The following is a 72089-nucleotide window of genomic DNA, read 5'->3' as shown; positions in this document are numbered from 1 at the left end:
CATCTCAAAATTGCCAAAAATCACTATTTTGCGTTGATTTTTTCCATCAAAATTGATTTCAAAGTGCTGCAACTTCTCAATGGATTGAGATAGAGTCAAATGCTTTTCAGCTTTGGTTACACGTTACCTTATGATCAATCTGGGGTCATTTACAGCCTCTCACAAGTCCAAAATTTTCTTGGCGATGAGGGGGACTCCGCCCCCCTTCAAACCCCCCAAACAGAAGGGGGCACATCCCCCTTCTGGCAACCCCCTGATGTATCTTTTGGTTGGGGGGCCGCGCCGAAAAAAGGGTCACTTTTTTTTACAACATTTCTCAAACAAAAACAAGTGTTTGGGGCCTAAATAAGGCATTTTTTCATCATTTGAGACAACAAAAAGGGGGGGGGGGTGAAAAAGGCGTTAAAAGGCGTGTATATGAAGTAATGGGTTAACAGAAAATGATGAAAATACTTGAAATTACCCTAAATCCCGTTTTTTCATGTTTAAACATGGCCTGTCATATAAATTTGAAGATAAATTGTTGTTTTGTAGATTTTTTTATTTTTTTCATTAACCCATTGCTTCATGAGCATTTTGTGAAAAATGGCTGTTTTCATTGAAAAGTCTCCCGTTACAAGTTCAAATTGCTATAATACTATAAAAACTGCTTCAACACTAATCAAACTTGGCACAAATGTTGACTGGACCATTGTCCTTGCAACAACATGCTCAGGCTTAAATTTTCTGTTACCATGGCAACGAGGGGACATCTCAAAATTGCCAAAAATCACTATTTTGCGTTGATTTTTTCCATCAAAATTGATTTCAAAGTGCTGCAACTTCTCAATGGATTGAGATAGAGTCAAATGCTTTTCAGCGTTGGTTACACGTTACCTTATGATCAATCTGGGGTCATTTACAGCCTCTCACAAGTCCAAAATTTTCTTGGCGATGAGGGGGACTCCGCCCCCCTTCAAACCCCCCAAACAGAAGGGGGCACATCCCCCTTCTGGCAACCCCCTGATGTATCTTTTGGTTGGTGGGCCGCGCCGAAAAAGAGGTCACTTTTTTTAACAACATTTCTCAAACAAAAACAAGTGTTTGGGGCCTAAATAAGGCATTTTTTCATCATTTGAGACAACAAAAAGGGGGGGGGGGTGAAAAAGGCGTTAAAAGGCGTGTATATGAAGTAATGGGTTAACAGAAAATGATGAAAATACTTGAAATTACCCTAAATCGCGTTTTTTTCATGTTCAAACATGGCCTGTCATATAAATTTGAAGAAAATTTGTTGTTTTGTAGATTTTTTTATTTTTTTCATTAACCCATTGCTTCATGAGCATTTTGTGAAAAATGGCTGTTTTCATTGAAAAGTCTCCCGTTACAAGTTCAAATTGCTATAATACTATAAAAACTGCTTCAACACTAATCAAACTTGGCACAAATGTTGACTGTACCATTGCCCTTGCAACAACATGCTCAGGCTTAAATTTTCTGTTACCATGGCAACGAGGGGACATCTCAAAATTGCCAAAAATCACTATTTTGCGTTGATTTTTTCCATCAAAATTGATTTCAAAGTGCTGCAACTTCTCAATGGATTGAGATAGAGTCAAATGCTTTTCAGCGTTTGTTACACGTTACCTTATGATCAATCTGGGGTCATTTACAGCCTCTCACAAGTCCAAAATTTTCTTGGCGATGAGGGGGACTCCGCCCCCTTCAAACCCCCCAAACAGAAGGGGGCACATCCCCCTTCTGGCAACCCCCTGATGTATCTTTTGGTTGGGGGGCCGCGCCGAAAAAGAGGTCACTTTTTTTAACAACATTTCTCAAACAAAAACAAGTGTTTGGGGCCTAAATAAGGCATTTTTCATCATTTGAGACAACAAAAAGGGGGGGGGGTGAAAAAGGCGTTAAAAGGCGTGTATATGAAGTAATGGGTTAACAGAAAATGATGAAAATACTTGAAATTACCCTAAATCGCGTTTTTTCATGTTTAAACATGGCCTGTCATATAAATTTGAAGAAAAATTGTTGTTTTGTAGATTTTTTTATTTTTTTCATTAACCCATTGCTTCATGAGCATTTTGTGAAAAATGGCTGTTTTCATTGAAAAGTCTCCCGTTACAAGTTCAAATTGCTATAATACTATAAAAACTGCTTCAACACTAATCAAACTTGGCACAAATGTTGACTGGACCATTGCCCTTGCAACAACATGCTCAGGCTTAAATTTTCTGTTACCATGGCAACGAGGGGACATCTCAAAATTGCCAAAAATCACTATTTTGCGTTGATTTTTTCCATCAAAATTGATTTCAAAGTGCTGCAACTTCTCAATGGATTGAGATAGAGTCAAATGCTTTTCAGCTTTGGTTACACGTTACCTTATGATCAATCTGGGGTCATTTACAGCCTCTCACAAGTCCAAAATTTTCTTGGCGATGAGGGGGACTCCGCCCCCCTTCAAACCCCCCAAACAGAAGGGGACACATCCCCCTTCTGGCAACCCCCTGATGTATCTTTTGGTTGGGGGGCCGCGCCGAAAAAAGGGTCACTTTTTTTAACAACATTTCTCAAACAAAAACAAGTGTTTGGGGCCTAAATAAGGCATTTTTTCATCATTTGAGACAACAAAAAGGGGGGGGTGAAAAAGGCGTTAAAAGGCGTGTATATGAAGTAATGGGTTAAATAGTCCCAAATAGCCATATCGTTTTTATTCAGTTGAAAGAGACATTATTGTTAAAAAGTTCTACTCGATTTAAATGTGTTCAAACCATAAATATGCCGTTCCCTTCCTCTCTTTACAATGTATATTGGTGAGCTCTCTGATAAAACTGAGTTGACTGATATAATTAACTAAATTTGTCAGATATGCAGTTTATCAACAGAAATAAATGCAATTATAAAATAGATAGTGTTTAATAGTGTGTTTAATAGTGTTCTTAAGTGAACGAAGTTATATCCAGTTCACGAAAAACGGTTACCGTGGGTATGAAAACAGGATGTAAAAATATTTTTTATCAACGAGTGCCACTGTGTTAAAAAGCTGAATCTATCATACTAAAACATTGCTACAGGTTCTTTATATATATGTGGTTATACGTATAAATAACTCTTTACAAAAGAATAACCTTTGACTTTAAAATTGCTGAATGTGCACGTTCATTGGACAGGCTAGCTAAGTCAATCCGAGCCTGCAACATTTTCAATTTGGCCGTTTTGGGCGATATGTAGGGTTTCTGTTTTCAATTCCACGTTTAGTATTGCTACATGACACAAATAGATTTTTCATAATCATTACCGTGAAAGAACAATGATTAAAGAGCAAATCAATTTCTGTACAAATGCAGACAACAATTTAATACGACTTTTAAAATCACTTATAGCGCAGCGAGTAAAAATTATTTAAAAATTCATTTGTGTCTATGTGAATCGTATAGTAAATAAAATGTTGTTCATGGTTAACATAATTATAGAAAGAGAACGGTAGGCATATGCTTTGCATTTGCAACGGATTCTAAAATCTGCTTTAAACTGTAGTCCTTTTTTTTGGACTTGGAACTGGTGCCAGAATTGACAATTGAAGAAAAATGTAAGATTTATGTCATTCATAATAAAAATATGAACATATTTAGGTAGAGTTTTGCCTTCCGTACTCCCGGTTGATGTAAACCTGACTTTTTAATCATGACGTAGACCAGATAACGCCAGAAAACGAAATAACTTGCAACTGAAGCCCGCTCTAATACAAGCAACTTCCAAGGTTATGCAAAGTGTTTGATAAAACGGCTTATAAACTGACGAAGATCCAATATTCTGTGCAAAGCTTATATTTTTCCCCGTAGACTGGTGCATGTCCCAAAGAAATTGGTACAAAAATAAAATATTTACGGCTATTTTCTTTTCCGAATCGAGCAACATTTGTCTTGGAAATGATGCCGAAAATGACGTCATAGTCACGTGGTATTGCCACACTGTAAGAGCGAGGTTTGGTGCACCATTAACTGGTTTAAACTCCCCAGCAGTCATTATTATGCTGCTGACCGTTCCAAAGCGGCACCCCTCTGTGTTCCTCAGATGTATGTATATGTTGTTTCAATATGTTTTTTGGTGACATTTTTGCTTGTGTCCATTGTTGTTTTCTCGTCTACGGTAAGTATCTTCCCAATTACCCCTAGTTTTTATTTCTTTGATTAAACCCTACCCCCCCCCCCCCCTTCCCCCGGGCTCCTGTCCCCTTCCCCTTTGTGGGCATATTATTCTATCATTTATTTGTTTTCTTTGAATTCCTAATCAGTTACAAATTATTTATCATTTAGTGATTAACCTGTCCGTGAACCCTTATTGAACCCTAATATTTACATTTGCTAACATTAACTCTTACATATGAAACAGTTCTTTAAGAATTATTATCTTAAAATTACTGTTTTAATACACAAACAATCCTGTGTTCATATTTCTCTTAATTTTAATAAAGTTTACTTGAAATATTTACATTCTACATAGTTGAAGGACATGCAAAAAGTATTATTTTAATCTTAGATTATACATGTATATCTAAGTTTTAATTACACAAATACTTAGGAATGAATGTATACATATTCCTTTTAATTTTATGTATCATTTTAAAAAGAAAACATGTACACCCATGTCATATTATATATAACAACTATTATAATTGATATTATTATTTAGTTTTCTAAAAGCAACTTTAATTGCTGAACCCACTTATTTACAGATTATGGATTATAATTAAGCTTTATGTCTTAACTGTTGACAGCTAAATGATCAAGCACTGTGTACTTAATTTAAAATAGATAAATACAGAATCCCTAAAGAAAGCCCAACACGGCAAAATTGAAAATGTTGCAGGCTCGGTTTGATTGAGCCTATTCATGGAAAACCCTACATTGATATTAATTCTCTGTGTTTATCTGTCTTTCACGCCTAGACTTTGATACAAAAGGAATTTCTTATTTTCTATTATTTTCATTGTCTGAATTAATCTGAACATTTGTATTTTCATTTCATTTCAGATCTTAACATTTGGTTAGGAGATTCAGACTCCAAATTTACATATTTATTTGCCTTTAACCAATTGTAAGGAGGTACTTTCCCTCATAAATTTTCAAGTGATCATCATGAACCACAATAGGATTTGAATCCTCAGACCTCTGAATTTTATAAGTCAAAAATGTAATTTCACTCAAAACGAGATATGGGCCTATTCAATCTTGTTTCAATTTTTCATTTACAGAGGGTGGATACCATCTCCAAACCCAGTCTCCATTTAAAAACTCCTTAGGTTTTAAATCTCTTTCATAGAATTTCTTGTGCCTACTAGCAGCTATATTCAATTGGTCAAAAGCAAATTCGTATGATTGTCTTAATGAAGTTTTCACCCATTGAACATATTCAATTGGCCATTCTACTTCTGTATTACATATTGGATGTCCTACCATTAAATCAATAGGACAGTCAAACTCTCTCCCTAACATAAGTAAATTTGGGGTACAACCCGTACTTTTATGTTGTGTAGAACGATAGGCTACTAAGACATAACACAAATAATCATCTCAGTCTGTTTGATTTTCATTAAGATAAACAAAATAAGATAGCATCTGCACTATATACTCTTATTAGCGCGTTCAATCATCCCGTCCGATTTCTGGTTATAAGGACTAGTCTTATCAAATAGATAAATACCGAATCCCTAAAGAAAGCCCAACACGGCAAAATTGAAAATGTTGCAGGCTCGGTTTGATTGAGCCCGCCCACGGACGGTACTGGAAAGTGCAAGTTACCGTCCACGCCCCCAGCACCGGCTTAAGCAGAATTCAACATTTAAACATGAAATAGTAAAATTTTGAATTTAGAAACATCCGCAAATGTGTTCATACGGCGGTTATCATCAATAACATCAATAATATCATCAATATCTAATAAGGAACACAAACTTGAAAATAATTGAGACTCAAATTATCTCCCATGATATGTATGTATTTAAGCAGGAAACCCATATTGTAAAAACACCTTAGTAATAAGGGTATCCGATACAGTATAAGCAGTATGATTTAAAACAGCAAAAGCCATTGTCCATTTAGTAAAGTAACACCAATAGACTAAGATATACTCATTATTCTGATTTGTTAAAGGGAGAGAGCCCAAAATATCTACAGCTAAAATTTCAATAGGGCGATGAGCCTAAATTTGTTTCAAATGAGATGCCCCTTTCCCTGGTCCGGGTTTACTTCTTGCACAATTTTCACACTGGCGAACCCAAAGTGCTATATCATTAGCCATATCAGGCCAGTAAAATCTACGTTTAATGCACTTCAAGGTGCGATCTCGACCCAAATGGCCAGAATATCTCTGTTCATGAAGTTGCCTAAAAATATAATTCCTAATTTCCTCGGGGGCTACTAATTGATAAACACACGCATGATCATTAAAGTTCTTGTAATATAACAAGCTATTATGGATTTCCAGTGTTTCCCATTTTTGTTTAATAACGTCTGAGTGCAGATTTGATAGCTCTGACTTTTAAGGCTTTGTTAAATCTTTTTGTTTTACTTATTCATTATCTCTCATGTACAGACTCAATCAAACCGAGTCTGCAATTCTTATGTAATTTTGTTGTGATTAATGCTTCCGAGGGATCACTTTGTTTCCAGAATTTTGTACTTCACAACAGCAGGTGTCAAGTGCTGTGTGGCAGCTGTAAAAAGTTGCCCCGTACTTCACTTCAGTGTTGTTATATTTTCTGGTCCTTCGGGATCATTGATGCCAGCACTATTAAGTGTTGAGAATTGAGTACCGCTCAAGCCGGTGCTAGGGGGCGTGAGGGATGTTGCACTTACTCATTATCTCTCATGTACAGACTCAATCAAACCGAGTCTGCAATTCTTATGTAATTTTGTTGTGATTAATGCTTCCGAGAAATCACTTTGTTTCCAGAATTTTAACCTAATTATTTCAGACACTATAGATTCGTTAGTTTGAAATTCTTTACTGGATCAATGAAACAACCAGTTTGCTTCGAGATTTTTATCAGTGTCAGATTATTATTGCAAATTACCTTGACCTAGAGGGTAAATGCCAACATATTTGTTATTTTCAGTAATTTATGATTTTTGAAGAGAACTAACACACTCCTGACAATAAGCTTTTTGCATGGCCTTTTTATTTTTCTAGAATGACTATCTGCATTTAAATGCTTTGTACCTTGCCTATATTCAATGTCAAATTCATAGGCCCCACGAATATTAATCCAACGTGCCAGAATTCCTTCAGACTCCTTAAATCTTTGAAGATATGTCAAACTTTTATGATATGAGTGAACTAAAAATTTCTTCCCTAAAAGAAAGTGTTTATAATGTTGTATGAAATGAACTATAGAAAATAACTCCCTTTTTGTTGTACAATAATTTCTTTGTGCAGGGTTAAGAATTTTACTGCCATAATCCAACACTTTTTCTTGTCCATTTCGAAATTTAGAAATTATTCCTGATATAGAATCGACATTTGCGTCAGTATTCAAAATAAATTGAGTACCATTTTCATGAGGAAAAGCCAAAATAAGAGGAGTGACAAGACAAGTTTTTAATTTCTCAAATGCCTCATTTTCACTTTAATCCCATTTAAATTTAGCATTCTTTCTTGTGAGTCTCGTTGGAGGTAATGAGATTTCGTCAAAATTTTGAATCATTTTTCTATAGTACCCACAGATACCTAGTCATGCCATAACTTCATGTTTATTAATAGGATTTGGCCAATTTTGTATACTTTCTATTTTTGATGGGTTACAAGTAATACCACTAGCAGAAACTTTATGTCCAAAATAAAAAAATAACTTCCTTTTAAAACAGTTTACATTTAGTTGACTTTAATTTAAGGTTAGCATGTCTTAATTTTGTAAATACAAAGAACAGATTTTCTAACGCTTCATTAAATGTTTTCCTTAAAATACAAACATCATTTTGATACACTAAACCTAAATTCTGGAAACAAAGTGATCCCTCGGAAGCATTTATTACAACAAGTGATTAATTAATCATTAGGTGATTAATTAATCATTAAATCGCAAAGAACAGCATTCATTTATCTCTGAAAGGATGCAGGGGCATTTTTTAAACCGAAAGGCATAACTTTTAAAGCAAATTGACTCCTTCCGGGTATCCGGAAACTTGTTTTATATGAGTCATACTCATTTAATTTTAGTTGCCAGTAGCGGCTGGCTAAATCTAACAAGTGATAAATGGTCTAATGTTTCATCAATCCTAGGCAAAGGATATACATCAAATATAGTAGCTGAGTTTAAACCCCTAAGGTCAACACAAAATCTTATTGTGTTTTCTTCTTTTCTAACTAAACATATGCCTGACACCCACGGGGAACTTCACGATTCTATGACATTTTCTTTTAATATTTTGTCAATTTCAAAATAAACAGCTTCTTCTAAATGTATAGGTATTCTCCTAGCCTTACATTGCACATGTTTTGAATCGCCAGTGTTAATAAAATGCCCAGTAATATTTGTTTGACCTAAATTGCCATCTGGACCCACACGTATGTCCTCAAAATAGGCTAAAAGTGACTTGATTTTTGATTTCTGATCCATATATAGGTTACTTCCCACAGACTGAAAAACAGACTCCAAATGTGTAGGTAAAACACAGTCTTTAAAATTATCTAACTGAATTCTTATAATCATGAAAAAATTCCGAAATTTCAGTTAATAAGCCTGAAACACTGTTTGGTTTCAAATTTACAGGCTGATTATTTATGTTCATTATTGACATAATTGTCCTGTTTTCTTCTGTATCAATCAAAGATCGAGCCACTAAAATACCCTTATCTATGAATTTGTGAGTAGGGTCTAATATATTATATCTGGTCATGCAATTACCATTTATGGTTGCATTAATAGTCAATTCTACTCTTGCAGGGATTGTAATTGTCTCTGATAGTTGTAATTTGGCACAACATATTGTGTGATAACGATGTATTTTTACTTTGCCCAGTTTAGTTTTCAAAATGCGTTTGGCAATTTTCAAAGAAACATCAAATTGCTAAAAAAAATCCATACCCAAAATACCAATTTTCTCTTCAATGTCAGCGACAATGAATTCAAAATAAAAAGAATTGTGCTCTATTTCAAAGCTCAAAACACATTCGACCCATCAGCAGTTGATAATGGTATATTTGTAAAGTCTAATTTGGGTTTATTTTGAAGCTTTCTATAGCAAGAACTTGACAATATAGAAAGTGGACTTCCAGTTTCAATTAACATCCCCCTTTCAAAAGCATCTAAATCTACTTTTACATAATAACAAGAAGTTTGTCAACATTTTTAAGTTCTGAAACTAATTCACTTTGCCAGAGTTATGTCTTATTATGTTTTGCTCCGAAGAGACAGATTTTTGACAACTTTCAGTTTTGATAGCTAAAGGTTTACTTTCACTTTTATTTTTAGGAACGAAATACGTAATGACCCATAACTTCCGGTTTTGGTTGTACTACCTCTTGATCCTCAATTGTACTAGAGTTTCTAAAGAAATAAGCTTTTGGTCATTTTTTAACATCATTTGAAGGGGTTGTAACTAAAATTTCTGGAATACACTGTTTATTAGATTTGTTTCTATGATTCAAATTTGTACTATAAGTCATTTCAGGCAATGAAACTTTGGTAAGATTATTATCTCCCTTAGATTGAGACGAAGTACAAACAAGTGTACGAGGTTCAGTAATATGTTATTCTATAGGCCTAACCAATTGAGAACTGACTGACGTTTTGGCCTCAACCTCAGTCTGACCTAGTTCCCCTGATTCAAAGCATTTCTTTAGCATAACAACGGCTCTCAATGTGACCGTTTAATGACAGTAGTATGTCTTTAAAGTTAGGTTTCTCATAAGAAATTCCCTGTTTCATATTTTGATGACATCTAGATTGGGAGTTATAATTTGTGTTTGCAGTAGAACCATATTTATGATTTACACCTTTGTTGTGGGGATACGCGTTATTATATTCACGCATAGGGCTATTACTGCGTCTTATTAAAGGCATATTACTACCAGTGTTTTGTTAAAATCTTGAGGAATTATTTGCTCTATACTGAGTTCCATATGTTTTCTTCTTGTAAGAATCAGTCATTTCTTGAAATTTTTGGTCAAACTTTTGATCAAAAAGAGGAGACATTATTTACTTTAATTCGTCTAAACTACAATCAGTCTTTAAAGGGATACTCAGGCAAACTAATGACACAAATATTAAACTGATCTTATGTACTCAAATCACACTAGAATGACATTTCTTAAGGTTTCAAGATGAATTTCTGTTTAAACTCTTTACATTTTGGGTTTAACGCGTATATATATATTTATGTTGAACAAAATTTAGACGCCAATAGAATCACCGAATATTTTTTAAACAAGTCATGTGACTTGAACAAACCCTTGAAGTTACAATAACAGGTATTGTGGATATTGTATGATTGAAATAAGTCTAAGACATTCATTTGACATGTTTTCAACGTTTCCAGAGTTCACTTTGACGACTATTATGAAATCCTAGCTGACTCTGAACCTGACCCACGCGGGTCAAGATAGAAAACCACCATTTTATTATTCATATGGAGAAAAAATTGGTTCCTTTGACTGTCTAATGTATTCATTGTGAGGGCATTAACAGAATAATGAATAAACAAGAATGTCGAACGACACATATATCCTCCTTTCTAGCCATTGACTCACATAATTGATAATTTTATTACATAAACTTGCCAAAAATGGGTACATGGAAGTGTACAATTATGGAAAAATCAACGGAAACCATTTTGACATTTAAGGCCCATGTGACATTGACCTTTGACCTAATGACCCCTAAATCAATAGAGGTCATCTACTTCTTATGACCAATAACTAGGTGAAATATGAAGACTTTGTGATAAATACTTTTCAAGATAATCAGCGGAAACCCTTTTGACATTTAAGGCTCCTGTGACCTTGACCTTTGACCTAGTGACCCCATAATCAATAGGGGTCATCTACTAGTTATGACAAATCACTATGTGAAATATGAAGACTTTGTGATGCATACTTTTCAAGATAATCAGCAGATACCATTTTGACATTTTAAGGTCCTTGTGACCTTTGACCTAGTGACCCCAAAATCTATAGGGGTCATCTACTAGTGATGACCAATCACTATGTGAAATATGAAGACTTTGTGATACATACTTTTCAAGATAATCAGCAGAAACCATTTTGACATTTAAGGCCCTTGTGACCTTGACCTTTGACCTAGTGACCCCAAAATCAATAGGGGTCATCTACCAGTGATGACCAGTCACTATGTGAAATATGAAGACTTTGTGATACATACTTTTCAAGATAATCAGCGGAAACCATTTTGACATTTAAAGACCCTGTGACCTTGACCTTTGACCTAGTGACCCCAAAATCAATAGGGGTCATCTAATAGTTATGACCAATCACTGTGTGAAATATGAAGACTTTGTGATACATACTTTTCAAGATAATCAGCGGAAACCATTTTGACATTTAAGGTCCCTGTGACCTTGACCTTTGACCTAGTGACCCCAAAATCAATAGGGGTCATCTACTAGTTATGACCAATCACTATGTGAAATATGAAGACTTTGTGATAAATACTTTTCAAGATAATCAGTGGAAACCATTTTGATATTTTAAGGTCCCTGTGACCTTGACCTAGTGACCCCAACATCAATAGGGGTCATCTACTTGTTATGACCAATCACTATGTGAAATATGAAGACTTTGTGATACATACTTTTCAAGATAATCAGCGGAAACCATTTTGACATTTAAGGCCCCTGTGACCTTGACCTTTGACATAGTGACCCCAAATTCAATAGGGGTCAACTACTAGTGATGACCAATCACTGTGTGAAATATAAAGACTTTGTGATAAATACTTTTCAAGATAATCAGCGGAACCATGTGGTCTACCGACGGACAGACCGACGGACCGACAGACAGACAGACAGACAGACCGACATTAGCAAAACAATATACCCCCTCTTCTTCGAAGGGGGGCATAAAAATTCAAAACAAAGAATTGAAAATTTTGCCTGTGTCTCCCTTTAAATTTGTGGGTCTAAGGGACACAACTGATGATGATGATGATGAAAGGGCATTCAATGGACGAGGTAACTCCTTTTCATTATGTTATGGTTTCAGAACCCTGTAATGACATGAATTCTACAGCAGCACTAATTGCGTGATCCAAAGTAATAGGATGCTTAAATTGTACGTGCTTTTTTATTCAAAAGTATCTAATCAATAATACATGTTTCTAAAGCATAACTGTGAATTAAAGTAAATGCTTTTTAAGCTAATCTGCGTAGTTCATAGCCATAGTCCGAAACGGATTCACCCTTGCTTCTTTTCCGATATCGGAATTCACAGCGTGTGGCTACTTCACGTTCATGTGGACTAAATCTTTCCGTTAGCACACGCTTAATTTTCGAATAACTTGCAAGTTCAGAAAGGTGTAAAGTAGACATTAATCGCTATGCGTCCCCCCCTGCAAATTCATTGTGAACATGCATGTTTTTTGTTGATGATCCTAACTATTCCATTTGGCTACTTGCTCAAAATGAATAAAATAATCGGACCATTCATTCGTCGTACCATGCAAATGATCAGGACTTATATTCATAACCGAAGATGGCCGAGTATGTGTAATAACTGAGTACATAGTGTTCATCGGAGCATTTTAAGTTCTAGGCATAAATTCGTTTCCCCGAGATAAATTACTCGGAAAATCTACACTTTGTGAATCATGGTTCGATAAAGTATGTGGCATCGATGTCTGGCATGTATTAACCATAACCGGCGACGTAACGCTACTAGTGTTACGCTTTGTCACTAGAGAGGGTGAACTAAGGCTAAAATGTCTGTCACATAAGGAACAGTATAATCAGTTTTTAAAAGGAAAAGCACTGTTTTTTTTTTATCAAAATCAGCCGATTTAACCCCCGGGATAGACGTATCTAAGTTGTATCGAGCGTAAGCTATGACTATCACCATTACGTAATAATCCATCATTCGTATCACACCGAGAAGTAGGAGAATAAGAACTAAATCTTACTTTCGGAGTACTAAACTCTTGTCATTAAGTAGGGGAACAAAAGAATGAATCAGTCCCATAGGAAGTATTTTGGAAAGTTTCCCTATACCTAGGTGAAGAATGCGTGTTTATCTGCCCTTCCGTTGCATAAAAAGACTTTATATCGGGAGTACATGTAGGTGTGTTTAAAGTTAAAGTTCTCGTGCGAGACGTATTTTGTGCAATAAACCCCGTATAATCTATTATACGGTACTGACCATAAATACTTTCAGAATTATATATCGGTAAATTTCCCTCAGCCATACTTAAATAATTACACTTATAAGTAAAACACAAGAAACATGGCAATGCCATGAAACCAGGTTTTCAATTATCACCATTGTAGATAAATATGTTGTATTTGAAATACAAATACAAGCAACAAACAATGTAACTATGTGCAATGTAAAACATGAATAATGTAGGAGGAATTGCCACTGAAGAAGTGTTCACTATAATATTATGTATAAGGAAAAAAACAAAGGGCCATAATTAGGTCAAAAACTATCCAATCACAAAACCCCGACAATATGTGCCAGGGTGCTTGATGACAAAGCTTCTGTGAAAGTTTGAACAAAATCCGTTGAGAAATGTAGGACGAGTTCAGCACAGAAGAATTTGTTCACTATAATTATATTGATAATTCTGTATAATGAAAAACAAGTTACAAAGTAGACATGAAATAATATATCATATCTTTTTTAAATTACCTCCAAAGATGATATGACCTTTGACTGCCAAATCAAGTTAAAATCATGTAAACAGGATTTTCAATGTTAATGTCACTGTGACCTTGACCTTGGAGCCAGCCATGCGGAACATGCATTCTGCACGTCATCTTGATGTGGTAAACATTTGTCTGAAGTTTCATCAAAATTCTTCAAAGGGTTGAAGAGTTACAGAGCGGACAGGATTTTCAATGTTAATGTCACTGTGACCTTGACCTTGGAGCCAGCCATGCGGAACATGCGTTCTGCACGTCATCTTGATGTGGTAAAACATTTGTCTGAAGTTTCATCAAAATTCTTCAAAGGGTTGAAGAGTTACAGAGCGGACAGGATTTTCAATGTTAATGTCACTGTGACCTTGACCTTGGAGCCAGCCATGCGGAACATGCGTTCTGCACGTCATCTTGATGTGGTAAACATTTGTCTGAAGTTTCATCAAAATTCTTCAAAGGGTTGAAGAGTTACAGAGCGGACACAATTTCGTTTGACGCCCGCCCGCCCATCCGCCCATCCGCCCAGCCGCCCATCCGCCCATCCGCCCGCCATACCCCAATCTAATAACCAGGATTTTCAAAATTGAAAACCTGGTTAAAAATGGTTTTATTCCTTAGTTGTATTTCAACTTTTATCAATAGAAAGACGTATTTTAAAGTTAAATCACATTAAATCAAAATATGTAATATTATTGTCCATACAATTTTAACAATTAAACAAGCAGACCTTTGTGATATTCTTACTTAGAGCTTTTTAACACAATATTTATACAAGTTGATTTGGATAAAGTTTTGACAACTTAGTATAATCATATGTTTATATTTTAAGAATTAAATCTACTTTTTTTAACTTTTATACTTAACCCTTAAATATTTATATTTTAATTTAACTAATATCCTATTTGCAGGAGCGTCCACATAATCAAAATTTTACTTCTACTTTTTAATTCTATTTTACGTTTACATTCAATACACATACATTTATGATTTTTTTATACACCACCAACCTATATCCGGTTTAAACGGATGTACACACCTTGCGCTATACACCTGGCAATACTTACTCGATCAACCGTTAAATTAAAAATTACCACATGACTTTTCATGCGTAATGTAAAAATTTAGCAGACGATATACTAACGTAACACACTTGAAATTCCAAATATGACTATGAATACGAGTACTGTCTTTTTTAAATATAATAACACTTTACATAGCTCTATGTAAATTCCCTGTACCAATAAAAAAACAGCAAAATATAAATTTAAATCTATATGTAAGCACTAACATATGTACTTTCCATATTAAATAAACGTACAGAACAAGTAAATAAAATACTAGACGTACGCCAAAAAAATCTCAATATAAAAGCTGTACGTTATACAAAAATAAACAAAATCAGCTGTTACAGCAAACATTAATATAGTTTAGTTATAAAAAATTAAAAAGGATTGTAATAAAATGTTAATCTAAATCGAAAGAGCCAATCAAGAGGATTTAACAGATTAACGTTAGGGAGAGAAGTCAAAATGGGCAATAAATGAATGGTATTAATTTGACAACTAAATATTTCATCAAAATACGGCCCTATTACAACTTTATTATAATACACAAAGAAATACAATGTATCAATAATACACCTATGTACATTTACACGATATCTTATGTATGTGCAATTCATAATGTATGGAAATACAATGTATCAGTAAACATATATGAACCTTTATATTGAGCTTTGTAATACTGCACTTTGGGGGCCAACGCGTTTAGGGGTTTAACCCAAAATTGCGTTACACTTCACATCGCACTTAGGTGTCCAACGCACTTTGGAGTCAAAATCGAGTTATTGACCCCAAAGTGCGTTAATATGTTACATATCAGCACACTTTGCGTTCCAGAGGTCTGAAGGTGTCAACTGCCTTAATACTGAGTACTGTCTTATTTTCGATCTTCGACGGCGAAGTTCAAGATGACGGTTTATACTTATATACATCAATCTTACTAAGTGCCATTTGATTTCTGATGAAGCAGTTATAAAAATATAATTGATGCTTAAGTGATAAGTGTTTTATTAATTTTATCACTTGCAATATCTAAAATTACGTCTATTTAACAAAGTACTACATGTACATAGAACATGAATTGTGAATTTATTCCAAAAAATAAAAAATGTTTCGAAAAAGATCCTGTTCTGTCAGCCATTTACTTGATAACTTTTGGTATCATATTGAATCCCATTTTAGATATGATTGGGTTGTATAAAATGCAGTTGATATTTTTTTACCAAAGAACCATAGATATACTTTATTGTAATGTTCTGGTGAAATAAGTTTCTGGATCAGACTGTAAATATTGATCTTCATAAAAACATTATTAAGTTTATCAACACACTAAAGTCTTTTTGTAAGCTCCATAACAACAGTTCATCTGAGGCTTTTTTAAAAGGGAAATCTTATTACAGAGGGTGTCCGACTTGATTTTTCAAGGGTAATAGAGAATCAATGTTTTATTGAGTTTTCACTTAAAGGCACATTATGCATCAGAAACATATATAAAGTTACTATTTTAGAAAGGGCAAACATGAATTTTATAATGTTTAAATGATGGTATTAGAGAAATGTAAGATGCTAATTACCTGAAAAAAGTAGCGGCAAATGTGAAATAATTTGTCATTAATGTAGCAAATGTAAACAATGAGGTAGTTAGCTTCTATATAAAATACTTATTCACTATAACTGTACCTATTGCCAAAAGGCAACCGATGATAAAGATGGTTCAGGTAATTGGCCAATGTGTAACGTTTTGGGTACAATAGAAGTACACCAAAATTATGAAGCTTTTAAGAAATACAACTAAAAGCATGATTGACTTTTAAAACGTCTTATAATCTCTGAGGGGGAGGATTGGGGTCAACAGCCCACCATCCTCTCTAGACTCCCCCAAGTGAAAACTTTACATTATTATAAACTTCCGATTTTAATGTGTGACTTCTTAAATAGATTATGATATTTTTGAGTACTGCTGTGTACGGACTATTGCTTAAAATCGCACATCAACGCCTAGTTAAATTTCTTACATGTCACATTTATACAAGGTAAATTAATGGCCCTTTTAACATACAGTATAATATGGCACACGTTTTACTGATTGTCTTATTAAGATCGCCCAGTAAAATCCCTGTTGATTCTACTAAAATTCAGGCACCATTATTCTTTGAGATACATAATTGAATATTAAGATATAATCAGTTTTTACAGATACATTTAAATAACTATAATCTTCTATTGTCAACCGATTGTTTGCAATTCGTCTATTTGATACCTTGATTTTTGTTTACCATTGGCTTTGACTTTAAAACATCATGAAAATTCATTTTTATTAATTAGATTTTTATGACCCCTAAGTGCGGTCGTTTTTCTGATATTAAAAATGCATATGTACCTGTGTAACTCACTTTGGGGTCAATATTGTCAATATTACACTAGTTCTTTAACACTTTAACGTGACGTTATTTGCGCTATATGGTACAACGTTAATGCGCGCTAATGATAGTGTTACACTTCAGGCGCGTCAATGACAAATGACTCTTTTTAACAGTAAACTGTTCTTATTTTATATATATGTAATAAATAGAAAATTATATTCATGTAGATCCAATACTATATTTATTGAACTTGTTTAATAAATCAATATTATGCTTTTATTATATGATTTTATTCAACTCTCTTAATTTGTTGAAAACATAGTATGGTTGTTAAAATGTATGTATAATGTATGATTACAATATATGCCATAAAATATGTTTTAACCAAACATTAGCAGCTTCATCAGCTTGATAAAAAACATCGTCAGGAATATCAATAGCTTTAAAAAAGTCCACACGGTATAATGATTTGATAATATTTAAGGTAATTGTAATCGACAGACGTTTTACAAATAATATAATCTGGTAAGTACCAAGCTGAGGATCCCTTACATGCACATACGCCTTTTTTCGCCACATATTCTACCGTTCATTATAAGTAGGCCCCTAGCTTTATAAAAAAAAACAATTTAAAATACGCCAAGTTCTATTCAGGCCGTTATGTGTTTCTAACCTATTCATATAAAAAAAAATTTATAAAATTTTATAAAGGAAATTTAATAAAATATATCAGTTTAATTGTTTTGTTATAAAAAATTTTTTTTTAAAGGACCCCCGACTTTTTAAAACCCTTAAAGGCTGTTAATATCTTCAGGCAAAAAGTATTTTGAAATTTCATAAAACCTAAATGTGACACCCTTTTTTAAGTCACTGTTTCCTGAATATCTAATGCACATAGTTAAATTTGAACAGCCTGCCCTACCCCTGTGGTCCGAATTTTAAGATTTTGGGTTTAAAATCTCTAACCCCTCCACTTTAATTTGTGTGTTGGGGTGTGGGGGGAAAATAAAAGGAAAAGGGACGAGCTAAAGGGAAAAGGAGGTCTTTGATTCGGTCTTTTTTCCTCAAACTTCCGGTGGCGGGATCGTTAACGTAACGGAATTTTGCCCTAAAAGGGCGGGTTTTTCGTTAAAATAGCACCGCCGGGTTTAATTAATGGGTCGATAATAAATGAAATAGAGGGAGGGGGGGTAAATTGAAAACCCAAGTATCATGTTCTTAGGTTTGTTTTTTTTTTTTACAGAAAAAAGCTGAATTCAATGCCGGGAGGCGATGTGTTCATGCGTAACGGGTGTGGTAGGAGTTGCCGAAGATATCGTACATAAAGGCGTGTCTGCATTGTTGTGTATTATTGTAAAATGTAAGTAAAAATATTTCGATTCCGGAAATTCATCACGCACTACTTTACCCTAGTGTATCAACTTTGCCGGATAATGCATTTGTAGGAATGCTCATACTTTGACTTATTTTTTTTCGCTCGGACGATATTTTCGTAGCTATTGCAATCTCTTTAGAGTAGTCTTTATCGAGATCATTGTCAAGCCGTCATTCAAAAAGTTCGTTAACACTTCAAGGCAGTACTCATGTTTCATGTCCGCTCATCCATAGAATATCAAATTGTTCCTCCGGCTACTTGGATTTTGTAAACTCTTAATATAGATTTAGCTGACTTTTAACTCAGTTTATCAAGCTGAGATGTTGCTTTGGTCAAATTCGAGGACATTTTTCTTAAACCAAGTCTATATTGCCCAGTTATTTTTCCAGTTTTCATCGTCTGAAATTAGCGAAAAAAAATCGTTTATTTGGCCGTGTGTTATGTATGTTGTCTCTTTTGCCCAATTGGTATCTGATTGCAATTCGCTCATTGTTGTTGAAAGTCACTACACCTATTATTCTGTACAGGTACGGTATATGTTTGTGAAAAGTTAGCTAGTTTTCGCATCCATCATATATCATATCATATAAACATTAAATCATTTAACAGCAACACATTAACCATATTTTCCCTTAAGTTTTCAATCAAATGTACTGCAAAAGTGCAAACCTCAAATTTTGCCAAACAACTTGACATTTCGTGTACTGTACTTGCAGATTTATCAGTACCTTTGCAGTTACTCAATCAATTTTGATCAGATAAGGCGCAGGGAACCCTTAATAATGGAAGCTTCTCACGGTAAATCAAACATTTGAAAACCCATAAATGTTTTTTTTAGAACATTGGAGTAGTTTTATTATAGTTGGGGCCGATTGGAACGGTACACACATTTATCACAACAAGCGAATTCTAGCAAGCAACATGGGAAAAAAGACACTCATTTTATAAGTAATAGCAAATTTACATATTTTTTTCAGATTTATTACAAGTAGACTTAAAATGTGTGTACCGTATCTTCTTTAAACAAACAATGTGTGTTCCGTACTTTTTTAACATAACTTTATGAAAATATGCTAAAACATCACTGCATTCACTAGATAAATTGGACATAGCAAATCTATAAGATATAGCATTCAGTTTTGATACGAAAAAGTGAAATGAACGAATAACTTGCTAGAAACCGCTTGTTATGATAAATGATTGTGTAGCGTTCCCCTCGGTCCCGGCTATAAAAACAAAACTGTACCCGAATGTTCTCAAAAACATTCAGGGGTTTTCAATTATTTTTTCCTCACTAAATATACCAGGGACACTTGCATATAAGTCTTTTGTAATTTAACAAAAAAAAGAAAGATGAAAGATGAAAAATCATCTTTAGGAGAGACATTTTCACAAAAAAACAAGTATGTTCACAAGTAAAAAATAAATATTTAGAATTAACTTCAAATGTTTAAATATTGAAATATGATATTTTGTCCCCAGTATGCAAAGTTTGTTTTGTTAAAGTTTGATAAAGTGTAAAAACTGTAATAATAAAAGATATACTCACGCTAGGCCATTCGGTAATATCAGAGAAAGTAGAACCTCTTTTTGTTTCAAACTCAAATGGATGAACAGACGACTGGTCAACATCGTTTAATTGGCATGTGTTCTCCTTTCTGTCAAAGTCAATAGATTTACATACTGACATTGACATACAGGTCCGCGCACATTCAATGAGTTTTGTATCATTAATATCCAGCACAGAATGACCGACCAAAGCTTTATCAAGATTGGCTAATTTTAATGACTCACATGTGCTTGAATAAACTGTTCGGAATAAAAAAGCGTTTATAAGAACAATTACAGCAGCCATAACCATTGTTTTTATAAGCCAACTTTTATTGAAAATCAAATAAAAACCTTAAATGTTTCCCCACATAGAACAAAGTCCTGTGTCGTGTCTAAATCTAGATGGCTTGTGAATTTTATAAATATAATTATGCAGATAAGGCCAACCGTTTCTGGAGTTTCATCTCACAGCGCATGCTCATGTTTGCCTCTGCTGCATCGTCCAATCCAATACACTCAAGTTTCCTGTCTGTTTATAATTTTTGAAATAGATAACAATCTATCCGATGATTTATTGGTTTGGTAAATAAGCGATCCGAAACTTTCACAAGCTATACTTTATATACATGTACTGTATTTTACATAGGAATCAGTTTTAATCTTACCATTTTTTTTTATTTTAGAAATTGGACAAAAACCCTACAGAAAAAACAACATGTAGATTTATAAATATACTACTTTACTCTTTCAAGATATTATTAAGGAAGTAATGATTTCGTACAACTTTTTTATCAATCAATATTATTGGTATATTTGCGCATTTGGAATAGAAATTCACAAATCAAGTAGTTTATTTTTTCTTATGCCTTAGCCAAATAACTAACACGTAAGGACAAATTAAGTGTGTTTCTACAGTTCCAACACACACCCGCACGCACTATTTGTGCAATAACAGTTACTATGACATTTAGATTTTCACCCCCCCCCCCTCTTGTGAACGTCTTGTCATATCCACACAGTAAGTAAAATCTTAGCGAGTGCTAGAAATATTCATGACTTTGTAGCCATTTTGTCAAGATTATAACCAATTTTCTCGCTTGCACCAAGTTTGCAACCACTTCACGTCCTGTCCCTTGTATGTTGCTGTTGGCGTATGACCTGTGTGTTATAACTACATGTTACCACCTTTTTAAACATGGCAAAACGGAAAATAGCGAGGAATAGGAAATCGTGAAAAACAGATGTTAGCGAGGAATGAGAAAATATATAGAACGGATGATTGCAATGAATAAGAAAACATGAAAAGAAGTTGATGGTGACGAATAAGAAAACATGATAAACGGTTGATAGCGAGGAATAAGAAAACACGTAGATCGCATGGTGGTGAGGATTAAAAAAACACATTAAAAATGGATGATGGCGAAGGTTAAAACAACATGATACACGGTGACGGCGAGGAATAAGAAAACATGTGGAACGGTTGATGGCGAGGATTACAAAAAAAACAACGTGAAACCGCTTGACGGCGAATAATAAGAAAACATGTAGAGCGGATGATTGTGATGAATGAGAAAAAAGTGGGAAACAATGATGATAAGGAATAATAAACATAAAGAACGGATGATTACGATGGATGAGAAAAAAGTTAAAACCACATAATGGCCCGGAATAAGAAAACGTAAATTTAGTTTGTTTGATTGTTTGTTTGTTTGCCTCATACTTTTATTATTGTTAGATCGGGGTTATTCATTGAGATAATACAGTGTTATATTCATCCGTGTTTTCTTTTCCAATGTTTAGTTTGCTTAACTGTTCATGTTGAAGTTCATATTGCCTAGGAAACATGGTCCATTAGTGTTACCAGTCATGTGTACTCACAGATATTGTTGATTGTGATATATATACATTTAGCATTACTTATTCAATTAAACGCGTTTTTCGCAAATTATTTTAACCATCGAACCTCGCAATTGTTATGCAAAATTAATACATAGTTCCTGTCTATAATATCGGCTTTTCGGATGTGTATAGTAAACGGTATCAAAACTGTTTTAATTATTTCTGAGCTAGAACCAGTCAGCCTGCAACTGTTTTAATGAAAAACTGTAAACCTCATTAATAAATCATGTTCATACGGGAGCGTCCTGGTGCCCTACTAACATGTTCTAGTAAAAGGACAACTCCGACATAGGACTTTCTAAGCATGTCTGTAAGCATTTGCGACGTATCCCGCAAAATGCGTCACAGTGCTTCGAATATTCTTCTCGACAACAAGCATCAAAGTGTCTAAAGGTATTAGGACCCTAATGAGCACTATCAGGAACTAAAAAAATGACATCATAAGTCAGATGTATACCTTAAAGTACACCTGTATGCAAAATTTAAACAAAGTTTACTGTACGGAAATCAAGTTATGGCCACTTTTCTGAACTCAAGTTAGGATGTTATGAGGGCCCTCTTTTAGAAAGTAGGAACCTTTAAATAATCTGCAATAACATTCTAATGAAAAATGTTTCCCATTAATTTTTGGTAAGAAACAAATAGTACCATTCAGCTAACAATCCAAATAAGCAAAATCATGGTTTCTACTTAAAATTTATGAAATCTGTATAAAAATGTTACCCTTCCCCACCCATTTTTACCACGTGTCTGACCATTTTTCTACTTAGGGAGCCTAATTTAAAAAATTCTTAAAATTTACCCAAATGAGTGCTTGTTTTCAAAGTTTCCCTAAATTTTTAAAAAAGTATATTGGTTGATCTTGTAAAATATGAAATACTTTTACCGTCTAGTTTTGATTATATTACACTTTGAAAATATCAGGTACCATATTTATTACTAGATTTAGCATAATTTAGCCAATAAATACCTATATAAATTAAAAAATCAAAATAAAACACTTTTATCTTTCCAAATGGGACATGAGAGATACATAAATAATGTTAAATGAAAAAAAGAAAGAAAAAGAAAGTTGACCCTTCTGGGGAATGAACTCATGGCCCTCATTTTTAATGTAGTTAACAGTAGTTCTAGCCTATTTGAATACTCTTCAAAGCGGAGGTAATGCATTAGGGTGCTAATACCTTAAATATGAATTTAAAAAAAAAATCAAAATTTTACAAGGCTTTTAAGAATACATTTTCCATACGAACTAGCTGAACAAAACAAGCAATTTATACATTTTCGGCCGTTTCGAATTATAACATCCTTGTGAGTGGCAGATGGGTAGGACGAAATGTCTTGTTCCAGCTCCGAAAAATTGCTATTTGTGAAAGCATTATGCATGCATACGTAAAAAAATTATACCCTAGTTTGACCAAAGTCAACCCATATAATGCTTATTTGTATAATCAATATAACTAAAGGTACATAATACAGAATCATCGTTGCATATTTGTAGAGAATGACATCTGTAGTGAGTTCAATTTTTGGGACTTGTTTTAATGCTCAACAATTAATCAGATTATTGAAATATGGTTATTTCGCTCAAACTTATCCTTGGCTACTTTAGCAACTTGTCATAATAACAATTTAGATATTAAATATATAATTTATTTTATTACATAATAAGCTATCCTAAGTTATGCTCTAGCATATGTAACCTAAATAGGAGTTATAAAGTCCTCATTAGGCTTTTTATCTCATATGTAGGAGTTATAAAGTCCTATGTAGGAGGTATAAAGTCCTACGTATGAATTATACTTTTTTATCTTCTACATAGGAGTTATAAAGTCCTATGAAGGACTTATAAAGTCATACATAGGAGCTCTAAACACCTTATTAGTCTTTTATCTCCTATTTTAGTCAGCTTATTCACATTAATTACCAGATGACAAAAAAAAATCAACATGTATAATATTTTGCGGGATATCGAAAGCTTTTGATAGAGTCTGACATCAAAGTCTTATTTTTAAACTTGCACACCATGCTATTAATGATAATTTATTAAATTGGAATATCAACAACCTCGCTCAAATAAAGCAGTCCATCTTTGTAGGTTCAAACCCCAAAAATTAATGTATCAGCCTCTGAAGTTTGAGTATCATGCAAGCATTAAAATTTAACTTAAACGCTCAACTCTGAATAAAATCCACATTTCATATATGCGTCCGATGTAAAAGTATGCCTCCGCCGGAACGTACGACAAATCATGTATACCTTCGGCTGATTTATGGAATACATTAAACACCGAAATTCGTGAAATTAATTAATTGAATATTTCTGAATATAGAATGAAAGAAAAATTTAAAGCCCCAGTAGTACCTTAACGCTTTTTGTTTTGCTATAAGATAAATTTGTCAGTTTTACATGCTCATTTAAGACAAAGTTGTCGCAACTTATACTCTGACCCTTTAAAAAATCATCAATTTTGCTGTCCATTATCTAAACCAGAGTATCATACTCTTCGCATTTACCAGAATTTTTCATCCACTTCATGCCGATCTATAACTGTAGGGTAACAGTTCTGACCATTTTTGAGACACCTGATATTTGTGTAAATCAGTCAGTTGTATTAATCTTAATAACCTTGTACCATAATAATTAACAAGCATAATTATTATGGATGTCTGCTTCCTTTGACAAATAATGCTACATGCTGTATCCTAAATCTTGTCGTTATTATATAAATACACAAATAAACAAGTTTTACTCTGTCTTATGAATTTCTTCCATTGGTTTATTCTTTTTGATGTTAATCTGTCTTGGTCGCTTCAAACATGTTACAATTTCTTATGTAAATGCCATCAATGTTGATTAATACAATGCTTTCAATGGAGGGTCGATCGCTTATATTGAAACATATTTGACACTTACATATAGAGTATGTGCTAATCTCAAAAGAATATGTGGCACTCTCAAATAAAGACTGTGACACTGTCAGGTAAAGTATGTCGCATTCTCAGATAGGATATTTGACAATTTCATAAATAGAATGTGGTGCTCTGAAACTGATAATGTGGCACTCTTAAAAAGAGTACGTGGCACTATCAGATACGGTATGTGGCTCTCCAAGAAAGAATATTTGCCACTCTCAGATTAAGAATGCAGCACTGCTAGAAAGTTAATTTGTCGATCTCAGATTAAGTTTTAGCGCTCTCAGAAAGAACATCTGGCACTCTCAGGTAGAGAATGTAGCAATTCAAAAAGATATTGTGTCAATCTCTGAAAGCATATGTGCCATTCAAAGAAAGAGTATGTGCCACTGACAGAAAGAAAATGTAGCTCTCTCAGATAAGAATGTAATACAGTCATAAAGAATATATGACACTGTCAGAAAGAAAATGTAGCTCTCTCAAATAAGAATGTGGTCCTTTCGGAAAGAATATGTGACACTGTCAGAAAGAGAATGTAGCTCTCTCAGATAAGAATGTAATCCTGTCATAAAGAATATGTGACACTGTCAGAAAGAAAATGCAGCTCCTCAAATAAGAATGTGGTCTTTTCAGAAAGAATATGTGACACTGTCAGGAGATAATGTAGCTCATTCAGATAAGAATGAGGTCCTTTCATAAAGAATATTTCACACTGCAATAAAGAGAATGTAGCTCTCTCAACTAAGAATGTGGTCCTTTCGGAAATAATATTTGACTCTGCCAGAAATAGAATGAAGCTTTCCAAGATAAGAATGTGGTCCTTTCAGAAAGGATGTGTGACACTCTCATACTGAGTATGTTGTATTCTTTAGATAGAGTGTGTGGCATTTTGAGAAAAAGTATTTGACAATCTCAAAAAGAGAATATATAGATAGATAATGTGTCACAGTCAGATAGACAATCAGTCACTTTCAGATATAATATTTGGCACTTTTTCAGTATGTGGTATTCAAAGACAGATTAATTGGCATCCTAAGATTTATGAAATAGCATTCTCAGAAATAATATGTGACACTGTCAGATAGAAAGTGTCATTCTCGGAAAGACATTGTAACACTGCCAGATTGATAATTGGCCCTATAATAAATATGTGGTATATAAATACAAGAGGGCCATGATGGCCCAAAGTCGCTCACCAGACGCTCACTAGAAACAACTGCTTTTCAGTGTTGGAATTTTTTTTTTTCAAAAGAACTTGCTGAAAAGTAAGTCCAGCTCTTTCGGCAAGTTTAGCTCAACTTTAACTCGTTCCTCTAGTAATATACTTTCACAACACTGGTTGTTTTAGCTTTTTTTCTTCATAATAAACAATAGGGCCACTTAGCGCCCTAGATTACTCATCTAACTCATCATTTCATTATTCACTTCGTAAATTGAAATATTTTGCCCTAATATTTTGGAAAGGCTTTGTTGAAAATATGTATGTTGCAAGTGTGTTCCTATAAGACTATGTAGACTAAATGCAGAAGAAATGACCACTAGAGCAGGTTTAATTTTGACTGGATAATTGTTTAATAATAAATTTTGTAATGAAATCACAAAATGTTACATGCAAAACATATAAGGTGTAGATGTTTGAAGTTTACAGATTGGGCCAACAAATGTTTTATACATTCTGTATGGAAACATAACTATACCTCAAAAAGACAATATGTCAAACATTGTAAAAAATATGAAAAGTAGGCCAGTTGATATCAAAATTCAATTCAGCATCAGAAATTACACCCCTATTCCAAGTTTCAAGTCTGTATGTAAAAAAAAAACACAATTATAAAGGTCAAATTATATCAAAAATATCAAAAGTAGGTCTGCTGATACAAAAATTCATTTTGGCATCAAAATTTACAAACCTGGTCAAAATTTAAAATCTGAATGTCAAACAAAAAGAAAGTAGGTCAAATAGTGTCAATAATACCTAAAGTAGGTCAGCTGGTATCAAAATTGGTTTCAACATAACAAATTACACAAATTACACCCCTGGTCCCAATTTCAAGTCTGTACATAAAAGACAAAAAGTAGGTAAAGCGATATCAAATATATTGAAAGCAGGCGAGTTCATATCAAAATTCAATTCAGGATCAGAAATTAAACCCCTTGTCCAAATTTCCAGCAGGTACATCAAAAAAATGCAAACAATATCAAATAATAATATCAAAAGTAGTCAGTTGATATCTAATTTCAATTTGCATCAAAAATTACAATACTGGCCCAAATTTTAAGTCTCTGTACATCATTCCAAATTTCAAGTCTCCGTAAATAAAAAACAAGAAAGTAGGTGCAATGGTTTCAAAAATATCAAAAACAGCTCAACTGATGCCAAAATTCAATTTTACAAATGAAACACAAGTTCAACAGTCTGTCCAAAAATTTATTGAAATGTGCTTTCTCCAAGTTTAAATCCAAATTCTATAAAAAAAAACAATACAATTTTTAACAAAATTCAATAAAAAATAAACATACAAACTCATCTTTGTTAGTAAGGTACAAGAGAAACAAATTTGTTTCCTGGTTAATGACCTTCAACTGACCTTACAATGATGCATTATGATGTCCGAATTCTAGAGCTGAAAAATATTTACACATCATAAAGAGGTCATAACATTAAGACTTTCTCCAAGCCATTGAATTTCTTTTGGAAAAAAATGCTTTACATATGCACACTTTCAAACATGAGTTGTTTCCCTTTCATTATGAAAAGATATCCTATGCCCATTTTTGAGTCATAGAAATTTATTGAAATTTATGAAATTCTTACTGAAAATATCTAATTAGGATAAAAGGATGAATAAACTATGTATGGGAAGCTGCATTTTCTATTATAGGCCAAGTAAATTTGGTCTTTTCTATAAAAACAAAACAAAACAAAGTTTTTTTAATGACACTATCATTATATTTATACTGTGACCACCTATAGTGTGAAGAGTTTAAAACATAACATATCTACTTTGTGTGAAGTCAAAACATGTTTATTATATATTGATAACGAGACTGTTTATCCATTGTCAATATTTTCTAAAATTAAATTTGAGCATAAAATATCTTTAAACTATAATTTGAAGAAATGCGATAACCCGGGGCATTTGAGCTTTAGCTTAAACAAGGCCAATCAAATTGATATGAGCAAACGTGATAAAAGACTACCTAAGAATGTTACAGACAAAGTTTGGTGATCATCCATCAAATATTTCAGTAGGAGATGATGTTCAAAGGATTTTCTATATTTAGCTTTAGCGGCCCCTTAAAGGGGCCAATCAAATTGATATGAACAAACTTGATAAAAGACTACATAAGAATGCTACAGACAAAAATTGGTGATCATCCACCCATTACTACTATAGGAGGAAACGTTTGAATGTATTTCTATTTTTAGCTTTAGCTGCCCCTAAAAGGAGCCAATCAAAAAAATATGAGCAACCTTGATAAAAGACTACCTAAGAATGCTACAGACAAAGTATGGTGATATCAGTAGGAAATGATGTTCAAAGGTTTTTTTTCTATTTTTAGTATTGTAGGCCCCTCAAAGGGGCCAATCAAATTGATATGAGCAAAGTTGATAAAAGACTACCTAAGAATGCTACAGACAAAGTTTGGTGATCATCCATCAATTAGTGCTGTAGAAGACATTTAAAGGTATTTCTATTTTTAGCTTTAGCAGCCCCTACAAGGAGCCAATGAAATTAATATGAGCAAACTTGATAAAACACTACCCAAGAATGCTACTGACAAAGTTTGGTGATCATCCACCTATTAGTTCTGTATAAGAAGATGTCTAAAGGTTTGTTGTTTTTCTTTTTTTAGCTCTAGAGATCTCTAAAAGGGGCCAATGAAATTAATATGAGCAAACTTTATAACAGACTACCCAAGAATGCTACAGAAAAAGTTTGGTGATCATCAATCAATTAGTTCTGAAGACGCAGACGTTTAAAGGTATTTCTATTTTTAGCTATAGCTGCCCCTGAAAGGGGCCAATCAAATTAATATGAGCAAACTTGATACAAGACTAACCAAGAATGCTACAGACAAAGTTTTTATGATCATCCATCAATTAGTTCTGTAGAAGGAGGTATCTAAAGGTTTTTCTATTTTTAGCCCTAGAGACCCCTAAAAGGGGCCAATCAAATTGATATGAGCAAACTTGATAAAAGACTTCCCAAGAATGCTACAGACACAGTTTGGTGATCATCCATCTTTTAGTTCTGTAGTTGAAGATGTTTAAAGGTTTTTCTCTTGTTAGCTCTGTTGACCCCTAATAGCGCCAATTGAAATGACATGAGCAAATTTAAGTGTGACTGTCACAAGGATGCTACAGACCAAATATTAGTTAAATCTGCTCAGCAGTTTCAGAGAAGAAGACGATTGTTGACGCATGGCGACGGACGCCGGAGCATCCCCCTTTGATACTAATAACTCACCCTGAGCCTTCGGCTCTGGTGAGCTAATAAAATATTTGGCACTTTTAGATTCAATATATGGCTCTATAAGATAGAGAATGTATCACTCTCAAAAAAATATGTTGCACTCTTTGATAGAATTTGTGGCTCTCTCTGAAACAGAATGTGGCAAATTCATGTATTGTATGTGGCACTTTCAGCACAGAAAGGTACTCAAAAATAGAATATTTGGCACCCTGAGATAGGATATGTGGTTCTTTGTGAATAGAGACTTCGACACTCAAATATAAAATTTTCGGCTCTCTGAGATGTGGCGCTCTCAGACAGATAATATGACACTGTCAGATAGATAATTTGTCAATCCCAAAAGAATATGTTACACACAAAAATATAATATCGCTATGTAGCTCTCTCAGAGAGAGATTTTGTAAGTCTCAGACAGATTATGTGTCACTCTCAGATAAATAATGTGTCACTCTCAGAAAGAGGATGTTTCACAAAAAGATAAGATATGTGGCATTATGAGATAGAGCATTTGGCATACTAAGATAGAATATGTGGTACACAATGATAGAATATGTTGTCTTAAGAAATAAAATATCGCTATCTGGCTCTCTCACATACAGAATATGGCACTTTCAGAAAGATTATGTGTTATTCTCAGACAGAAAATGTGCCACTCACAGATAAGAAATTTTTGCACATTGAGATAGAATATGAGGCTCTTTTAGATAGATAATGCGGCTCTCTCAGATAAATATAATGCGGCTCTCTCAGAGAATGCGGCTCTCTAAGATAGATAATGCGGCCCTCTAAGATAGATAATACGGCACTTTCAGAAAGAATATGTGTCACCCGAGATATGAAAGTGCATGAAAAGATAATGCGGGGCAATGTTTGCATTCTCGCAGAATGCTTATATTTTATGGGGTATAGATATTTTGACTACAGACAATTGTACAAACGAACGTCAAACCATTTACCCTAATGTGCAAAAGGAAAAGAAGACTTTTAGAAATAACATAGACACTTATTTAAGATTAGGTAAGTATTTTAACAGATTGCATTGCAAAAGTTGTATAGTTTACGTTAAATCAAGGTGTTTTTACATACATACCTCGTTTCCGATTCAGTCAAAAGAGCTGCAGTCCATTTATCTTTACTTTTTATTTTGGGATAATCAATTACATTAATGTACTTCAATCGTTAGAGAGGGAATCGTCCATTAACACTAATTATTAATGTATAATAATTATCAGTTCAAAGTATAGATGTAAAAATTAATACAATTAGCTTTTAAACGAATTCAACAGCCTGAAAAGCATATAATATTTGTAAAATACATCACATACTTAATTGAAAAAAAACTATACACAAAGGAATAAACTTAGAATTTGATTAATTAAAGTGGTTATTCTGAAAAAGAAGAGTTGGCGATTGATAATTCGCATCAGCGGAGCCCTTTTATAATTAACCTGCCGCTAGCAGATTGATATGATTTAAGATAAGATATCATTTGATAGCCAGTTAATTGTCAAGTTTTGTAAACCAAATTAATATTTTTTATCAAGAATATTTTATTCAAAAGGATGGAGCATGCTAAATGGGAGAACGTTCTCAATGTCGGGGCACAGTGCATTAAATGTTGAAAGAAAAAAGTTGACCCTCTGGAGTTTGAACCCACAACGCTGAGTTCCAATGCAATTGACAGTCATTCTAGCCTTATAACTCTTCAAAGCGGAGGTAATGAATAAGCAGGGTTATACCTTTAAATTTAACAGGGCCGTTTAAAACCTTAAATAAAATGGACATCAACAGACAAAATACAGCAACCATAATATTCTGTTTTGATGTAAAACCGTTATTTCTGTACCATGCTCTTATTGCCATATCTATTTTACTCTTTATTGTTATCACTGGAACCATGTGTACATCCGGGGCAGTGCCAGGTGTCATGATTAATTTTATTAACTTCAGAGCACAATGATCTATAGCTTGATTATGACATTCAGGTTTTATACTGTCTGAATACCTTGTCCATCTGGTAAGGTGATCATTCCGATTTCCATCAATACTGAATAGCTGAACTATTTCGTTTCCTATTGCCATTTTATCATCTTCCGTTATTGTTCCGCTGTTTGGACTATCATATTCGTGTTGCCATTTTACCAGGTCGTACTTCGTCATTATCACATGCACTTTTCCCGTGTCCGAAATTTAATTCATATTTCGTAATATAAATGATATAATACAAAAATAAATAAGTTCTTTGTAGATCGCTCAATCAGACCAGTACCTTCGGGGGACGGTTCAAAAGGTTTGTAGCATTAAAGTGTTAACTTTCAAATGCTTGTGTATATAAAAAACAATTTATTTCCAAGTTCTCATTTTGCTGTAATTAGAAAATTTCAAAAGGGAAACCAAAGATTCTACAAAAATTACTTATGGACCCAGCTTGTCACTTTAGTGTATGACGCTGGGCCAAAAAAAATTAACAGCAATGGAAAGCGGATGTAGAAATCATTTTTTATTATTGTTAACATTCATATTAAACTTACACAAGAGTTGTGCTGACTTGGGGTCGGCTTCTGTGAAGACTTTATGAAGACATGCAATCAAATTCTTCGGTGCGGGTTCGCGGCAGCTATGTACAAATAATATGGTAGTGATTTTCCACTCTTGTCTAGAGTCTGTGAAAATACTCTCTTTTAGACTACCTAATCTATTCTCTTTTTGCAATTGTTTTAATGCTCCTAGACTTTTTCCAGGAGGTATATAACCTGATATGTTTAATAAATATCATTACTCCGTACATTTAACATTGATACAGTATGTTCATTCCACATCGAAAATATTAAGGATAACTGAGTTAACTTTTGTGTACTGTAGTCAACATTTTAGTGATGGCAAATTCGAAAACAATATACAAAATCACTTCATCGAAAATGGTACCGAAGCATCAACATATTGCAGTAATGCTTCGTTGAAATTATATGGAAAAGGGATAGATAAAAGCTACAGAGAAGGTTTTATGTAATCTGTTCATTAGCGATAAATGGAAGTGCAACGTTTGTCATGTTGTTTGCACTCAAAGACATGGAATTTTATTTCAAACATACTTTCATCTCGTTATATGGAAATGGAATATTAGTAAACTGTTATGTAATTATGACTATTATCTTATCAAAATACAATGAATCTTCCTACCTCCTGATACAAGTTCAAGCAGTTCCTGTAAACGTTCGTCATCTGTGTCTTCTAGTCCAGGGAAATCATAAACCGTTGGCAGCCTAGGTTAAATGACATTGACCCGCCGTTTGCCATCTATTATGTCATCCTCTGCTACACCAACACTCTCGAACCTTTCATATAAATATTATAATTAGTGGCAATGATAACCGTCGTTGTAATCGTCAGAGAAAATACATCCTAATATTTCATTAAGAATTATTCTACAATCCAGTGACAGGTTATTTATGTTTTATTTTAAAACATTTACCTTCCTAAAGTTTTTGTCTTCGATGAAGACGACCCTTTACCAGCTTCGGCTCTGGAAATGTATTTCCCGGAAAATGCCTTCCCTATAGTATTGATTAAGGAACTCTTGCCAGCACCAACCTTTCCTATCAACAATATATTTTCCACGCTTCTATTTGTACGACTACATAGTTGTTCAATTTCTGTCAGTAGATTCTCATTTTCTTGGTCGACATTGATCTCCCCATCATTTCCTGCATGCTGTAAATCCTGTCCTGACATAGCTTTATGACGATATTTAACCTTGAATAAATGACAAATATGTGCATATTAATTAACGTCTTATCACAATACCATTGTAAATACTGTATAACATTATTATAATATTTTATGATATATTTTTTAGTATTGTTAGACTATAAATTGGTGTAACTAATTTTCATTCTTTTTATTGATATCATTTGTTTTAATAGATTCTCAGCTCAGTAAAATGAAATAACACTATCCGAAAATATGCCGCAATACGACCACTTAAAGCAACAAATATATTAATTTCATTACCAAGTAATTGTTTTTTTTGGATACATTCTTATTTATATCTATGTATTCATTTTATATTCATTTATATTTACAGTGTATGTATTATAAGTTGTCCTCGCGTGTTTATGAAAATTTGAATCTAGTCAAAAAGGAAAAATAATTGTTACACATATATATAAATATTTCTGTAAATTAAACAAACTCATTAGAAAACACAATATGAATATCCTAAAATAAATAAATAAATAATAACTAAAAACGTACAAAAAATGTACCGAATAAATAGTATATTTATTTAAATATTCTATTGTTTCATAAATAATACAATGTAATTATGTTAATAATTGACTAAATTACGTAGTAACCTGGTTAAAATTGAGTTAGTTTTTTAACTCTTATTTCTTTTATCTTATAGCCATAATATTTTTATGGGATTCCAGAATAATTTTTCCATTTTCTACTATTTTAAGCTCGAATTCTGAAACACGTAATCATTAATATAAATAGATCGAATGGATTGATTTTTCTAATAATAACATTAACACAAAATACATTTAATATAATCCAACAGTAGACAAAGGAATAAATAACAATATTATGTACATATCAATAGCTAAAAATGATTAATCACAAACAAGTTACCTTTTAAAATTAAATTAAAGAGGTACCATTTTTGGTAAGGCTTCAAATCTTGATGGTGTAAACTAAATTAATTGTCTCTTATTGTTAAAGAAATATGTATCTGACATGGAAGACGGACAACCCTCATTTGACTATATGTGGCCGTAGGCCGTGAAGTCTGCGAGAGTGAGTGCCCCTTATTTATTTTATAATAACGGATTAGAAGTAACGGTGATGGGTAAATCATATTCGGCATTTTACTAGTTTTCAAGAGGGAGTCGCTAGTCTTATTTATAAGGAACACTCAAGGAATCACATCATTCTAAAATTAAAGTATGCACATAGGCATACATATACCGCATACATTTACCGTTTCAGCCACCCAAACCCCCAATAGATAAGCGTAAAACATCTGTGAGTATATTTTAACGGGGAAACTTTGAGTAATTTATCATAAAACTGTATGCTAACATCTTAATCATCAAATACCATCCTTGCTTTTTAAATTGAATTCTTAAACATAGTTTTTAAAAGTTTATAAGGAGCATACAAGGAATCACACCATACTAAAATTAAAGCATGCACATACGCATACAAATAACGCATACATTAACTGTTTCAGTATCCCCCATAACCCCCACCCAAACCCCCAATAAAAAAGCGTAAAACCTCTGTGAGAATATTTTAGAGGGAAAAATTTGAGTAATTTATCATAAAACTGTATGCTAATCTTAATCATTAAATACCATCCTTGCTTTTTTAATAGAATTCTTAAATGATTGTTTTTTCAAAGTTTCGGTTGACAATAATTTCTTTTCTGTTAAATACAAATCATTTGTATTTTGGCAAAACTTCCTTCCTGTTAAACGAGTTTCACTTTTGAGACAATTTAAAGACAATGTTTTATGGTAATTCGTAGTTCTCTTTTGTCCATCTACAAATGATAAAATGTCCTATTTTTGATGTTGAATAATCATGGGGTTCAGTCTTATATAATGGTTGTTGTTGTTCATGGTTGTCTTGTTACAATTTTAAAACATCGGCTCCGCAAGTATACTTAGGATTTAAAAGAGTCTATTGCGAAGTTGCAGATATCAGATTGGGGGGCATTCTTGGCCGAGTGGTTAAGGTCATTGACCTCTAACCCTTGCCCCTCAACTCTCTGGGACCAAATTCCGATAAGGACTTTTAGGTTCCTTCATGTGAAAAAGCTATCTAATAAGTTTACGGTACGTTGGTGGTTTTATTAAGGTTCCCATTCGTGCCTGAAATAATGCACGTATCCAAATCGTCTCGTGGTCTGTTGATGCGACATCATCATTTGTACTTTAACCGAGGTCTTAAACTATATCGTATCATGACAGGAGTGACAGATAAATGATTTTAGTGTCACTATTTGTCTTTAATTTATTTATTTTCGTGCGTTTGCGACCAGCATATATCCAGATCAGCCTGCGCATCCGTGCAGTCTGATCAGGATACATGCTGTTCGCTTACCAACTCTATTACAAGTCTAGAAATTGATAGCCATCAGCATGGATCCTGATAAGACTGCGCGGATGCGCAGGCTAATCCGGATCCATGCTGGTCGCAAACCCATTGTGTTGGTTTCGTCGTGACGCGGCTGAATTATTAGATTATTTATTAATCACTTATTCCACATTTTATTGCATTTTAGTGTCCTGTTCTATTTTGTTATTGAACAAAACGGAATTAGTGTGACTGATAATCTTTATCACTTGTGTTATCAATTCAAGCTTTTGTTATCATTAAAAACCAGTCTACAAAATTGTTATGTACATGCTTCAAAATAAGACTTTATATAACAAACAAATTAGCATCGCGGTAAACGAAACTTTAATAGGAAAAGTCGAAAAATATCATCTACATTACATTTTACACTTCGAACAGCGGATTATTCCGTTTTAAATCCTTTATTTTATAAAGATTGATTATTATTTTTGGAATAAATTTTTTTATGTTTCGAAAAATAGTAACGGTAAACACTATAGCCACGATATCACCTAGCACTTTAATTTGCCTGATTGAGACTGTGTTCTGAAATTTTGCTGCTTCTTTAACTCCAGATCAAAAACCATAATTTCGAATTAGAACCTATCCGAAAACCTTTAGAAATTTCCGAAACAATGTTATTGTTCGCAGATGCTTATCGACCACTATACCGTCATTTGAACAATCAAACAAATCTTGCATAGCTGCAAAAACACCTCTCGCTGTTTCTTTTTAAAAAGATGTTTCACATTCAATGTTTCTGTGACCTTGGTCTTTATTCCATTTTATTAAGTTCCGCCCATTGTTTTCCCGTTTATGGTATACGCATTCATACGCCACTTGAATCATGGAATGGCGCTAACGTGTCACATTGAAGGTTTCATGATAACCGCCGTTTGAACACATCTGCGGATGTTTCAAAATTTTAAATTATACCATTTCGTGTTAAATGTTCAATACTGCTTAAACGGGTGCTAGGGATGTGGACGGTAGTTTGTACTGTACAGTACCGTCCACGAACAGGCTCAATCATACCAAGCCTGCAACATTTTCAATTTGGCACTTTTTGACATTCTTTTGGGATTCATTTTTTTCTCTATTTATTATGCACCAGTTTTCAAAAACAATAGCGGACTTCTACTCTTAAACAGTGATCATCCTACATATGACGTTTGAAGACTATGGTTCAAATTGTTCTAAAGTTCACAAGGAAAAATATTTTTTTTTACATTCAATGTCACAATGATCTTGAACTTCAGCATTAGCTCGCAAATACAATAAGGGTCTTCTATTCAATGAGGGTAATTATCGTGTGAAATTCGATGTTTATTGATCAAATGGTACTCAAGTTGTCAAACGGAAATATTTTCACATTTCAGGTCATTAAACTTGACCTCAACGCACAGGCGTTTTTACTGTATTAGTTTGTGTGATTATTTTGCGATGCTGGAAGGCCATGAGACCATTGGTTTTAAATATTCAGTCACTGTGACACCGGTTCGTGTGTTTTTTTGTTTTTGTTTTGATTTTGTTTTTCGTTTAATTTTAACATTTTCGCATTTTATTTTGATCGAGTTGTTTGATTGTCAATTTGAATATTAAAGCATTTGGTTCTTGCTCTTTTTAAACCGATAATTACTGTCATGTGATATTGTGATCACTCTTAGGTCAGATTTCCATAGTGACAGTGTTAAACTACATTTTTCACTATTTACTTTTATCTTAATCTTGATTATTGATGATTCTTGAAAATTGAGGGTTTGATTTGCTTCATGTTTAAACATCTTTCAAGTCACAAATGAGCAATGCTTTATTTGAATTACATGTAAGTCAATATTTAAGTCAACATGCATATACATATATTCAAACAATTTTTACAAATATGAAAAAAATACCGTATACCATCAAGTCTCAATAAAGTATACTTTATTGAGACTTGATGGTATACGGTATTTTTTTCCATATTTGTACAAATTGTTTGAAAACCATTTTTATCGTTGTAATAGATGTCCTATGCGTGTTTAAATATTAAACTAGATTTGACAGGGGCGTATCACGTTTGGGACAGGATCTGACCCCCAAGCGTCTGTGGTGTAACTCTCCAGGAAACTACCCGCCCTTATGACTGAAATACTGTTGGAAAAAGGCGTAAAATGAAACAAACAAACAAACATTCATTGAAATAATTTATAAATATACATAGTATATATAAAACAATATATTTCAAATATATTTAATTAAAATGACTGTTTAAATAACCCATGATATACATTGAATTATGTTTAATCATTTTAAGTGTAATTTTCAGCTGTCGATACACTTAACTGATTTATATAAAACTATCTCATGATTATAGGTAAGTAAAAGTGATACTGAACATTCATGTGACAATTATCAGACCATTCAAGTATTTCCACAGCAAATGCCAGTACTTGCACAGCCCATACCAGTACTTCCACAGCCAATGCCAGTACTTACAAAGCCCATACCAGTACTTACATAGCCCATACAAGTACTTACACAGCCAATACCAGTACTTACACAGCCCAGTCAAGTATTTGCGCAGCCAATGCCTGTACTTACACAGCCCTTACCAGTACTGTCATAGCCCATACCAGAATTTGCACAGCCAATTCACGTATTTGCCGAGCAAATGCTAGTACTTAAACAGCCCATACCTGTCCTTGCACACCCTTTATCAATTCTTGCACAGCCCATACCAGTATTTGCACAGCCCATTCCAGTATTTGAGTATTGGGGCAGCTCATTCCAGTTCTTGCACAGCCCATACCAGTACTTGCACAGCCCATTCAAGTATTTGCGAAGCCAATACCAGTGCTTACACAACCCTTTCAAGTATTTGCACAGCCCCTTCAAGTATTTGCCCAGCCAATGCCAGTACTTTCACAGCCCAAACCAATATTTGCACAGCCCATACTAGTACTTGCACAGCCAATACAAGTTTATGCGCAGCCAATGTCAGTACTAACCCAGCCCAAACGAGTATTTGCACAGCCCATTCAAGTATTTGCACCGCCCATTCAAGTATTTGTGCAGCCAATGCCAGTGCTTACATAGTCCATATCAGTACTTGCACAGCCCATACCTGTACTTACACAGTCAATGCCAGTATTTGCACAGCCCATTCAAGTTTTTGAGCAGCGAATGCCAGTTTTTGCACAGCCCATACGAGTACTTGCACAGTCCATTCAAGTATTTGTACAGCAAATTACAGTACTTGCACAGTCCATACCAGTACTTGCACAGTCAATGTCAGTATTTGCACAGCCCATTCAAGTATTAGCACAGCCCATACCAGCACTAACACAACCAATACCAGTACTTACACAGCCCATACCAGTACGTACAAAGCCAATTCATGTATTTGCACAGCAACTGCCAGTACTTGCACAGCCAATACCAGTACTTACACAGCCCAGACCACTACTTGCACAGCCCATACCAGTGCCTGCACAGCCCATTCAAGTTTTTGCGTAGCCAATTCAAGTATTTGCGCAGTCAATGCCGGTACATACACAGCCCATACCAGCGCATGCACAGCCCATACAAGTATTTTCAAAGCACATTCCAGTATTTGCGCAGCCCATTCCGTTACTTGCATAGCCCATTCAAGTATTTACACAACCCATTTCAGCATTTGCTCTGCCCATTTGCACAGCATATTCCAGTACTTGCACAGCCCATTCAAGTACTTGCACAGTCAATTCCACTATTTGCGCAGCCCATTCCAGTACAATTAAATAATGTTCACGTTTTTGTGTTTTGTATAGTTCACTCTATCCCTTCATGTACTTTTCAATGAATCATCACCGCAAGGTTTACAAATTTGTGCTCCACTTATCTATATATTTTGACATTGTGCACAATATCTATTAAGTTAAATAATTCTGTAAATCAAATTGCAGTTTCTTAATCTGAACATCAAGCTCCGCCTACTGCAATGGTCGATTCTCATATGGTTTGGAATAGAAAAATCTTTAGATATTCATTAATTAAAAAAAAACCTCCACAAGCTTACTTTTTTCTTCTTTTTTCACAATATGTTGGGCTATAAATTGACAGCTGAGCCAGAATAAATGTCTGCAATTCCAAGAGCTGCTGCATGGTCTACATCAGTTTACGGCGTCAGTGAACTTTCAATATCCCTCTGAGAGTAAATCTTGGATAAATTTATCATCACCTCCTCCTATTAGATTGAAAATTAATTCGTCCCTCATCACCAGCCTTTAGCCTATATTTATGAATTAAGTGGGCTTCCCAAAATAATTACATTACACAAACATGTATTTATTCTACCGCTGACTATACATGAAACTGATCATGCGCAATAAGTATATTTTTGAACAAAGGTCCACTTAAAGGCTGAAATTCTTAAATCAGATACACCCGAAACAAGAGGGCCAAAGAGTACCGGAGAAACAATGTCTGTGCAAGACATATAATGTTCAGGTGAGTCAAAAGAGTGTCACTTGGTGCAAAGGTAGGTCAACTGATACAGCATTTTGGACTGTGCATATACACTAAGTTCCATAGCTGCCGCCATAAATACAAATAGTGAAGTCGCAGGGTCAAAAAATTAGGTCTGCATCTTAAAATGTGGTTGTAAGGCTATACGTTATTATCAATACAAATAAGTAAGTCGCTTGGTCAAATTCGATGCTATATCTGAGACTATGCATATAGTCAACATTTCGTAGCTGTAGCTCTTTATACAAAAATTAGGTCGCTGGAACTCTGCATAAACTTCAAATTTTATAATTGTAGCTCATATTGAAAAATGAACAAGGTAACTGGATCAAATCAAGGTTGCCTGATCTCAAATAACTGTCTTGCATATTCAAATAGGCACAATTTACACAAATGAAGGTTACTAGACATGGCACCGATCCGCAGGAAACTTATTTTAACCCAAGGTCTATAATTTGAACATATTTGAAAGACCAAGATATTTTTCATGCCAAATATCTAAGCTTTAGTTGTGACCAAAGGGCTTACATTTGAACAAACTTGGTATCTACACTCAAGCCTAAGTGGTTTCAGATAGGGTTTTGTTTCAAGTTTTTTACTAGATACACCTGAATCCCAATGTCAACATATTGTTAGCCTCAAGCTATAAGATTTGAGACCCACTATACAACATATCAAATAATCTAAGTACAAAAGTTTAAATACGAGCTGTGAGCAACATAAACAAAACACCTATCACAACAACAATTATAGCAACAATCAACGCTAGCTGAATCGCATTGCGGATGTTTTTTACGAACATATAAATGTATATTGCAATGTACTTGGAAAAAGGGAGGACCAGCGATTCAAATTTGTTTTTTGTCGGACTTGGCTCAATCATTCGTCTAAGGAACTTCAGTGCATTAAAATTAATACACAGGTTGTCTTCTGTTATTCTATCAGTAAAGCTGATCCAACGAATTGTATCCATATCCAAGGCTCCAATCATATTTAGTTCATATGCTAGGTCTTTTTCAAATATTTTGAATTGGTCAATATCCAACATCAAATGGTCTTTTTCATCGTATGGTTCATAGTCTCCAGACAGTTTCAACGAAAGATTGTTATCTCTAACCAAGTCAAATTTTGTGATCACAAGAAAAATCTCAGCCGTGTCTGTTGGATAAAAATATATAACATACAGGATCTCGAATGAGCTACCATAAATGTAAATAAAGGTAAAATTTCAAGGAATAATCATGACATGGCCTATGGCGGGCTCTGATTACAAATTTACTTAGTGCTCGCCAATTTTTTTAAGCCAATCACCGACGAGGATTTTTCAAATTTTCAGGTTTCAAATCTTAATAGAACAGATTTTATATAAACTGGACGTTTTATATTATAAAACGCAAGTGGTCGGAGCACTTAGCCGGTTAGAGTGCATATTGGATGTTCTTCGTAAATAAGAAAGCTACAGTCGTTTCGCAAGCTCCGCTCCTTTTTAGCTTTCTTATTTACGAAGAACACCCAATATGCACTCTAACCTATACTTGCAGGCGTGCAATATAAAATCAGCAAACATTTCTAAAATATTATCTGCTATCGAATCTATTTCAAAATGACGGAGTCATCACGCTTTTAATACACGTGTTACTAAGATATATACACAAAAAAAAACATAAAAAAAAAAAAACAAACATGACCAAAAAAGTGTTTTGCCCTGGGCACGAAGCAACTTTCCCAATACAGTTAGCAATTTAGGGTTCGTTTTATCATTTTTTTCTTACGTATTCTCGTGACTTTCACGGAATTTATATATAGCTTTTCAAATATACGCTTCAAATAACTTATTTTTCTTTGAACTGGGTATTAATAATAATAATATTAATAATACTAATAATAATAATGATAATAATAATAACAATAATAATAATTGACCACTTACACTTCCTCTTCATTTTAGCGCGGTCCATTGCTCGAAGAACACTAGTTAAACACTCAAGAAGATTTTTGGGCATACTGTCAGTGGCGCTCTGAACGAAGACAATTTTCGATACTTTCAAAGCCTGAGATGCTTCAGGAAATATAAGTTTAAGACTTCCAACACCCAATTCTTTCTGTTTTTCCTGCATAGCTTCTATAAGTGTGTCAGGTGGAATGTATCCTGTTAGATTAACAGATAAACTTTTCTGTGTGTGAGATATATTCGGTATATTAAAATAGATGAAGAAACTTGCACAGAACTAAAATATTCATCAGGTTTTAAAAACCGACACAATACAAAGCAAAACACCCTGCAAAAATCAAACTCCTGATTACTAGTATTTTGTAGTTCCAACCAACATCAGTACCTTCAAAGCTTTTTTTTGTTGCATACAGTTTTTATCCAATCTTTATATAATTATGTGATTTTGATTAATTAATGCATGTTTTCTTCTCTGTATATGTTTAGCTGTTGGAGAAAATTTATTCAAAGATATGTGTTAAGATCATTCATTCTGTTTTATTTTCAGACATAATGTAGGGTTAAATGTGTTACATTTGAGTCGCGTCACGACAAAACCAACATAATGCGTTTGCGCTAACAGACCAGCCTGCGCATCCACGTATTCTGATCAGGATCCACGCTGTTCGCTATCAGTTTCTCTACTTGGTTTGTAAGACTGCGCAGGCTGATCTGGATCCATGTTGGTCGCAAATGCATTATGTTGATTTTGTCATGGCGCGGCTCATTTCCTTTTTTAAATCCATGCAGGTAGTTTTCGGACCAATCATATTTATGTCTGTGACAAGTCTTATTTTTAAACTTACCGCCTACTAGAAGCTCTAATATTTCACGAATTGCAGGAGAGTTCTCGTCCCCTAGACCGGCACAGTCGATTATATGTGGTAAGTTTGGTAAGATTGTGCTGATTGTATCCCTCCTAGTTTCATCCTTGATTGCTGCTAAAGTTTGTTTTGAAATACCGCAGTTGTCAAATCTGAATAATAAAAACTTTGTGAACTCTAAACAAATATAAAAATGCAGGTTTCGAAAATTATGTATCCAACAACAATAAATAGTATGAGAGGAACACACGACAACGCCGAATAATAAATACTTATGTAATGTAAATCAAGTAATTGCAGTTATCTAACCTTTTCACCGAACTATTTTGTAGAGCAGTGTTGTCCCTTTAATCATTTATATGAAAAAATCTTTATGTCAATGTTTTGTTGATATTGTTCTTGGTTTTTTAATTCTCACTCAATATTGATTTACCTGTTCACTTCCATGGTAACAGATTGCGCTTTTCCAGCACCTTGTTTGGCTATCTTGTGATAATTTCCTGTGAGAACATTGTAAATGGTGTTTACAATAGCACTTTTACCTGCACCTGTTTTACCTAGAAGAAGTATAACCTCGGTATTCTTAGGGTCAGATATTTCACACAGTCTAACTATATCTGCTAACAACTCGGCATTTTCCGTTTGAAGGTTTTTTCCATCTAGTCTTGGTTTAGATTCTACTGGTACAGCTGTTGTAATGGAAAATAATACGCACGCATAAATGTTTAACATAAGATTATATTAGAACATTATCTTCAGAGCACTATTATAACTAATGATGACTAACTAACTTAGATCTATATTACATGGCAATTACAACATTAATTTCATTGTGAACATCACAACATGAGGACATTTTTTAATTTTTAACTCGATTCATTTTTCTAATCGAATTCGGTATCTATTAATGTCACAGGATGAGAAGAATCTGCGGCCACTTACACACTATCTCCCCTACGTAGTGAACAGTTCTGAACCGTGACATAACCCCTCCCCGCTATACTGAAATTCGTCCTCGAATTTCTAATGGGTTCAGAGACCAATGTGAATAGGACTCGGAGCTTATATCATCACGGCCCCACGTTGGGCGCCAAATGTCACAGGGTGAGCAAAATGTGCAGCCTGACCGGGACTCGAAACCGGGACCCTCGGAAAACCGTACCGCGGCTCTACCGACTGAACTATCCGGCCGCTTTCACAGCATCTACCCTTAATAGTGAACAGTTCTGAACCGAGACATATATATATACATCAAAAAATGACTTTTTATTTACTTACTATCTGACATCTGCATTTGTATTTCTTTTATTTGTACAGGTAAACTGGAGTCAGAAGTTAGATCATGATTATTTCCATCAACATGTGTCAAACAATCTGTAGTAAAAAATATTGTATTGCATTATCGTAATGTACAATAAATGCAGCTGTTCTATATCAATGATTATCAGCCAATCTCTGCTTATAATTCGTATCACGTGACCATCCAATGTATAGAGGATACTGAAATACTATTTATTGAACGAGTTGAATAATATTATGCGAGCCTATACAAATATAATATTCTATTTATCTTATACCCAAAACAGAGTCTGGCTAAAATGCAAAAGAATAATCTTTCCATCTGTAACGCTAACATTTAGAGTGTCTTTACACTGTTTGTACGTATAACGCAATTGACGTCACGTCAAAATATATGTTTGGCCATACAATAATGTTTCTACTGATACACAAAAGCGGCAAAAGTATGTGATAAATTTCAATATAACACGTTGAAGCATCCAATATACTTACATTTAATTGGACCTTTTCTAAGTGATGTCAATGATAAAATCCGTTAAGGACAAACTTATCCGAATAAATTTGACCAAGAGCGTTGAAAGCGTCTTGCATAAACTAATCTGACAAGTCAAACCAATAATATATATTAAGATCTCATTTTTCGTTTACTTTTTTTTTTTTGGTTTTGATAATGAATAAACAGGCATCGAACACACAATTGATATCAATTTCCTAAATATATATATATTTATGTAACCTACCTTCCTCGCGCCTGTTAACTGTCGAATCCTCAGTATTGTCCATTCTGTAATTCTTGCTGTTTTTGTTGTTCTGTATAAACGACAATCAGGCAAATTTTCAACAATCGGTCAGTTTATTAACAAGAAAATAAAATGTAACCTACCAATAAAAATTTTGAACATTTTGTTGGCTTATTTATCTAGTGATAATTCAAAAAGAAATTTACTAGAAAGGTTTCTGTGACAAAACATATCTTTCCACAAACTATACATGGGTCAGATCACTTCTGTGAATTTTAGTGGAAATTCCGCCAGCAAATTGACCTGCGATAGCCAAACAGGAGCTCTGGCAACCATTTTCTGCAGCGAAGCAGAACATGCCGGCGATATGCACAACTAGGGATGGTAATTATCATTCATTTGAAGTTTCATTGAAATCCCACCAGTAGTTTGACCTGTGAATGCCGGACAAGATTTTTTTTACTTTTAGCTCTGGCGGCCATTTTGTGCACAGGATGTGCCAATAAGGTAAAGTACTGCTCACTCCTGTAAAGTTTGGTTGAAATCTTACCAGTAGTTTGGCCTGTGAAGGCCGACAAGCTAAATGCGGACTGCTGACCGGACGGAGGTTTAGGGGCTATTTTCTTTGTTATTTTCTTTTATCTGCTTAAGGGCTACTAGCCCATGCACCCTTTGTTCAAGTAATGACCATATTGTTCTCTTTTGTTCTCTTTACAGTTATATAGCCCCTAAACCTAAAATGTTTGCTCAGACATACAGAAGGCGAAGGTAAAAGCAATATGTCTCCCAAACATTTTGGAGACATAATGATGAAAACTTCTCATTGAAAATTACAAAGTAACCATCATTACAAATTATAACTTTATACGTGTTTGACCACTAAGGTTCGATATTTCGGCTGAAAGTAGCGTGTCTGTGCAAAGTCATTTACAAGAAGTTTTCTTGCGTGAACTACGGTAAGAAATTTACTTCATAGGTCGACTCAATGATCAAAATACCTTCCACGCCTTCCTCTGATAATTATCACATATTCACATATAATCGTTATCTGTTCTGTTTCATGCTATTAAATCAGCACGCCTAAAAAGTCCTTCATTTTCAGGAATGTCTTAGAGCGGTTTACATTTTTTGTCAAATATACAAACTGAATCTATGGCTGAAAACGATTCAGACTCCAACCAGTGACCGTGATATCTATAAAAGTTGCCGGTATATGTAGAAAACAGAATAAACTTGTGTTTCCAAACATACAATGAACTGTCTTTTGCCAAAAACAAAAAGACAACAGGTTTAAGTATAAAAAAAAATGAATCATCAATTCAGGTTTGAAACAATTAAAATGTAATGATCATAGCGTAAAAATCGTACATTCCTGAAGATGGTACAATTTTGGCTTCCGTAGATTCAATATTTACTATTTACAAAATTTGTATATGTGAGGGAATGTAGAGAGACAAAATGATGCACGTTCAAAACATATAAACAGGGTTACTTTAAGGTGGCCGCGCATACCGTACACATGACACATAACTCCCCTTTAACTACATGCTCTGACGCGCGCGGTTTATGTTTCATTGAGACTTCAATTTAATTTAGTGAAATTTTGCATAAAATTGCTCATGCCTGCACTGTGTCATTTTGAATATAAATCAAGTTAAATGACGACCTACATTAAATATGTATCCATGTATAAAGGATAAATACACGCAGTTCAGATCTCAAGCCGCGTGCTGGTGAAATAAGATACTGCACGTGTCAAAGACAACACAAAATGTCAATTTATCACTCTTCATTTCGAATGTAGAAAAAGGGCATTATTTCAGTAGACAAAAATGAAAGTAAAGGTTGATTTAAGGAAATTATATCACGTGACTTTGTGTTAACACAATACATGTATATAATTATATAAATCATACCAGATATTAGCTGATGGGGAGTATGGAGCAGAATTTGGGTATTTATTCATTTGACTAAGTACTGCTTAAGTTTAAATCATATTCCTACAAATTTGATTCATCTGTGAGTAAGTCAAAGTTCTTTACTTAAATATTTATTTATTCTTTCTAAATATGTTTAAAGTAAATTGTTATATTCTAAATCCAATGCCAGTACTTCATCTTAATTCGTTAAATTTAATATTAAATAAATTACTTTTTGTTTTTTCTACTTATTTAAAAGAAAGTGTGTTTTCTCGAAATTGTTTCTTACGAATGTATTTGTGCAACTCTTATTCCCATGTAATTCGATTCACACTGAAAATATGTGTATGTAGAGGCTATAATTGTTGTTCCATATTCTAACTTTATGAAATTATTAACATTAAATAACCTTCAGCGAAATAAAACAGGCTCATTTCAATAAGAAGAACAGAATAAACACTAGAAACCACGCGATTAATATTTGCTTTTTATGTCCTAACTGGTACCAGACTTAAAATCTTAATGACGGGAGACAAGGGGCAGGACGTGAAGTGGTTGCACACTTGGTTCAAGCGAGCGAATTGGTTGCAAACTTGACAAAATGGCGAAAACGGCGTGATTTTCTGAAACGGGTGAGCGAATTTTTGCCAGGAAAGTGGGTTTCTTTGTTATTTTGAAGTTCATTAGTATGTCTATTCCATAATACAATATATATGCCACACTCGGTTAAAGGTTTCAGCATCCTAGATTCTGTTTTGACGAAGTTATTGAAGATATAAACTGATCATGTAGATATTTTGAAACTTGACAAGTGACTGTTCTGGTCGTTTTTTCTCCTAATTTATTCGAATTTGTAAGTTTTGAACTGCATTTAACAATAACAAAATATGTTTCTGTCAATGCTGTACAAATGGTTTAGTCGCAAGTCCGAAGTTAACGTTCAATACACAAAAATATATTGTGCAAGCACATTTTGGTTGCAGACTTATACTTCAAGCATTTTTGGTTGTAAACTTATTCTTATTCTATTGAAATCCATTGTAAAACTTTGCAGTGTAGAAGGTTATATCTATTAACCTATTGTCAATGGCAATTATTGAAATCCATGTTCTGTTACTTCTTTTTGTTATAAATGTTATTTATACTTTCTTCTTTTACAACAATTATGCACTTTATGTTTTAAATTACATGGTTCTCTTTTCAATACTATAATCATCAGTAAAAGCCTGCAAACAAAATAATAGTACAAGTATATAGAAAAATATTTATTGATACTTCAATTCTAAAATATGTCATCATATGTAAAATGCAAATGAAAACTACATAGAAAACAAACGTATGTGAGAGAATTGTTGTTTTTAAGTGAATTATTTTCATCATAAACATAAGGACATGTGCACACATACGATGTTATTCGGCAAAATTTCCAAAGTTTATCAAAACCACAAGAAATTTTAATTTGTTTGTTTCGTATGTAAAGATCAGCAGTTGCTTTAGACATAAAGTATGTAAATGTACTTAAAATATTTTTACAAACCAAAAGTTAAAATGACGTACATGCTTGTTTTCAATATTTCGGATTTGATGTACATCATATGTAAAGATGATTTTGATTACATTGTATTAGATCATATATAATATAAATGATATACGATTGGTTATTTACATTACATTGACTGATACGTGACAAAACTACTTAAAGTCATTGTTCGAGTTAGGGAATTTGGAAAATGTTTCGATTGGTCAATAATAAGGAACAATTTAAAGAAACATGTGAATAATGCCCTTGTGTCAATGTTAATATAGTTTTTATCTACTATATAATCAAATTTATTTCAAATCTCAAAAAAATCAATAATGAAAGCTGTTTGTTGCTATTTTTTCTTATTGTCCTTTACAGTTAGTCATGCCAAGACATAACAAGAGCTGACGGTAGGACAGCAACGCTCGACTATTCTTAGTGCTTAATAGTAAAAAAAAATGCTTGATACAGTTACCTCCTCCTGTTTACAGGTTAGGGTAATGATGGTGAACTAGTGTGCAAAGTTTCAAAGCCATATGTCAATGAACTTTGAAAATATTTGAGGTATTACAAAACTTTAACATAAATTCTAAGTCAAAAAAGGGGCATAATTCTGTCAAAATGCTTGATAGAGTTACCTCCTCCTGTCTACAAGTTGGGGTCATGATGGTAAACAAGTGTGCAAAGTTTCAAAGCCATATGTCAATGGACTTGGAAAATATTTAAGGTATTACAAAAACTTTAACATAAATTCTAAGTCGAAAAAGGGGCATAATTCTGTCAAAATGCTTGATAGAGTTACCTCCTCCTGTCTACAGGTTGGGGTCATGATGGTGAACAAGTGTGCAAAGTTTCAAAGCCATATGTCAATGGACTTTGAAAATATTTGAACTATTACAAAAACTTTAACATAAATTCTAAGTCGAAAAAGGGGCATAATTCTGTCAAAATGCTTGATAGAGTTACCTCCTCCTGTCTACAGGTTGGGGTCATGATGGTGAACAAGTGTGCAAAGTTTCAAAGCCATATGTCAATGGACTTTGAAAATATTTGAACTATTACAAAAACTTTAACATAAATTCTAAGTCGAAAAAGGGGCATAATTCTGTCAAAATGCTTGATAGAGTTACCTCCTCCTGTCTACAGGTTGGGGTCATGATGGTGAACAAGTGTGCAAAGTTTCAAAGCCATATGTCAATGGACTTTGAAAATATTTGAACTATTACAAAAACTTTAACATAAATTCTAAGTCGAACAAGAGCTGTCGGTAGGACAGCAACGCTCGACTATTCTTAGTGCTTGATAGTAAAAAAATGCTTGATACAGTTACCTCCTCCTGTTTACAGGTTGGGGTAATGATGGTGAACAAGTGTGCAAAGTTTCAAAGCCATATGTCAATGGACTTTGAAAATATTTGAACTATTACAAAAACTTTAACGTAAATTCTAAGTCGAAAAAGGGGCATAATTCTGTCAAAATGCTTGATACAGTTACCTCCTCCTGTTTACAGGTTGGGGTAATGATGTTGAACAAGTGTGCAAAGTTTCAAAGCCATATGTCAATGGACTTTGAAAATATTTGAACTATTACAAAAACTTTAACGTAAATTCTATGTCGAAAATGGGGCATAATTCTGTCAAAATGCTTAATAGAGTCACCTCCTCCTGTTTACAGGTTGGGGTAATGATGTTGAACAAGTGTGCAAAGCTTCAAAGCCATATGTCAATGGACTTTGAAAATATTTGAACTATTACAAAAACTTTTACGTAAATTCTAAGTCGAATGGGGGAATAATTCTGTCAAAATGCTTGATAGAGTTACCTCCTCCTGTTTACAGGTTGGGGTAATGATGGTGAACAAGTGTGCAAAGTTTCAAAGCCATATGTCAATGGACTTTGAAAATATTTGAACTATTACAAAAACTTTAACATAAGTGGTTACGCCGACGCAGACGCCGACGCTCGGGTGACTACAATAGCTCTACTTATTCTTATCGAATAGTCGAGCTAAAAAGGGGCATAATTCTGTCAAAATGCTTGATAGAGTTACCTCCTCCTGTCTACAGGTTAGGGTCATGATGGTGAACTAGTGTGAAAAGTTTCAAAGCCATATGTCAATGGACTTTGAAAATATTTGAACTATTACAAAAACTTTAACATAAGTGGTTACGCCGACGCAGACGCCGACACTGACGCCGACGCCGACGCTCGGGTGACTGCAATAGCTCTACTTATTCTTATCGAATAGTCGAGCTAAAAATGTCCTAAGACTTTGTAAAAAGAAAAGGAGTAGATCGAGGAGAAAAAATAATGAAGATAAACACAACTGAACTTCAATTTAGAATATTGTGTTATATATCTATTTGAAAGACCCTGTGTTAGGATATATCTGCACGCATGCACAATTTGTATAGATATTTTTTATTAGAAGAACGGGTATAATTGCCTTAATATTGCTAATTATTTAAAAAAAAAAGATAAGTTATTCCTCGCTAAAAATATGCATGCCACATTATTGACACAAAAGTTTGCAACCAAAAATGCTTGAAGTATAAGTCTGCAACCAAAATGTGCTTGAACAAGATATTTTTGTGAATTGAACGTTATTTTCGGATTTGCGAACTAAACCGTTTGTACAGCATTGACAGAAACATATTTTGTTATTGTTAAATGCAGTTCAAAACTTCCAAATATGAATAAATTAGGAGAAAAACCGGCCAGAACAGTCACATGTCAAATTTCAAAATATCTACATGATCAGTTTATATCTTCAATAACTTCGTCAAAACAGAATCTAGGATGTTGAAACCTTTGACCGAGTGTGGCATATATATTGCATTATGGAACAGACATACTAATGGACTTCAAAATAACAAAGAAACCCACTTGCCTGGCAAAAATTCGTTCACCCGTTTCAAAAAATCACGTCGTTTTCGCCATTTTGTCAAGTTTGCAACCAATTCGCTCGCTTGAACAAAGTGTGCAACCACTTCACGTCCTGCCCCTTCGGAGATAGCTCATGTATCGCTTCGGTATTTTCCTTGAGCACAAGGTGTGAGGATACAATGCTACGCGGCGATTTAATCCTATTTTATAGGTAGCACACCACAGCAATGTAAGCCACAGCTTCGAATGGCAAGCGATATATTGAACATTCTGGATTTAACCTTTTACCCCATGAGCATATTGTGAAAAATGGCCGTTTTCATTGAAAAGCCTCCTGTTGCAAGTTCAAACTGCTATGAAACTATGACAATGCTTCAATGCTGATGAAACTTGGCACAGATGTTGACTGGACCATAGCCTCTGTAACAGCATGCTCAATCGTAATTTTTTGTTACCATGGCAACGAAAATTTCGAAAAATCACTATTTTGCATTGTTTTTTTTCCATCAAAACTGATTTCAAAGTGCTGATAGAGTAAAAGGCTTTTCAGCGTCTGTTACTAGTTACCCTGAGATCATCATGAGGCCATTTTCAAACCCTCAAACAGAAGGGAGCACATCCCCCTTCTGGCAACCCCCTGATGTACTATTTTGATGGAGTGTCGCGCCGAAAAGTGGTCACTTTTTTTAACAACATTTCCCAAATAAAAACACAGTGTTGGGGTCTAAATTGGGCATTTTTTCACTGTTTGAGGCCTCAAAAAACGGGGGGGGGGGGGGGGGGGGGGGGGGGGCAAAAAGCTGTCAAAACACCTCTATATAAGGGAAAAGGTTTAAATGATTGATTTGTTTTTGTGACATCAAATACGATCACTGGCAAATTCAAAAACATGGCCAGAAATCATATGCTGTTGATTATAGATGTCAAGGCCGCCATTTTTTGTAAACATTGCTTTTAAACAGCATGCACAGTAAGTCATTTTACAGCGGGGGGGGGGGAGCTACAAACTTTTAGCAGTAGCAAAAATTCTAAAAGGTTAACCACCAGTTTCTTTTTGATAGTTTGCATGTATAGGAAGTTGCTAAAACAGACACGGTGTTCCTTTAGCCTGTATATATCTGCAGGTATTTTTTGCCAGAGGGGGTAATGTGTTGTTTTGGGTCTCGAGCCACTGTAGATTTTGGGCTTCAACGGAATAAATAAACTTTTTTGACTGCCTGCCTATGGACCTTTCTAGTTTTTTTATAGCGGAACATTTAGCCACAGCTTTTCCATTCATTTCGAGGTCAACTGCTAACAAACAGTATCACAAACATAACCATGTGTTTTTTGTGCAAACCAGGTCAACCAGTGACTATGTATTATCTGAGTGTAGCAATTGGATTACAAGTTAGAAAGTAAACACTGGAAAGGTCCATTGCAGATGGGATGATTTCTTTGTAGATTTGCAATCTTATGTCATATATGTTCTCGACAAAATGTGTTTTCTTTTTCCATGTTCTGTAGTTTAATATTAGAATATCTGAATTATTAGACGTACTGCTCGTTGGACATTGACGGCAGGAACTTGAAATTAACCGTGGAGTGCTACCCTGGATTTCGTGGATTCATTTGAAGAGAATATTTCAACGGTTACACCTTCAGAAATTACGGAAATATTGGTTCCCGGCCAGATGTATAAATTTAAATTTCAAAACAATATATTCATAATTTAAAAGCTGCTTGTTTTATACACAAGGGCCATACAAATTAGTGTATTAATAAGTCCATATGGCAATTTCTTTTATATAAATATATAAAATAGTGTGAACACACATTTAATTGGGAACATTCCTTATTCCCAACATTCAGTGCATTAAAATTAAAATATCTATAATTAACTAATCGTTTCGTCGTTAAATAAAAACCTAAAAACTTTCTCGTGCTTGTGTTTTATTTACATTCGTAATAAATCCTCTGCTTAAACAATTTTAGCGTTTTAAAACTGTTACTTTTATGTTTTGCAGTGCTTATTTAGTAATTCATTGTGCTTTGTGTATTAAAAATATATTTTTTTTGGTGTGTGTTTTTCTCCTTGTGTTTAAAAAGCCGCGTTTTCTCGTGACGCGGCTCATATAACGAATTTATAATACAGCAAGCATCTTTATTTCAGAGTAAAAGTGATATTTCTTCATAACTTGACAGCAGCCGTGTATATAAAACTTTAATACCTATGTAACAAAATCTAGGGTATTTCAGAGCCAATATGGCAAGATCTAGGTCATTATGCAATTTTGGCCGCCTTGCTACTCTGCATTATTTTTCCATAATGGGCGAGTGAATTAGCGCACGTGCAGATTGACGTAATAAACTCTCAGTGACTTTCAAGATGGCTGAAGACGTTGAATGAACTATAGTCCCTTGCACACAAAATATTTTAAAGTTTAAATGACATAATTAATCACAATCAGCAAAGAATAACATTGAATATATATAAACTCAAGACACAACATGACCCTCAGAAATTCAAAAAATGATTTCAAATTGACAGAAGAAAAAAGATCGAATCGGTAGCATTTAGAACTAGATATAAGTCTAAGAAATCGTACTTGGAGGCATAAAACATCATTAAAAAACTGGCACAAGATCTCACAAAAAATCTTAAGAGTAGGATAATGTTTTTATCGATAAAAACACCAATAAAACAACAGTTTTTATATTTATTTTGTGTTGTCATGTTTTCTATAAACTGTAAACTGACAGATAATTGTTTACATTGACAACTGTCCGTTTATTAGAAAAGGCGACGACATAATATTTCGTGCGCACCACTAAATTATCTCGTGCACCCGACTTACTAACCCGAGCTCGTTTCACGACTTAGTAACTCGAGCGCATGACATAGTATCTCATACACACCACTTTATTGTCTCGTGCGCACCACTTAGTAACTTGTGGCCAGAACGTAATAACATATAGTAACTCGTGTGCACCACTTTATCATCTTGTTCGCACAACTTTGTAACTCGTGGCCACGACATAGTATATCGTGCGCACGACATAATATCTCGTGTTTACCACTTAATTATCTCGTGCGCATGGCTTACCCACTCGTGGCCATGACTTCTGTACTCGTGCAAACGACAAAGTGTCTTGTGCGCACCACTAAATTATCTCGTGGCCACGACATAGTATCTCGTGATACGTAAGAACGAGATTGACTTCGGGTTCTATGCATGAAAATTACAGTACTACATTGCGATGGTGACAGTACGATTGTAACAGTACGGCAGTACGATTGACTGTCATCATAGTTCTGTCATGCTTCGTCATCGTACTGTCGTATTGTCACCATAGTACTGTCATTTTTCGCGCTTTTCGTTCTATGAGAAAACGCGCTGGTCCTAATGGAACACCGTAGTTTTCTGCTATCAAACATATTTGGTATTAAATACTTAATTATCGGGCATATAACATTCTGTCTACATAATTGTGTTTTATGTTAAGTTTTATGTTCTAAGTCGTATTAAGTTCACGGTCCAGTACATCATCAACATATGCAGGTTTAAAATATACCTGAGAAGGTGCAAAAGATGATAACCGTATACAATTTAATATAAACATGATATATCTGTTGATATTTTGCCCGTGATATTCATAACAAACTTGGTTAAGGTAGATAGGCATGCAACGATCCAATAGTAGTAAAACTAACATTGTTTAAATATTCTACTTTTGCATAAATGACTATGATATAACAGTTTTATATTTATCGTAAGAGAAACCGTAATTTCTATTTCCTTTCCTTCTCCACCCACTATACGTAAGTGTACTGTTACCAATATCTCATTTCATATACTTCTGATGATCGTTATGTCATTCTTAAATGTTTCTTTTGATTAACTTTTACAACTGAAGGGCAAAATTTTCACTTTCAAATTTTTTGATATATAAAAAGTCAAACAAAAGCTAACAGCAACTTAAGACAGTTTTCACCGAAGCGATGTAAACCTTATTTAAGTAATGCAATTTGAAACAGAAAATAAGTCATCTAGAACAAAATTCAATACATGTAAGCAATTTTATCCCTATACATAGTTTACCTGTAACGTCGTAGAAATCCTTGCTCAATTCGTTGAGTGAATAAGTTTTTCATGGTAGAAACGGCATCGTTTACAAGTTTGTAAGTCATTAAAAAATTCCAGAAGTTCATTTGCATTATTATGAAAGTTTAATGTAATATAGAAGGTTACAAAATTGTTTATGAATAACTAACACGGGTGTCTGTGCAGAGTGGTTAAAACATTGACATCAAACCACTTGTGCCTTAACTCTGCAGGTTGAAATCCTGCCAATGCCTTTAGATTCTTTCATGTTTGAAAGTCCGGCTAGCTTACAGAACGTCGGTGGTCGTTCGTCGGTAGTCGCTCGTGTCTGAAATAATGGACGGAGGGGAGGGGAAAGGAGGCGAGAGTGAAGCAGCAAAGTTGCCATATGACATGTATAGTGTTGCTGCTACGTTAAGCTGAACAAAAAGAGTAACTATCTTATCAAAATATTTATCTTAATACCTTTATATACAGGAAATCCTTGAAAATGTTCCGAGCTTTTAACTTTTCGTAGTATTACGTTCCGCCATTTTGCATTAAGTACAATAAAGTAAATACACTTCCTATATGTTTTTGCGACCCGGTATCAACGTGGGGGAGGAACTGTTGCACGATGGATGGAGATAACTTATGATAACTTGCCATGAGTTCTTGTGATAACTGTCACGGAGTTCATCAGTAAAACTTTTGTATAGACTACAGAAACATTCGTCAAAAATGGTCATTATCATCTTTAAATGATGAGTTGTAAGTCCTAAATTAAACTTTAATGATTAAACTTGCCTTACATGTTGTACTATGTGTCAAAAACTAATTTATAGTCCATTTTTTTAGCGCCTCTTGTTCAAAATCTGGTAGTTTTAAGTAAAATTTCAAAATTGTTCGCTTATTCTCACATATTGACCTGTTCTTTTGCGATCCTCATCCTTGTCATACATAATTATCTAATAATACATGTAATAATGGCAAACTTGCAAACAAAAAGCCTCGGCTATAAAATTTTAGCCCGATTTTTCAAATGTCCTAGAGTTCTTGTGATTACTCTGAAGATGTGATAACTTTTGTTATTGCCAGTGTGCTGCTTGCGCTAAATCACGTTTTAGCGTGTTTTATTTATCTAATAAGGTTGTCAATCATTTTTCATTGTCATCATTTTATTTCAATATGTATTGATCATGTTGATGAGGTGTCTGCTAAAACTAAGGATGAGCTCAATTCATCATGCATGCACCTTGTCATCATATATCAATGCAATAACGTGATATATAGTTCAGGTAAGTCTAACGACAGTGTGCATATTATTAAATCGTGTAGCGCTGAATTTCTCAAATGTTGCAAACTTCTGAAAAATATTGAAAGAGAATGAATTTTTCAACCATAGCTCATCTCTGTGATTTGATGACACTTCCATATGAGTATACTGAAATAAAATAGCCAAAATTTCTCTCAATGTATTCACAAAAACATCGCCTACCTCGCGAACTCATCACAAACCGTTCTTTTTGTGGTTTTCACGAATTAATGGAAAAACAAAATAAAATCAGCTGTTTGATATCATTTGCTGACTCTTACTATGTATTATAATATTATTCATATTTCACCGGTTTTGGGTATTTACATTTACGAGGGTTGTTCAAAAAGTAATAGGACTAACAGTCTTGCATCTTCATATTCAATTCAATTTAGAATATTTTTATATGTACAGCGATCGAAAAATGTTTTCTTCAATTTTAACATAAAAATATTGAATTCTTATGCTTAACTTGTGTTCCCTGTGTTATTAAATAACCATGGTAACACGCACCCGGCGCAGCACATAAAAAGGTTATTAAAGCTTAGTTGAACTTCTTTTTTATTAATAATTTATTTTCTTTTCCCCCCATTTATTCCACCAACACAATTTAATATATTTAAGTTACATTATGCCCAAATTTGACGTCATTCAGACATGAAATGGCTAAATCATCAAGTTTTGAACAGCAGTGGTCATAACGTAAAATGTAGAAATTTGACGTTCGTTAAAAAACTGAAAATGTGTGCGATCGTTAAACTTTGCCAACAAATTGGCGATACTCCTTCAGATACATATGAAAACATAAAATTAACACAGTACAATTAATCGACTACCAGGATACTCGTTCTCAGCTTGCGCAAACAACTCAAAAACTGCACATACGAAATCACAAACAGGAAAGGATGAGAATGATAACGGGAAATTGACGGAACGTTAGTGACGTCAAATAAAAAAAGCGCTACAAACGGTAAACAGTCCACGAACTGTCCGGCATGTTTGATTTCTGCATCGGGTCTATTGATTCAGTTCTGCCTAAATGATTTGTTTCAAACAAAATTCTATTTCATTTAACTAGATATATGTTTTATCAATAAATTAATGTTATAATGTTAAACGGTAATTATTAATATTTTCCCCGATCTTCTTTTAAAAATGATACGCTGTTCCTAGTAGGAAAATATACTTTTTAGTTGATAACTATTGTTATTTTACTTACATAGTCATATTGTTTTAAGAACATACGATGATATGTGTAAAATAATTCTATTAATCGCTTTTTCATAACATTATAAGTTCATGCCTGTTTAATCTATATTGATTACTATAAGATACAAGAAGAAAAGAAAAAGCGGAGAGTGGCCGGCTATCGGGCTTTCTTTTCTCGGAGAGTGGAACAAGAATGTGATCGTTTTCTTTCTCGCTTCATCTCCACATATGAGGTCTGGTCAAGGTTATATGATTTAGATACCTAGAACACTAGGGAGAATTCTTTCAGAAGGGATGACGCTTGATACATTTTTTTTTTATTTTACGACGTCATAAACGTCATCTATTGTGCTGTTAGCGTGCGCCGGGTCGCGTACCCCTTGTTATTTGAAATTTTCATAGACTCGTTATTTTTAAACATATTTTATTGATTTTTTCACTGTATATAGAGGATATTTTCCGATAATATTATCTTGTAAAATTGCACACGTAAATTAAAAAATGTGAACAGAAGAACTGCAGTCCTATTACTTTTTGAACAACCCTCGTATATACAAATTGATAAAGGGAACCAGTCCACAATTATTTTGCTAACATTGCATTCAAAATTCGTCTGCGAAAAACTTGAAAGAATGCTCTTGCATGTCAGCTATGCTCACCGAATACATGTGTCAGGTTGCATAACCTTATCAGGCAATCAAGCCCGTCCGAAAGATATGATCATCTATTTTGGCAACAACACATTTTTTTCTTCATGATTCATATTATCTTCTCATTGTTAAACATTACAAAAAAACGACTAACGTACCATTCTGAGAAACAGTGAAATCTAAATTAATTGAAAAGCTATTTATTGACATATTATATTAGAACCTCCCAAAAAAAAGAGAGAAATAAGAATCCCTAAAGAGAGCCCAACACGGTAAAATTTAAAATGTTGCAGACTCGGTTTAATTGAGCCTGTTCATGGACGGTACTGTCAAGTGCAAACTACCGTACACGCCCCCTAGCACCGGCTTAAGCGAAATTCAACATTTAACATGAACTGGTAAATTTAGAATTTTGAAATATCCGCAGATGTGTATCATGGAACCTTCAATGTGAGACGTTACTGTCATTCCATGAAAGCGGCATATGGTTCCCAAGTAAAAAATGCATGTGCCCTTAACGAGAAAACAATGGGCGGAACTAAATAAAATGGAATTGTGAAAGGGGATCTGAGGTTATAAAGCCTGCATATCACAGATATGACGTCACAAGACAAATTTAAAAAGCAGGCCACATATCCTTAGGGTGATTCAACAACATAGAAGTTAGGAATACTGGAACCACCCAACTAGAAAGATGCCGAATAGAAAGAACTAAAATAACACAAGCACATGTCGTGCTGAACGACGAAGCCATCATTTCGTTGAAGCCTTTAACTATTTTGTTTTTAAGGAATGCAATTTGAAACTAAGCCATTTAGAACAAAAATGCAATAATCATTTTTATGCACACACACAGTTAACCGTTAACGATGTTGAAATAACTGTTCTCTTCTTTGTTTAAATACGTTCCTCACAGTCAATATGGCAATCTATACAATGTGTGCAAGTCAATAAAATATTTGAGAATATAATTTTGACTTAATGTAATATAGATAGTTACAAATTGTATATGAATAACTAACATGGGCGTCCGTGCCGAGTGGTTAGAACATTGACTTTAAACCACTTGCGCCTTAACTCTGCAGGTTGAAATCCCGCCAGTGCATTTAGATTTTTCATGTTTGATAGTCCGGCTAGATTACAAAACGTCGGTGGTGAAATAATGCACAGAGCTGAGGGGAGGTAAAGCAGGAAATTCGCCATCTGACATGTACATTACCAGTGCGACGTAAAATACTACAAATCCAAAGAGAAACTATCTAATCAAAATATTTATTTCAATATCATTATTTACGAGAATGTCCTTGCAATATTCCGTGCTGAAGTAGTATTACGTTTTGCCATTTTGCAATCTAAAAACACTTCCTATATGTTAAATACTAAATGTTTAGAACTGTTAAATGTCCTTTGATAGATATCCCTTTAGGTACAACTACGGACAAATATTTGAAATAATACATTCATTATCAGCGACATAACTATATTACTATATCAATGGAGAAAAGGTTACTTCTGTCAATGAGTGGTATCACCCGCTGTAGCGTCTTAGCACGACTGCCTTCCGTAAAAGGCGTGCCAGTTCATAGGTAGATTCCGGATGTAGGTATGTGTGGAAAGACAAACGAATTGATCACAAAAGAAAAAAACATTTTTATAACTGTTAGATCTAATTGAATAATAATAATAATATCTAAATAAGTTGCACATTCATTCAAAACTTAAACGTTTTCTCCATATATGCAAATATTGCTTCTCCTTATAATAATTATCAGAGTTATCAGTACTTAGTAATGTACTATTCACATCTAAAACTTATTTTTCCGGGTCTCGTCTTAAGAGCCAAATAATCCCCAAAATGACCGCCATGAAAAAACCTACAATGTGTACCAAACTAACATTATGCTGATGTATCTGGTGTAAGGACTCTCTGCGAATTTCATGATACATCTGGTACACAAAATCTTCCAGTTTTTTCTCTGAATGTCGGTGCTGGCATTTTAGGAGCTCCAGGTTCCACCATCTTCTTCAAGAGATTCAGAGCTTTAGTGGGAATTGTTGACTCAGTAAATTCGACGTCGTCTGTAAGGTTGATCCAATGGAGCATATTATAATTTGTAGAACCGACACTGCAAAATGCTTTAGCAATTTCCTGTTTCTTTTGCTCAAACTTTTCGTTGTTAATAAATTTCCCCTCGCTGGTACTGACTGAATGAACATCTGACTCTTTGACCAGATCGTACTTTGTCACCAATACGAAAACCTGACAAGGGTCTACAAAGGAAATAGATGAAAATGCAAGAAAATGCACGGTATATGATAATATATATTATCTAAACATCTGCAATACTATTGGTTTAAACAGCAGTCAATAAAAGAATGTCAGTCATAATTACTGGGTGTTGAATCATATTCAATGACTTATCGTATTCAATGGCTGTATCACCGTGTACATCATGTATATCTAGTAACGCAGAAATATGTAACTAACACAGATTTTTTTACATGATATCAGAAAGAAAGAAAATTATAAACAAGGACATATTTACACTTCCTAACAAGCGTGACCGGATCGTACATCATAAGAACCTCATTTAAGCCTTGGATCATATTGCCAGGTATAACATCTATGCATCCCTGTAAGAATACAATCTTTGAGACCTTCCATGCCGGTTGTGGCTTAAATATTCCTTTCAGGTTCCCTGTGCCACGTCGTGTTTGTTCTTGCACTACTGCATCCATGCATGTTCCTGGTCGAATGTAACCTAATAAAATTGACATATTATAAATGTGTTAAAAGTTGTCATGTTTTGCTTTTGAACTCTCTTATTGAAACTATTGTACTTTTTAATTTTTGCTTTTTATTTAAGGTGGTGGAGCATTTCTTTTACACAACATTTGCAAAAGGAACACTTGTCTCTTTTTTTAAAATGATTTTGGTTTTCCAGATCAGTTTTACGTAAAAAACAACAAACAAACAAACATATGCACAATATCTTAAGTGGAATTGTAAACATATTTTCATTCACAGTATAGGGAGATCGTGAGTATACTTGTACATGTATTTGTATTTTCAGTTCAGGTGAATTTTAAAAACATACTTACAGGGTCACTATGGAGGTAGGAGGGTGTGACATATTTGTATAGGGGTGGTTGTTAACAATTGTATAGTAAGTAAACCTATTTGTTACACATATTTGTATAGTCAGTATAGGGAAGTTGTAAACATATTTTTATTATCAGCATTTTGAAATTATAATCATATTTGTTTATTAGTCACTTAACAAATCTTATAACTGTGCACGTATAAAATCAAATTTTCTCAGATACTAATAAAGATAGGTCTCTGAAATTTGAACCAAACATAGTACAGATATGTGCAATGTTGGGTATCGATTTTTATGTCAGGGTGATTCGTATTAACTGAGAAATAGCGAAGTGTGCAAGATTAAGCGAAAACCGAATTTCACATTTCTGTAAAATGCGTGTTTATAATGGGTGCAAAAAGGTCTAAATCTCTTGATTTCACTAAAATACAAACATACAACATAGGATCACCGATAAGGTATAATACTACAATGAATTCCAGGGCATTATGTCTCTTTGATTTTAATATTTGCTTTATTGAATTTTAGTAAAGACTGGTTTATGTCGATCTGCGTAACGCGTTGTACCCAGTTACTAAAAGCAATGCAAACGCGATATGTTCATTAATATGAAAGTACCAAGAAAGTTTGTATTTAGTTTTAAAGTAAAATCTTAGTCAATATGTTTATTTGAGAAAATATTATGCAAATTTATTTTCAAAATGGGCGCCCGAAATTCAAATTATAAGCATTTGTCGACACGTCTATACACTGAAAGATTATTTTGGCATTTATTATGCGATGAATCAAACTCGACTGAACATTACGGCCTCGAGAAAAACCTTCGGATGTCGCCTCAAGTCATGATATTTCCACGTAACAGTCTCGTCGCTATACTGTAACTATATATCCCTGCCGAATCTATAATTTGTATCTGTAAATTTCAGATCTCTGTTATCACTGTCATCGGCATTACTTTGTCGTATAATGACAAGAAAATTTTGTAAGGCACATGTTTATAACATAAAAACACCATTTATATGTCAGTGTTCATCTATGCTGTTCTACAGAAATTAAAACTTCAACGGGAACTATAGCGACATGAGAATGTTTTCTAATTTCTGTATAACAGCTATTTGGCTATAGCAGTCAGTGTAATTATTTCGATGAGAATTTAAATTTAATCACATCTTACAACTCACATCTCACGAAATTTATCAAACATTTATCGAAGATTAATGTATTGTGTACATTGACCGTATAATCAGTATGCAATCGACAGGTTAACGAAATCAAACAATAATATCTGATATGATTTATACATGTATACACTAAATGTAACATGTTAACACGAGGTCACGAAACGTATTTTCGAAAACCATTATGTACTTTCACTTTCTGTCTACGGAAAAAGAAAGTGAATAGGCACACAAATTAATTTAAACATTTCTACATTCGTAACAAAAATATGAATTGACTTTACTTTTACACGTGCAGTATCTTTTTCGCCAAGACGTAGATTTAAAGCTGAACTGCATGTATATCCTTTATAAATAAATGCAAAATTAATGTAGGTTGACGTTTTGACGTCATTTTTTGTTAATTAAAGTTCACAAGCAGCCCACGAAAGCGCATGTGCAAATTTATGTGTCAAAGTTCGCTCAAGTCGAAGTTTCTAATTTCTGTAAAACAGCACACAAGAACACTAACATATACATAATTTTGTCTTATCAGCATAGTTTGATTGCCAATATGTATGTCTTATCTGTATGTTAGTATGGAGGGGGGTGGTTTAAACATATACTAGTTGCTTGTTTTATTTTTAACTTTTGGTAAATATATTAAGATAAGATTCAATGCACATCATACATAAGTATCAGCATAAACACGCATAGTTTTAGAAATATGAATCCAATAACATAATGTTTTTCTAGACCCTCTTAGCTAACTTACCCCCGACAAGAAGTTCGATGATTTCACGCATTTCCGGTGTGTTCTCGTCACCAAGGCCTGCACAATCAAGAATGTGTGGTAACTTTGACAACACGGCTGACATCTTTTGTCTTTTATTTTCATCAGTTATTCTGTGTAGTTTCACGCCACAATTTTCGTATCTACCTCAAAGATAAAACATTAATAAGAATATTTCCTGTGCTGCGAATCGAATTTGAGCCGCATCACGACAAAACCAATTGCGTTTGCGGCCAGTATGGATCGAGACCAGCCTGTGCATCTGCGCAGTCTGATCAGGATCCATGCTACTCGCTATCTGTTACTGTACTTGTAATAGTGTTGGTAAGCGAACAGCATGGATCCTGATCAGACTGAGCGGATGCGCAGGCTGGTCTGGATCCATGCTGGTCACAAACACATTATGTTGGTTTTGTCGTGACGCGGCTCATTTGATTATCCGTCCAAAGGGCTGATTTTTATGCAGTACCAAGGTACCCGAGAGAGACGTACTTTCCGATCCGAATAGCAAACAAGTGTCAGTTATAATATTTAATTTTGCATACAAGTATTCTGCCATTTTTAAGTAGTTTATTTACCCTTATATTTTTTCATGGAAATTAGTGTCATTTCATCAACAACGACTGAAAGATATTTACCTTAATAAATCAAGAGTAACGGACTGTGTTTCACCACTTCCCTGTTTGGCGATTGCATAGTACCTGCCAGTGAGAACCCCATTTATGGTATTGACTAACGAGCTTTTACCAGCACCGCTGCTTCCTAACAACAATATCACTTCCGGCGACTCGAAGTCTGGATTATTCAGCAACTCTATAATCTCATCAATTAATGCCTCATTTTCGTTCTCGCTCGACATTATTGCACGATATTGACACGCCTCAAGTAACCCTGTAATTTGACAAAACTTATTAATAAGTGATGATTATTAAGTATAACAAACTTAGTAATAATAATAATAATAATAATAACACTACAGTAATAGATGGTTAATGCACCGTGTTTCAGAAAGCCCGAGTTAGATACACAGAAATCGTAAATGTAAACATATAAATCGTTGAAATCTCCTACCTTTATTTCAAGTCCCTTTAATGTATTTTATATTAAAGCCAATATAAACTGATCACTATCTCTAACCTTTGTTGTTTAGTATCGGAGTCGCGGTCGATATGAACTCTTGTGAGTATTGTACAACTTGTTTATCTTGAACAACTAGTGACAATATTTATCATACAAATTATCTATACCTTTATTACGTAATTGTAATCTGATACTAAGTTGACACAATCAGTTAATTAATATAGAGGATATGTTTTTGTGTGTACAATAAAATTTTATTTGATCGAGTAAGTTTCAAAGCAGTTTTTAACGAGTGTTGTAGCCCACGAGAAAGAGAGAGAGGCGGGGGTGCGGGCGGGCGGTAGGAGGAGAGAGAGACTTGTCAATTCGAAATTTTAATACACCCAATTAGAAAAAGATATGCCAACGCAAGCCGTTACTAGTTTTTTTTAAAAAAAAGCTACCTTGTATAGCCGTTACACTGCTAGAGACGAAAGTAAGTAGCCTCTGTTACCAGTATAGAACCGGGCCCGTTTTGACCAAGCTCTATGTGACCAGTATAGAACCGGGCCAGTTTGACAAAGCTCTATGTGACCAGTATAGAACCGGGCCAGTTTGACCAAGCTCTATGTTGACCAGTATAGAACCGGGCCAGTTTTGACCAAGCTCTATCGTGACCAGTATAGAACCGGGCCCCAGTTTGGACCAAGCTCTATGTGACCAGTATATAAACCGGCCAGTTTGACCAAGCTCTATGTGACCAGTATAGAAACCGGGCCAGTTTGACAAAAGCTCTATGTGACCAGTATAGAACCGGGCCAGTTTGACCAAGCTCTATTGTGACCAGTATAGAACCGGGCCAGTTTGACCAAGCTCTATGTGACCAGTATAGAACCGGGCCAGTTTGACCAAGCTCTATCTGTGGACCAGTATAGAACCGGGCCAGTTTGACCAATTTCTATGTGACCAGTATAGAACCGGGCCTGTTTGACCAAGCTCTATGTGACCAGTATAGAACCGGGCCCAGTTTGACCAAGCTCTATGTGACCAGTATAGATCCGGGCCAGATTGACCAAGCTCTATGTGACCAGTAAGAACCGGGCCAGTTTGACCAAAGCTCTATGTGGACCAGTATAGAACCGGGCCAGTTTTGACCAAGCTCTATGTGACCAGTATAGAACCAGGGCCAGTTTGACCAAGCTCTATGTGACAAGCTCATGTATAGAAGAACCGGGCCAGTTTGACCAAGCTCTATGTGACCAAGTATAGAACCGGGCCAGTTTGACCAAGCTCTACTGTGACCAGTATATAAACGGGCCAGTTGACCAAGTTCTATGTGACCAGTATAGAACGGGCCAGTTTGACCAAGCTCTATGTGACCAGTATAGAACCGGGCCAGTTTGACCAAGCTCTATGTGACCAGTATAGAACCGGGCCAGTTTGACCAAGCTCTATTGTGACCAGTATAGAGAACCGGCCGTTTGACCAAGCTCTATGTGGACCAGTTTACAGAACCGGGCCCAGTTTGACCAAGCTCTATGTGACCAGTATAAGAACCCGGGCCCAGTTTGACCAAGCTCTATGTAACAGTATAGAACCGGGCCTGTTTGACCAAGCTCTATGTTACCAGTATAGACCGGGCCAGTTTGACCAAGCTCTATGTGACCAGTATAGAACCGGCGCCAGTTTGACCAAGCTCTATGTGACCAGTATAGAACCGGGCCAGTTTGACCAAGCTCTATGTTGACCAGTATAGAAACCGGGCCAGTTTGACCAAGCTCTATGTGACCAGTATAGAACCGGGCCAGTTTGACCAAGCTCTATGTGACCAGTATAGAACCGGGTCCAGTTTGACCAAGCTCTATGTGACCAGTATAGAACCGGGCCAGTTTTGACAAAGCTCTATGTGACCAGTTATAGAACCGGGCCAGTTTTGACCAAGCTCTACGTGACCAGTATAGAACCGGGCCAGTTTGACCAAGCTCTATGTGACCAGTTATAGAACCGGGCTAGTTTGACAAAGCTCTATGTGACCAATATATAGAAACCAGGCCAGTTTGACCAACCAATATAGAACCGGGCTAGTTTGACAAAAGCTCTATATGACCCAATTATAGATCCGGGGCAGTTTGACAAAGCTCTATGTGACCAATATAGAACCGGGCAGTTTGAGAAAGCTCTATGTGACCAATATAGATCCGGGGCAGTTTGACATAGCTCTATGTGACCAATATAGAATCCGGGGCAGTTTGACAAAAAGCTCTATGTGACCAATATAGAACCGGGGCAGTTTGACAAAGCTCTATGTGACCAATATAGAAACCGGGCCAGTTTGGACAAAAGCTCTATGTGACCAGTATAGAACCGGGCCAGTTTGACAAAGCTCTATGTGACCAATATAGATCCGGGGCAGTTTGACAAAGCTCTATGTGACCAATATAGAACCGGGGCAGTTTGACAAAGCTCTATGTGACCAAAGATAGAACCGGGGCAGATTGACAAGCTCTATGTGACCCAATATAGATCCGGGGCAGTTGACAAAGCTCTATGTGACCAATATAAAACCGGGCCAGTTTGACAAAGTTCTATGTGACCAATATAGAACCGGGGCAGATTGACCAAGATCTATGTAACCATTTTTAGAAACAGGGCCAGTTTTACCAGCTCTATGTGACCAGTATAAAACCGGGCCAGTTAGACAAAGCTCTATGTGACCAGTATAAAACCGGGCCAGTTTGACCAAGTTCTATGTGACCAGTATAGAACCGGGCTAGTTTGACCAACTTCTACCTGACCAGTATAGAACCGGGCCAGTTTGACCAAGCTCTATGTGACCAGTATAGAACCGGGCCAGTTTGACAAAGCTCTATGTGACCAGTATAGAACCGGGCCAGTTTGACCAAAGCTCTACGTGACCAGTATAGAACCGGGCCAGTTTGACCAAGCTCTATGTGACTAGTATAGAACCGGGCTAGTTTGACAAAGCTCTATGTGACCAATATAGAACCGGGCCAGTTTGACCAACCAATATAGAACCGGGCTAGTTTGACAAAGCTCTATATGACCAATATAGATCCGGGGCAGTTTGACAAAGCTCTATGTGACCAATATAGAACCGGGGCAGTTTGAGAAAGCTCTATGTGACCAATATAGATCCGGGGCAGTTTGACATAGCTCTATGTGACCAATATAGATCCGGGGCAGTTTGACAAAGCTCTATGTGACCAATATAGAACCGGGGCAGTTTGACAAAGCTCTATGTGACCAATATAGAACCGGGCCAGTTTGACAAAGCTCTATGTGACCAGTATAGAACCGGGCCAGTTTGACAAAGCTCTATGTGACCAATATAAGATCCGGGGCAGTTTGACAAAGCTCTATGTGACCAATATAGAACCGGGGCAGTTTGACAAAGCTCTATGTGACCAAGATAGAACCGGGGCAGATTGACCAAGCTCTATGTGACCAATATAGATCCGGGGCAGTTTGACAAAGCTCTATGTGACCAATATAGAACCGGGCCAGTTTGACAAAGTTCTATGTGACCAATATAGAACCGGGGCAGATTGACCAAGATCTATGTAACCATTTTAGAACAGGGCCAGTTTTACCAGGCTCTATGTGACCAGTATAAAACCGGGCCAGTTAGACAAAGCTCTATGTGACCAGTATAAAACCGGGCCAGTTTGACCAAGTTCTATGTGACCAGTATAGAACCGGGCTAGTTTGACCAACTTCTACCTGACCAGTATAGAACCGGGCCAGTTTGACCAAGCTCTATGTGACCAGTATAGAACCGGCCAGTTTGACCAAGTTCGATCTGACCAGTATAGAACCGGGCCAGTTTGACCAAGCTCTATGTGACCATTATAGAATCGGCCAGTTTTGACCAAGCTCTATGTGACCAGTATAGAACCGGGCCAGATTGACCAAGCTCTAGGGACCAGTATAGAACCGGCCAATTTGACAAAGCTCTATGTGACCAGTATAGAACTGGGCCAGTTTGACCAAGCTCTATGTTACCATTATATAACCGGGCCAGTTTGACCAAGCTCAATGTGACCAGTATAGAACAGGGCAGGTTTGACCAAGTTCTATGTGACCAGTATAGAACCGGGCCATTTTGACCAAGTGCTATGTTGACAAAGCTCTATGTTACCAGTATAGAACTGGGCCAGTTTGACCAAGTTCTATGTTACCAGTATAGAACCGGGCCAGTTTGACCAGGCTCTATATTACCAGTATTGAACCGGGCCAGTTTTACCAAGCTCTATGTGACCAGTATAGAACCAGGCCAGTTTGACCAAGCTCTATGTGACCAGCATAGAACCGGACCAGTTTGACAAAGCTCTATGTGACAAGTATGGAACCGGGTCAGTTTGACCAAGTCCTATGTGACAAGTTTAGAACCGGGCCAGTTTGACCAAGCTCTATGTGACCAGTACAGAACATGGCCAGTTTGACCAATTTCTATGTGACCAGTATAAAACCGGCCAGTTTGACCAAGCTCTATGTGACCAGTATAGAATCGGGCCAGTTTGACCAAGCTCTATGTGACCAGTACGGAACCTGGCCAGTTTGACCAAGCTCTATTCGACCAGTATAGAACCGGGCTAGTTTGACCTAGCTCTATGTGACCAGCATAGAACCGGGCCAGTTTGACCAAGCTCTATTCGACCAGACTGAGTATAGAACCGGGCTAGTTTGACCTAGCTCTATGTGACCAGTATAGAACCGGGGCAGTTTGACCAAGCTCTATTCGACCAGTATAAGAACCGGGCTAGTTTGACCTAGCTCTATGTGACCAGTATAGAACCGGGCTAGTTTGACCAAGCTCTATGTGACCAGTATAGATCCGGGCTAGTTTGACCAAGCTCTATGTGACAATATAGAACCGGGCCAGTTTGACCAAGCTCTATGTGACCAATATAGAACCGGGCCAGTTTGACCAAGCTCTATGTGACCAGTATAGAACCGGGCCAGTTTGACCTAGCTCTATGTGACCAGTATAGAACCGGGCCAGTTTGACCAAGCTCTATGTGACCAGTATAGATCCGGGCCAGATTGACCAAGCTCTATGTGACCAGTATAGAAACCGGCTAGTTTGACCTAGCTCTATGTGACCAGTATAGAACCGGGCCAGTTAGACCAAGCTCTATGTGACCAGTATAGAACCGGGCCAGTTTGACCAAGCTCTATGTGACCAGCATAGAGCCGGGACAGTTTGACCAAGCTCTATGTGACCAGTATAGAACCGGGCCAGTTTGACCAAGCTCTATGTGACCAGTATAGAGCCGGGCCAGTTTGACCAAGCTCTATGTGACCAGTATAAAAAACGGGCCAAGTTGACCAAGATCTATGTGACCAGTATAGAACCGGACCAGTTTGACCAAGTTTCTATTTGACTAGTATAGAACCGGGCAAGTTTGACCAAGCTCTGTGTGACCAGTATAAAACCGGGCCAGTTTGACTAAGGTCTGTATTACTAGTATAGAACCGGGCCAGTTTGACCAAGCTCTATGTGACCAGTACAGAACCTGGCCGGTTTGACCAAGCTCTAAGTGACCAGTATAGAACCGGGCTGTTTTGACCTAGCTTTATGTGACCAGCATAGAACCGGGCCAGATTGACCAAGCTCTACGTGACCAGTATAAACCGGGCCAGTTTTGACCAAGCTCTATGTGACCAGTATAGAACCGGGCCAGTTTCACCAAGTTCTATGTGACCAGTATAGAACCGGACCAGTTGACCAAGTTCTATGTGACCAGTATAGAACCGGGCCAGTTTGACCAAGCTCCATGTGACCAGTATAAAGCCGGGCCAGTTTGACCAAGGTTTATATAACCAATATAGAACCGGGCCAGTTTGACTTAGTTTTGTGTGACCAGTATAAAACCGGGCCAGTTTGACCAAGCTCTATGTGACCATCATAGAACCGGGCCAGTTTGACCAATTTCTATGTGACTAGTATAGAACCGGGCCAGTCTGACGAAGCTCTATGTGACCAGTATAGAACCGGGCCCGTTTGACCAAGCTTTTGTGATCAGTATAGAACAGGTCCAGTTTGACCAAGCTCTAAGTGACCAGTATAGAACCGGGCCAGTTTGACCATGCCCTATGTGACCAGTATAAAACCGGGCCAGTTTGACCAAGCTCTATGTGACCAGTATAGAACCGGGCCAGTTTGACCAAGCTATATGTGACCATCATGAAACCGGGCCAGTTTGATTAAGCTCTATGTGACCATTATAAAACCGGGCCAGTTAGAACAAGCTCTATGTGACCAGTATAGAACCGGGCCAGTTTGACCAAGCTCTATGTGACCAGTATAGAACCGGGCCAGTTTGACTAAGCTCTATGTGACCAGTATAAATCCGGGCCAGTTTGACCAAGCTCTATGCGACCAGTATAGAACCGGGCTAGTTTGACCAAGCTCAATGTGACCAGTATAGAACCGAGCCAGTTTAACCAAGTTCTATTCAGTTGGAATGTTAAATTCAAATTGTCATTTTCACATACTTTAAAATGATAAAGGTAACAAAGATGATGGTAAATCAATCGTGATTTCATTGCTTGCAGTCGTCAGTTTTATAAGTTGGTAAGTATTTTACTGGTAACAAAGGCCTTGTGTTCATAACATAACAAAATACTTACTGCATTTGATTTTGCGGGCAATCATGTCTTCTATGGTAATGTCTCAGCTCACAAATGAGGCTAATAGTCCCTGAATACAGAACAGATCACGAAAATATAAAAGTCTTTAAAATACGGAAAGGTAACTAATGGAAAGAATAACAGAATTTGTAGATTTGTATTTTGTTTACAAGTTCTAAAACTTTAACAAGTGATATATACTTGTAAAACTTCAAAACATTAATTATCGCTTTATTTTCATCTTTCATTATGATGATATCTAAAAAGGGTGTATTCGTGTTATCTAATTATAGGTGTGACCGTGAATACGTGGTGGAGGATATTGACTTTCAGCCACTTACCTTATACCGATATGTGTTCGAGTCCCGCGGGGAATATTAGACATTTCTATGTAAGGAAGCTATTAAGTAACTCATAACATAATGCACAGAAGAGCACCCGAGGTCTTCAATTACCAGCTGACCTAGAAAATTGCAATATAACCAGTTTCGGTGCGACGTAAACTAACGCCCCCATCCCCACCCCTAAAATAATTATATATGATTAATATAAGACTGCAATAAAATAACCAAATATTCATTTACTCACTTTCTTGATATATAAATACCATTGTTCATTGTGAAGTATTGATTAATTGATTATCAAATTGATGCAATGACTGTTTAGTGTTCAACTTTACGAGTGTCATGATAGTTTTTTCAAAATTCTGATTATAGATGTGTAAACGAGTAATTAGGTATATTATCAATACTGTTAATTGGTTAAATAATATTTTTTTCTGTTTTATACG

General features: G+C 35.1%; 3 protein-coding genes across 4 annotated transcripts; all 3 read right to left on the bottom strand.

Annotated features, from left to right (window-relative positions):
* Positions 1-32699: 32699 nt before the first annotated feature.
* Positions 32700-33969, bottom strand: LOC132714911 (uncharacterized). Its single transcript, XM_060697837.1, has 3 exons — positions 33860-33969; positions 32977-33257; positions 32700-32839 (listed from the first exon to the last, which is right to left on the bottom strand). The coding sequence occupies exons 2-3, from the start codon at positions 33234-33236 to the stop codon at positions 32773-32775; spliced, it is 327 nt and encodes a 108-aa protein (XP_060553820.1). The 5' UTR covers positions 33237-33257; positions 33860-33969; the 3' UTR covers positions 32700-32772.
* Positions 33970-37800: 3831 nt separating this feature from the next.
* Positions 37801-55948, bottom strand: LOC132714935 (uncharacterized). The gene is made up of 7 exons (XM_060697868.1): positions 55845-55948; positions 44969-45038; positions 44208-44303; positions 43363-43618; positions 42912-43081; positions 42046-42264; positions 37801-41273 (listed from the first exon to the last, which is right to left on the bottom strand). The coding sequence occupies exons 2-7, from the start codon at positions 45009-45011 to the stop codon at positions 40813-40815; spliced, it is 1245 nt and encodes a 414-aa protein (XP_060553851.1). The 5' UTR covers positions 45012-45038; positions 55845-55948; the 3' UTR covers positions 37801-40812.
* A 3840-nt stretch (positions 55949-59788) lies between these two features.
* On the bottom strand, positions 59789-64827 carry LOC132714896 (uncharacterized). Of its 2 annotated transcripts, none has more exons than XM_060697825.1 (5): positions 64724-64827; positions 64225-64477; positions 63569-63729; positions 61079-61294; positions 59789-60803 (listed from the first exon to the last, which is right to left on the bottom strand). In XM_060697825.1, exons 2-5 carry the CDS (start codon positions 64443-64445, stop codon positions 60469-60471), a joined length of 933 nt encoding a protein of 310 aa, XP_060553808.1. In that variant the 5' UTR covers positions 64446-64477; positions 64724-64827; the 3' UTR covers positions 59789-60468. The 2 variants fall into 2 exon arrangements, with proteins under 2 accessions (XP_060553808.1, XP_060553801.1); XM_060697818.1 differs by having other exon boundaries at positions 64658-64812.
* Positions 64828-72089: the final 7262 nt, after the last annotated feature.

Source organism: Ruditapes philippinarum, unplaced genomic scaffold, assembly GCF_026571515.1.
Source record: "Ruditapes philippinarum isolate M1 unplaced genomic scaffold, ASM2657151v2 ctg1694_1_1_1_1, whole genome shotgun sequence".
Classification (NCBI taxonomy): Eukaryota; Metazoa; Mollusca; class Bivalvia; order Venerida; family Veneridae; genus Ruditapes; species Ruditapes philippinarum.
This window is presented reverse-complemented; position numbering and strand designations above follow the sequence as displayed.

Bases quoted from the DNA above. Each gene is read 5' to 3' on its own strand.
- LOC132714911 (XM_060697837.1), bottom strand. From the start codon at position 33,236: ATGTCAGGACAGGATTTACAGCATGCAGGAAATGATGGGGAGATCAAT. The intron at 32,840-32,976 runs GTAAATGTTTTA...TTTATATGAAAG, and splicing joins AAGACAAAAACTTTAGGAAG to GTTCGAGAGTGTTGGTGTAG.
- LOC132714935 (XM_060697868.1), bottom strand. From the start codon at position 45,011: ATGGACAATACTGAGGATTCGACAGTTAACAGGCGCGAGGAAG. The intron at 42,265-42,911 runs GTAAGTTTAAAA...TTAATCTAACAG, and splicing joins ATTAGAGCTTCTAGTAGGCG to GATACATTCCACCTGACACA. The intron at 41,274-42,045 runs GTAAGTGGTCAA...TTTATCCAACAG, and splicing joins CGCTAAAATGAAGAGGAAGT to ACACGGCTGAGATTTTTCTT.
- LOC132714896 (XM_060697825.1), bottom strand. From the start codon at position 64,445: ATGTCGAGCGAGAACGAAAATGAGGCATTAATTGATGAGATTATAGAG. The intron at 61,295-63,568 runs GTAAGTTAGCTA...CAATTTTATTAG, and splicing joins CATCGAACTTCTTGTCGGGG to GTTACATTCGACCAGGAACA. The intron at 60,804-61,078 runs GTAAATATGTCC...TTTCCTTTGTAG, and splicing joins GGTCACGCTTGTTAGGAAGT to ACCCTTGTCAGGTTTTCGTA.